This window comes from Homo sapiens, chromosome 8 (assembly GCF_000001405.40).
Source record: "Homo sapiens chromosome 8, GRCh38.p14 Primary Assembly".
NCBI classification, from domain to species: domain Eukaryota; kingdom Metazoa; phylum Chordata; class Mammalia; order Primates; family Hominidae; genus Homo; species Homo sapiens.
The window spans coordinates 75,091,982-75,164,070 of NC_000008.11; the positions used below are offsets into that span (position 1 = coordinate 75,091,982).

The 72,089-nt window shown below is 35.1% G+C and overlaps 1 long non-coding RNA gene across 1 annotated transcript, besides 1 other annotated feature; it reads left to right on the forward strand.

Annotated features, from left to right (window-relative positions):
* The first annotated feature begins 30,381 nt into the window (after positions 1 to 30,381).
* On the forward strand, positions 30,382 to 44,883 carry LOC105375905 (uncharacterized). Its single transcript, XR_929058.3, has 2 exons — positions 30,382 to 30,451; positions 44,517 to 44,883. It is a non-coding gene; the product is annotated as an uncharacterized LOC105375905 (long non-coding RNA).
* Positions 38,294 to 38,871: an enhancer, noted in NCBI's record as "H3K27ac-H3K4me1 hESC enhancer chr8:76042510-76043087 (GRCh37/hg19 assembly coordinates)". NCBI's record gives its function as "activates a minimal SCP1, AML or CMV promoter by ChIP-STARR-seq in primed H9 embryonic stem cells {active_cell/tissue: H9 hESC(primed)}" and the evidence as "EXISTENCE:reporter gene assay evidence [ECO:0000049][PMID:30033119]".
* Positions 44,884 to 72,089: the final 27,206 nt, after the last annotated feature.

A 72,089-nucleotide genomic window follows, 5' to 3' on the forward strand; every position in this document is an offset into this window, starting at 1 on the left:
CGTCCTGGCTGCTTGAAAGTACACAGAACTGGTGAACTTAGTTTTGGAAAGCCATGGAGGGTTTTTAAGTAGAGGGGACAGGATCAGAGGATTGAAGGAAATGGGGTGAGATGTGGGCACATAAAAGCATGGGAGGCCCTATAAAGTGTATTTGCAGTAGTCTAGGCAAAATAGACACAAGTCTGAATCAATAAGCAGAAATGTCGAGAAGGGAGTGGGACTTATGGAAAACATATTTGTTGTAAGTTTGGTAGATCTTTTCACTAAATTTTAATATAATCTCTAAAATGAGTATATAATACTTATAAAATACCTTTTGTTGAGTCACTCAGAAAAGAATTAACTTTGTCTCTTTTATTTCTTTGAAAAATTATCAATTGACAGCATTTTAAGTTGTTTTAGAAACTTTTCTAAAATGAACCAAAAACATTAGTTTGAACAAAAAAGCAGTCATCATTAATAAATATAAACTCTGCGGATCTACTGGCAATTTTATTGTTTATGAATGTCATTTGATTATTAAAAATTGCTATTGCTGTTGATATACACATATATACATATTTAGAATGCTAAACTGTGCTAGAAGTGAAAAAATACTGTAACAATTGATCCCATTCAATGTATTCCAGGAAACATAATGAAAATTAAAGTATTATTTATTCTGCTCATATTATTTTATCATATCACTTACCCCTGTGTTAGTTAAAACACTTTCTTCACTTTTAATCATGCCACATCTTGTAGCCATAGTTTTATTCATGTGACAATATAAAACAGAGGTTATAGGAGTTGACTAACTGCCTTTAATCTCCAAGGTTATTTATAATAAATATGCAAATGTTTCATCCTTATATCACGTTGCTATAAAGTGAGAGGATATCCTGAATTTGTATCTGAAACAGAGTATAGGCAATATATGATTTAAGCTTTCTGTCACAATCACTGTATTTTATTATAGCTAAAATTACCTGTTTGTGGGGCAATAATATATTTTCTTTTTTTTTTTCTTCAACTTTTTTTTAAGTTCTGGGTACATGTGCAGGAGGTACAGGTTTGTTACATAGGTAAATGTGTGCTAAGTTGGTTTGCTGCACAGATCAACCCATCACCCTGGTATTAAGCCCAGCATCCGTTAGCCAGTCTTCCTGATGCTCTCCCTCCCTGTGTCCCCCTTGACAGGCTGCAGTGCGTGTTGTTCCCTTCCATGTGTCCATGGGTTCTAATTGTTCAGCTCTCACTTATAAGTGAGAATATACAGTATTCGGTTTTCTGATCCTGCATTAGATTGCTTAGGATAACGGCTTCCAGCTCCACCCATATCCCTACAAAGGACATTATTTCATTCCTTCTCATGGCTGTATAGGATTCCATGGTGTATATTTACCACATTTTCTTTATCCAGCCTATCACTGATGGGCATTTGGGGTGTTTCCATGTCTTCACTATTGTGAATAGTGCTGCAGTGAACAAAGGAGGGCATGTATCTTATAACAGAATGATTTATATTCCTTTGGGAATATACCCAGTAGTGGGATTGCTGGGTCAAATGGTATTTCTGCCTCTACATCTTTGAGGAATCACCACACTGTCTTCCACAATGGTTGAACTAATTTACACTATCACAAACTGTAAAACTGTTCCTTTTTCTCCACAACCTGACCAGCATCTGTTGTTTTTTCACTTCTTAGTAATTACCATTCTGACTGGTGTGAGATGGTATCTCATTGAGGTTTTGATTTGCATTTCTCTAATGATCAGTGATAATTAGCTTTTTTCATATGTATATTGGCCACATGATGTTTTCTTTTGAAACTGTCTATTCATGCCTTTGCTCACTTTTTAATGGGTTTGTTGTTTTCTTGTAAATTTGTTTAAGTTCCTTGTAGACTCTGGATATTAGACCTTTGTCAGATGGATAGATTACAAAATTTTTCTTGTATTCTGTAGGGTGTCTCTTTGCTCTGATGATAGTTTATTTTGCTGTGCAGAAGCTCTTTAGTTTAGTTAGATCCCATTTGTCAATTTTTGCTTTTATTGCTATTGCTTTTGGCATTTTTTTGTCATGAAATCTTTGCCTCTGCTTATGTCCTGAATGGTGCTGCCTAGATTTTCTTCTAGGGTTTTTATAGTTTTGGGTTTTACATCTAAGTCTTTAATCTATCTTCAGTTAATTTTTGTATAAGGTGTAAGAAAGTGTCCGGTTTCAATTTTCTGCATATGACTAACCAGTTCTCCGAGCACCATTTATTAAATGGGGAATCCTTACCCCATTGCTTGCTTTTGTCAAGTTTGTCGAAGATCAGATACTTGTAGGTGTGCAGTCTTGTTTCTGAGTTCTCTCTTCTGTTCCATCGGTCTATGTGTCTTTTTTTGTACCAGTACCATGCTATCTATTTTGGTTACTGTAGCTCTGTATTATGGTTTGAAGTTGGGTGGTGGATGCCTCCAGCTTTGTTCTTTTTGTTTACAATTGTCTTGGCTATTTGGGCTCTTTTTTGGTTCCATATGAATTTTGAAATAGTTTCTTCTAATTCTGTGAAGAATATCAATGGTATTTTAATGGGAATAGCACTTAAGCTATGAACTACTTTTGGCAGTATGGCCATTTTCACAATATTGATTCTTTCTATCCATGAGCATGGAATGTTTTTCCATTTGTTTGCATCCTCTCTGATTTCCTTGAGCAGTGGCTTGTAGTTCTCTCTGAAGAGGTCCTTCACTTTTCTTCTTAACTGTATTCCTAGGTATTTTATTCTCTTTGTAGCAATTGTGAATGGGAGTGGCTCTCTGCTTGAAATAAAGCCTTGTTGTTTTGCACTGATCTACCTTGGTTTGGGCCAATAAACTAATTAGTAATACTGAAAAATTGAATAAACTTTATAATTTATCACCTCACCTAACCTGATTTAGAGTTTTCATTGCTCCTTAGTTTCTCTCTTGGGAGGGTGCCTTTCCTTTTGTTGATATCCAAGTCCCTTACTTTCAAAAATATGTGGATAAAGACATTCCTGTACTGCCTTTCAAATAAGGATTCTCATGAGCCTCAATACCAAATCCTCAGAGGCATCTTTATAGTACAGGAAATGCAAGCAAATGGAGAGGCTAAATAAATTTCTCAAAAACATTCAACAAGCTGGAGTCAGAGCCAGGAACAGTAAACAGGTCTTTTCACTCCAAGTCTTTGGCACAATTGCCAGATTATTCTCTCTCTGATGGTGAGAGAATGAGTCAGCCTGGCATCATTCATTAATCGTCCTAATTTAGTTAATATTGCTGCTTAAGACAGTAAGTGTATAACAATGGACTTTAAATAGAAAATACAGCCCAGAGCAGAAGATGCTATTAAACTTCGATTTAATTCTTAACCTTCCTTCATAGGAACAATAGGTGAAGATTTAGATCAAGGACAATTTGGAATCGTGCAAGAAAGATGTCAATAGAAGTTACTGCATTAGTATCATTACTTAACAGGTATTCCTGAAACATTTATCGTGCTTCAGGAACTGCATGAAAGCTGTAAACATGATTTAGACATGGTCCCTACCTTTGAGGAGTTGACAGTCTAGCAGGATAGACAGACATAAACACAAAAGTGTCAACAAAGTTTGTGAAATATTAATGCAGAGCATTATAGAAGCTCAAAAAAAGGGGCTCAGAATTTGAACTAAGATGAAGATTCACAAAACGCTGTCTTAGGAAAAGACTGAGCTTTGGAGGGTTCTAGTTTTAGCCAAAGAAAGAGTCGGAAGAAAATTACAAGCAAAAGGAATATTTGTGAATGCAAAGTGATGTGAATTACAAATATTGTGCAAGAAATTATAACTCAGCAATTCTATAATTCAGTAATCTGAGTATGTAGAGGAGAAGAGTTATGAGAACTGAAACCAGAGAGGGAATAAGAGAGTGCTAAAGACACTGTTAAAGATCTTGCTAAAGTCCTTTTAGGAAGGGGAGCCAAAGAAGGTTTTAAGCTGTTAGCTGTTATATGATACGATTTGCTTGTTAGGTAGATTATGTTTGTTGCAGGGTGAAGAATGAGCTTAAAGAGGGCGAAATTAAGTGACTAATGTAATAATCCAGAAAGAGTTGATGAGGCAATGGCTAAGAAGATAGATTATGAAGAGATACAATGACAAGAGTGTGGTGACTGGTTGGGTATGGGCTGTGAGGTAAAGGTTTCTGGTGTTAATAACTGCATAGACTAAGGTGCTCCCAATAGCACTCGAGCATATAGGGAAAAAGGTGTTGGGAAAGACGAATAATTAAATATGCATTTTTAGGGACACACCCGTGACGATATTCTTATTTTACTATTTTTTTAACTTTTATTTTAAGTTCCGGGGTACATGTACAGGTTTGTTATATAGGTAAACTCGTGTCATAGAGGTTTGTTGTACACATTATTTTGTCACCCAGGCATTAAGTTTAGTGCTCACTGGTTGTTTTTCCTGATCCCTCTCCCCGCCTCCCAACCTCCACCCTCTGGTAGGTAAGCCTTCATGTCTGTTGCCCTCTATGTGTCCATGTGTTCTCAACATTTAGCTCACATTTATAAGTGAGAACATGTAGTATTTAGTTTTCTTTTCCTGCATTAGTTTGCTAAGGATAATGGCCTCCAGCTCCATCCATGTTCCTGCAAAGAACATTATTTTGTTCTTTTGTATGGCTCCATGGTATTTTATGGTGTATATGTACTACATTTTCTTTATTCATTCTACCATTGATGGGCACGTAGGTTGACTTCATGTCTTTACTATTGTAAATAGTGCTGCAATGAACATATGTGTGCATGTTTCTTTATGATAGAAGGATTTCTATTTCTTTGGGTATATGCCCAGTAACGAGATCACTGGGTCAAATGGTAGTTTTGTTTTTAAGTCTTAGAGTGATTTCCACACTGTTTTCCACAATGGTTGAACTAACTTACACTCCCATCAACAGTGTATAAGCATTCCTTTTTTCTCTACAACCTCCCCAGCATCTGTTGTTTTTTGACTGTTCAATAATAGCCATTCTGACTGGTGCAAGATGGTATTTCATTGTGGTTTTGATTTGCATTTCTCTAATGATCAGGGATGTTGAGCTTTTTTTCATAGGCTTGTTGGCCATATGTAGGTCTTCTTTTGAAAAGTGTCTATTCATGCAGTGACAATATTCTTCAGGCAGCTCAAAATATGACTTTGAGCCTTAGAAAATAAGTCTGAGCTGGAAACATAGATTTCACATTGCTGAGTATACAGAAGGCGGTTACAATCTTGAGAGTATACTAGGTATGACAAGATACAGGACTGCAGAAAAACAAAAGTGAACCAGGAATGAATCTTGACATATATATCTGAGATTAAAGTTCAGAGAGAAGAAGAAATGTGAAAGAGACAAAGAAGGAATGGTGAGAGAAGTGTACAAATTAAAGTCACTTAAGTAACATAATAATGTTTTATGTTTGTCTACTAACTAATTTTTTCCTGAAGCATTTTCTTATTAGAAATTTTAAGTACATCTCAAATTGAATATAGGAAAGGTGAAGTGAGTATGACACTTCTGATAGGTCATTCTTACAAATTAAGAAATTGATTCTTTCTTCATAATTTCCTTCCAGTTGTTTTCATTTAGTGCAATCTTACATGATGTATTCACCTTCTTTACTGTTTTCTACATCATTTCTAAATTGTGTTAATCTATTTTGTTTTCATTTTGTCTATAAATTGTTGATCTAAATTACTCTCCTTACTACAATGATTTGCATATTCAACTATATATTGATCATCTTTATCTGGATTCTATATACTTTTCCTTCTGGGTGTTCATCTCTGTCAACATCATCTGTCATTGTTAATCCAGTTATTAAAGTCAGTAACTAAGAAGTCATCCTTGGCTTTCTTCTCTCTCAGTTTCCCTGTCTGATAAATCACCAAAGCTATCACTTTTCACTTTTCCCTCCCACATTTCAAGTCTTTCGATTCTCCCATTCCGTCCATTTAGGTTAGGACACGTTTTTTCTTTTATAAACTATTATAACTATTTCCTGATTTGCCACTCTGCTTTCAGTTTTTCCTCTTATTTCGTCTGCTGCCAACACTCCAGACAAAGTGGAGTTTGTTAATCCCTGTTACTTAAAACCTTCCATGCTTCTACCTGTTCCTTCAGGATAAATTCTAAAGCTCTTTCTATGGCATATATGATTTTTAAAAATCTGGTCACTCTAACTCCTCTAAATTCTTACCTTATCTCTTTCCTATCCTGTGTTCCCACTACACTGAAGCACTTGCAAATCTCTGAACAAATATGTTCACTCCCTCTCTGCAGGGTCTTTCTATTTTATTTGCCTATCTTGCCTTACTCTTTTCTCATTTACAACTTCCAACACACACACTCTAGTAGCAGATACACTGGTACTACCAAATTTTCTCTTCAGTACTCACCAATATATCTTCTCATGTAACTATCATAAAGTGTGTTTCCAGGAAGCCCAATCTAAGACACAGTGTTTGTCTTTGCATGTCAGTTAGAAATTAAATCTTTAGGAAGCCTCTCATAACTAACCAAGATTTAGTGATCCTGCTTGAGATACTTTCAGATGCTATAATTAGTCTTCTCTGGTATTTATGTATTGTAATTGTTTTGCTTACCCAGTAGTAAGTAACTCAAGAATAGATTTTGTCTTTAATTGTATTATTTGCAATGTCTAGCACCAAACCACTGGATAATTTCTTAAAATAAATTAATAGTTTCCCTAAGGGCATTTGAATATTTGATGACGTAAATGTGCCTAAAATATATGTCTTTTGAAAATAAACCCTAGTGTATTTACCAGCAAACCATGTAACTCTAGATACTCAACAATATATGGGATGAGAAGCCCTAGAAAGTGTTTGTTATATTTTTAAAATATGCTTATCAGAGGCCAGGTGCGGTGGCTCACACCTGTAATCCCAGCACTTTGGGAGGCCAAAGCGAGTGGATCACCTGAGGTCAGGAGTTCGAAACCAGCCTGGCCAACATGGTGAAACCTCGTCTCTAGCAAATATACAAAAATTAGCCAGGTGTGGTGGTGCACACCTGTAGTCCCAGCTACTCGGGAGGCTGAGGCAGGAGAATTGCTTTAACTTGGGAGGTGGAGGTTGCAGCGAGCCAAGATCGCACCATTGCACTCCAGCCTGGGTGACAAGAGTGAAACTCCATCTCAATAAATAAATAAATAAATAAATATGCTTATTGGGTGTTGCTGAATTCTTGAACAGTTTCTGAAAAAAAGAATAAAAATACATGTATTAATTAAACATGGAAAAGATTGCACTAGATATCTGTCTTCCAAAAAACTTAAAAATATTATGATATTAATTAATTACAGAGACAAATCAGAGCTAATACAAAGACTATTTTATAATCCTAGAATGTTACAGCTGTAGTCTCATATACAAGAAAATCAGACAATAGATTTATTTTCAAAACATGTATTTTTCTGGCATAGAGGTCATTGCCCTAAGTTAAATCTGAGCATGGCCTTAGCATTTCCTTTTACTTCATGTCTACAATAAGTAAACATACTTTTCAATTCAAATTCATTTATCTAAGACCAGATAGGGTGTCACTGAGAATGAAAAGTTAAAATTTGCAATCCTATATTTTCTGTCTATAGGCCAAAAAATTATCCTTATATTAAAAAAGTTTTATTCGTTTTGCTGAATGAAAAATGACAATAAAAATACAAGAAAACTGTATATAAAAATTAACATATTCTAATAGAAATGAGGAACGTTTAAGAGGAACATGCTGAAAGTAATGTAGTAATACAAATTGGGGAAAGGCTTAAAGTGACTGCAGTTAAAAATAGAATCATTCGCGGCTGGGCGTGGTGGCTCACGCCTGTAATCCCAGCACTTTGGGAGGCTGAGGCAGGCAGATCACGAGGTCAGGAAATCGAGACCATCCTAACTAACACGGTGAAACCCTGTCTCTACTAAAACTACAAAAAATCAGCCGGGCGTGGTAGCGGGCGCCTGTAGTCCCAGCTACTCGGGAGGCTGAGGCAGGAGAATGGCATGAACCTGGGAGGCAGAGCTTGTAGTGAGCCGAGATCGTGCCACTGCACTCCAGCCTGGGCAACAGAGCGAGACTCTGTCTCAAAAAAAAAAAAAAAAAAAATAGAATCATTCACAATGAAGGGAACAACAGACACTGGTGTCTACTTGAGGGTGCAGGGCGGTAGGAGGGAGAGGAGCAGAAAAAATAACTCTTGGGCACTAGGCTTAGTAGCTGGATGCCGAAATAATCTGTATAACAAACCCCCATTACATGAGTTTACCTATATAACAAACCTTCATGTGTACCTCTGAAGTCAAAACAAAAGATTAAAAAGTCATTATTTTCAGTTTTTGTTTTATACAAAGTTATCTCCATTCAAAATTTTTCTTTTTGACAATTTGTATGCATATATGATATTGCCTAAAACTTCCAACATTAAGATGATTTTTAAAATATGTATACATAAAAGAACCATGTTTTTGTTTTATTTTTAAGTATGGTTACTATTTTTATAGGCTGTTGCTATTTGCAGCTCTATTTATTTCCTCATTGTCTTATTTTAACATGCTGGTTGGTTCTTCTAGTGTATCTCAGAAACAGAGGTTCATTACCATGGTTCTATGATTGAAATCATCCTGCACATAAGAACCATGTGCATATGTTCGGCATTCTGATACATGAAACTTACATATACCAATCTCATTCATTGTTTTCCACCCACAACAAGCTTTTTAAATGATTTTCAGGGTGTCCTAGAGGTAGACTGAGAAACATCTGATAATAACACTAACTTTTTCCTTGAAAACTTAATGTAGTTTTTAACAAAAAATGCTGAATATATCATCTGTGGTTGTTTGGTTTAAGATGTTGTTAGAACTATGAACCTTAGATTAGTCTGAAGCTTTATTATGTGTTGCCATCTGCCTTATTGCCCTGTGTCTAAGGACATGTTCATCTCATTTCCATTATTTTCCAGCTTTCCTTCTATCAGTTTTTTGTAATATTATGACTTTTTTGGTAACATTATGGTTTCAAGTATATATAACTGGACTATAACTTATTTTTTAAAGTTGTTCTGTTTGTATTTGCCTTCGTGTTTGGATTAATTTATTTGGATATGTCCAGTAGTTGCTTAAATTATACTTGTTGAAATAATATGTGAAATAGTCTATTGGTAGGCAGCATTATGAAAAAAAAGGTTGAAATGTTAACATAGTTGAGATATAAGAAACTTTCCAATGCTTATGATGAATTATAACTAAAATTAAACCTATTGTCCAATGACGGTCCAATAATGTGGCTAGGCAGTAGTTCTCAACTGAGAAGTTGTTTGAGATGCAAATTCTTATGATCCGTCTCACACCTACTGAATCAGAAACTGGATATGTTTAGAAAGTGGGAAGGCCTAAATGAAAGCAATGAGCCTAGCAACCTGTGTTTTAATTAGTCCTCCAGGTGATTCAGATGCACACAAAAGCTTGAGAATTACTGTATTACATTATTCATCATTGTAAATCTATGGAGGTCTTGAAAGACCTACATCAGAATAAAAGATAATTAATTCACTTAGACATATTCTAATGCCATACTGTTATGCTCACACTGAAAGTTACCCAGGTACCTTTTTGCATTTATACTTTATACATCATTATGGGTGTTAGCTATTTTTCATGATAAATACGGTTTTTTGTCTTGTTAGATTGATCCTTTCATCGTTATATAATGTACCTCTTTGTCTCTAATAATTTTCTATGCTATGAAGTCTACTTTATCTGACATCAGTAAACACTTCTTATTGTTTTAATACTTGCTTGGTACATGTTTTTCCTCCCACTTACTTTCAGGCTACCTATCTACCTATTGTTATATTTGAAGTGAGTTTCCTGTAGACAGCATATTTTGGATTATTTTCTTTAATATACTCCAGCAATTTTGTTTTTAAACTGGTGTAGATGAATGTAGATGAATTCAATTTAAGAAAATGGTTGAAATTGTTGATTTAAGGCATAAGTCTGCCATTTTATTTTGAATATATCTCCTTGTAAAGTTTTCTTACTGGTTGCTCTAGGTATTACAATACACAGTCTACTGGTATCGATGTCTTGCCACTTTGAATAAAGGGTAGAAGTCTTGCTTTCATTTAGGCCTTCCAACTTCTAAATATAATTGTCTGAAGTATTTCCTCTACATTCCTTGAGTACCACATTATGCGGTGGTATAATTTTTGTTTCAAGTATTATTTTAAAAATTCCTAAGAGGTAGGCTAGTCTGTTTTATTTACTCCTATGTTTGCCATATCTTTCTGAAGTTTCAAGCCTTTGTTAGCATTTCCTTTCTGTTCAGACAACTTCTTTAAGGGTAGATTTGCCAGCAACAAATTACCTTAGGCCTTTTATTGTGGGGGGTGGGGACTTTCTTTGAAAACAATTTCATGGGGGAAATTAGAATTATGGTTTAATGTTGCTTCAACAGCATTCAAAAATATTAAATTGATCTGAGACAAAGGATTTCAAAGTCAGAGTTGAAAGGCCTCTGAAGCCAGACTGTCTGGTTTCTTTTTTTTTTTTTTTTTTTTTTTTTGAGGCTGAGTCTTGCTCTGTCGCCCAGGCAGGAGTGCAGTGGTGCAATCTCGGCTCACTGCAAGCTCTGCCTCCCGGGTTCATGCCATTCTCCTGCCTCAGCCTCCCGAGTAGCTGGGATTACAGGCGCCCGCCACTACGCCTGGCTAATTTTTTTTTTTTTTTTTTTTTTTCTTTTTTTTAGTAGAGACGGGGTTTCACCGTGTTAGCCAGGATGGTCTTGATCTCCTGACCTCGTGATCCGCCCGCCTTGGCCTCCCAAAGTGCTCGGATTACAGGCGTGAGCCACCACGCCCAGCCCAGACTGCCTGGTTTCTAAATCTAGCTCCACCATTTATTAGCTACGTGACCCTGAGCAAGTGATTTAATTTTCTTGTGTCTGTTTTCTTATCTCTAATGGATACTAATTGTACCTACCTCAGAAAGACTGAGTCAATACTTGAATAATATATAGATAAAGGGCTGGCATGTATGAGAAATAAATGCCAGCCATTATTTTTACTAGGGATTATGGAGATAGATACAGGATACCATACTAGAATTACTCAGTTCCTTCTGTTCTGATTTTAGGCTGGCATATAAATTTGCTTCATATCTAGAACTAACAAATTATGATAATGTATTAAGCACGTGAAAACATGTTTCAATGTGGTAGAACATAACTATTGCTGAGAATTTTGCTTTAATTCCCAGTTCACTTCTCAATAGAACTTTGGCAATTTAATTTCTCGAGCATGGTCATCTTCAGTAAATGTATATACTAATTCTCATCTCCTAGGGTTAACGTGAGAATTACATGAGAGAATTCACAGAAAATGCTTAGCCCAAAGCCTGGCTCTTGGTGACCACCCAACAAATAGGAAGTCTTGTTTTTATTACTCACACATTTATGTCTCACACATGCCGGCTCTTCATCTAGGATGTCACATATGCTTAAATAACAGTCATATGTGACATCCTACTTTAAGATTCTTACTATTCTTAATATGTTTTTAAATTTTTTCATTAACATTATTTTAATTGGCAAATCATAATTGTATTACATTTATAAGGTACAATGTAATGTTTTCATACATGCACACTGTACAATGTGAAATGATTAAATCACACTAATTGAAAGATCCATCTCACTTATTTAACATTTTTTGTGATGATACATTTGGAGTTTACTCTCTTATTTTGAAATATACAATACATTATTATTGATGATAGTCACCCTGCTGTATAATAGATATCACAACTTTGAATATTTTGAGTTAAACTCTCAGGTTCAGTCAATTCTGGGAAACTAGAAAGATGAAATTTGTTGATCTACAAAGTTAAGAACCAGGCCACAGACTATGGAAATTTTATTGGGTAAAATGCCACCATGCCAGATATTGTTTGAATCTCACTACCATCTTCACTTCTCGTTATTAGACACTCCATGTCTTACTGAAGATGAAAGATTGGAAACTAGGCTCTGCCAGCAGGATTTCAATTAGATTTCACCAATAAGAGACACTCATGAAAGCTGAGGGAGACAGCATTATTCTCCAGTAGCAGCTGTAAGCAGGAATGTGGCAGACAGCAGAAGTGAGACTGTACCAGAAGCTTCCAAAGTTCTCCTGAGAGTCATTCATTTTGTATTACGGTCAGTCACAATTATTGGTGGTGGTTTCTATGCGATTTCCTTACTTTTAAACTTTTTGAAAGTACTTTTCTTGATCTTAACTCCTTAGTTCTGCCAGTAGTTTTGTAGATCACAAATTTCCTGTTTTGCACTACTTCTCAGGTGTTCGGAGTGGCTTCTGCTGTATTGACTAAACCTATCTGACACAGTTACCCATGAGTCTTCTTGGTAGGGAATGCTATGTGATTTTCTGATTCTACATGCTTCACGTAGGGATCCACCAAACTATAATACAACAATAGTAATTTCAGTGTAACAATATTTTCATTATGATACCATGGGGATGCAGAGCACGTTATTTTCAAGCTGGGATCTTCACAGCAGCAACCAAACAAACGTATGTAAGTGCCTATTCTGCACTCATCGTAACCTTCTCATTGTAACAAGAGACAGGCTGCTCTTCCTATCCTTCTTTGAATTTTGTTTCAACATCTCCTTTCTTTTTCTTTCTTTCTTTCTTCTTTCTTTCTTTTTTCTTTTCTTTCTTTCTTTTTCGTTCTTTCTTCTTCTTTCTTTCTTTTTCTTTTTTTTTTTTCTTTTTTGAGACAGAGTCTCACTCTGTCACCCAGGCTGGAGTACAATGGCATGGTCTTGGCTCACTGCAACCTCTGCCTCCCAGGTTCAAGTGTTTCTCCCACCTCAGTCTCCTTAGTAGCTAAGTGCCACCACATCCGGCTAATTTTTGTATTTTTAGTAGAGATGGGGTTTCACTATGTTGGCCAGGCTGGTCTCGAACACCTGACCTCGTGATCCACCCACCTTGACCTCCCAAAGTGCTGGGATTACAGGTGTGAGCCAAGCCACTGTGCCCGGCCCTTTCTTTCTTTTCTTTTTCCTTTCCTTTCCTTTCCTTTCCTTTCCTTTCCTTTCCTTTCCTTTCCTTTCCTTTCCTTTCCTTTCCTTTCCTTTCCTTTCCTTTCCTTTCCTTTCCTTTCCTTTCCTTTCCTTTCCTTTCCTTTCCTTTCCTTTCCTTTCCTTTCCTTTCCTTTCCTTTCCTTTCCTTTCCTTTCCTTTCTTTCTCTTTCTTCTTTCTTTCTTTCTTTTTCTTCTTTTTTTTTTTTTGAGACAGTTTCACTGCGGTCGCCCCAGGCTTGAGTGCCATGGCCCAGTCACAGCTTATAGCAACCTCTGCCTCCCGGGTTCAAGGGATTCTCCTGCCTCAGTCTCCCAAAATGCTGGTGTTACAGGCGTGAGCCACCATGCCCGGCCTCACTTTCTCTTCTCTTAAACAGTCATGGAAATACAGAACACTTCTGCTCACCAAAGTGTGTGCAGTTTTGTTTTGTTTTGTTTGTGTGTGTTTTTGTTTTTTGCACATATCAATCAGTTTTCCAGTGGGCACCTACTACATGTCTACATACTAACTCAATTCTGATACTATCTACCTGAAGTTAGAGTCAGATCCCATAGGTTAAAGTCTCAGTCCCATAAAACTGCCCCCACTTCAGATCCCAATCACAAGTTTCAGGTTGTGACTTATGCTTCAAACCTTCTAACCAACTGGCTATAAATCAGGAGTCTTTATAACCCCCTCTCTGGGTCCCACTAATTTGCTAGAGCAGCTCACAGAACTTAGGGTTACACTTCGCTTACCTTTATTGTACAAGATACAGATGAATAGCCAGATGAAGGAATGCACAGGACAAGATATCTGGGAAGGGGCATGAAACATCTGTGCCCTGGGCATGCCACCCTCTTAGCACCTCCATGTGTTCAGCAACAAACAAACTTTCTAAATCCCTAATTTTTACAGAGTATTCATCACATAGGTATGATCAATTACTAATTCAATTTCCAGCTTCTCTTCCCTCTCCGAAGAAGGCGGCTGGAGGTGAAAGTTCCAAGCTTCTAATAATGCCTTGGTCCTTTCTGGTGAGCAGTCCCCATCCATGAGCCCATGAAGAATTACCTCATTAGAGTATGAGCTATTCTGGATAAGATAATATCTAGAAAAGATAGCCAAACTATGTATTTGAGAAATTACTATCATTAACAAAACTCTAAGAAATTAGGAGCTCTATGTCAGGAACCAGGGTCAAAGACCAAAAATATTAGAACAAAAAATGCACCTGGAACCCCATCACTCTGGAAATTAAAAGAGTTCTAGGAGTTATGCGCCAGGAACTGGAGGCAGAGACCAAGTATATATTTCTTGTTATATCACAATATGACATCTCCCCAGAGGGAACTTACTTTCTAGAACGGGGGGCAGAAGTATTTCCTGTCTCTCTCCCAGTGGTAGCCATCATTTCTTTTAAAGCATTATCAAGTCTGACACTCAGGCATGGATGGGCTTCTCCAAGTTTGCCTGCTTCACCCACCAACCAGGACTTGCCCATCTGAACCACTGACTGTCCAGTGTTTTCCTTGCCCTTCTTCCCAGGCACCTGGGGGAAGGCTGTGGAGATGGCTGGCAGTTGGTGCTGGCTCTTCCTGCATCTGGGACATCCAAAGATTCTAAACTATCATGTGTGCCTTCAAGAAACTTAGCCTTTAAGAAACTGTTCAAAGTTTTAGATTTTCTCCTTACTTTTATGGTTGCCTCCTCTTTTTCATATATTCTGTTAAGGTGAAATAATTTATGTGTCCCATTTTCCCTTGGGGGGCTTGTCACACTTTGCAATTTGAGACACTTGCTTAATTTATGACCTCAGGACTCTGATAGACTCCAAAATTGTGATTTTGGTGACTATATGAATCTTTCCATAGGGTTAAAGTGAATTCTCAGATGGCTGTTTAAGTCTTAAGCCACAGGATATTATATGGCTCTGTGTCCCCACCCAAATCTCATGTTGAATTGTAATCCCCAGTGTTGGGGGAGGGACCTGGTGAGAGGTGATTGGATCAGTGGAGCAGATTTCTCCTTTACTGTTCTCATGACAGTGAGTGAGTTTTCATGAGATGTGATTGTTTAAAGTGTGTAGCACCTCCCCTTTCACTCTCTCTCTCCTGCTGGCAATGTGAACATGCACTTGCTTCCCTTTCTCCTTCTTCCATGGCTGTAAGTTTCCTGAGGTCTCCCCAGTCATGCTTCCTGTACAGCCTGCAGAACCGTGAGCCAACAAACCTCTTTTCTTTATAAATTACCCAGTCTCAGGTAGTTCTTTATAGCAATGTGAGAACGGACTAACATACCACATGAGCTTGTAGTCTAATATCTCCTTTAAAAAAGCATTTTCTAAGTCCTATATCTTCTAGCTACTGACCTACATCTTTCATCCCCCTAAGTTAGCCATATTTTTATTGTTTTGTGAAAATTAGGTGAAAAGAAAATTTGTAAAGGTCCAACAAGCAATAAATCATAGCTTTTCATATCACTGTTACAATTGATATAGACTAGATTTAAACAAAGGTAACCCTACTAATAGGGTCTTTTCATTTCAGAACATAGAATAATTATTGTTAAAAGTGAATGTTTGGCTGGGCACGGTGGCTCACACCTGTAATCCCAGCACTTTGGGAGGCCTAGATGGGTGGATCACAAGGTGAGGAGTTCAAGACCAGCCTGGCCAATATGGTGAAACCCCATCTCTACTAAAAATACAAAAATTAGCCTGGTGTGGTGGTGGGTGCCTGTAGTCCCAGCTACTCAGGATGCTGAGACAGGAGAATAGCTTGAACCTGAGAGGTGGAGGTTGCAGTGAGCTGAGATTGCGCCATTGCACTCCAGCCTGGGCAACAGAGCGAGACTCTGTCTCAAGAAAAAAAAAAAAAGAAAAGAAAAGAAAAGAAAAAAAAAGTGAATGTTTTATTACTGCTATACTTGCACAGATCAGTAGATTGAAATGTAGCAGTTCAGGAAAATTTAAAATAAAACAAAAATATAGTGTTACACTTTATCTTTATAATAAGACATCATCAGGTACTGTTGGGAAAATATTAAAATCATGAAGATACATGGGCTCCAACAATATTCATACTGATAAATGATGTATACCTTTAAAGAAGAAGTTTTTTTCAGATATCTCAGGACATAAGGGACATATTTCAAATAGAAGCTGGAAAAATATGCACTATTAAAGAATTGTTGAAGAAAAATATTTTCTTTGGAATTAAAAGACAGTCAAACTACGTATCTCTATGAACAATGCTCAATATGCGATAATAAATGCAAATTTCACTTTTATAATCCATTCAGGATTTGGAAGTTTGATTTTGAACATATTCAATTGTTTAATTAGGAATCCTTTCCTAATTTTCAAACATCAGCTTTTTGTTTTTTATTAGCCATTTCTATTTCAATTGGCAACAGAGAACATTTTTTCCTTTTCTCGTTGCAGCTAAATCTGGTTTCCAAACTGTAGTCCAAAAAATTATTTTAGGCATAAATTCCTGTAACTTTTAATTTTTGTTTAATAAAAAAGTACCAAAACAAAAGTTTAGAAAGCTAGCACAAAACATTTGCATTTTTATTTGGCATATAAATTCTAATAGATATCTCTAAGCTTCTGAATTATCAAGCATAATCCCATAGCTCTCAGTTCAGAGATTATTGCCTTAATTTATGGAAATGATTATGTCTCTCAAACTTGAATGAAAATTACAGTTTTCTATAGTTTATTGAAGGATAAAAATAATTCCACATTTTTTTGCCTGAAGCATATAAGGAGCATATTTATTTCCATAATGTCAAATTAAAAACTATAGTTCAAACTAAATATCCTTAAATGAATTAAAAAGGAGAGAAATCTATGTCTGTATGACTTTTCATAAACTTGTCTCAACTTAGTACTTCTGATAGTCTAAATATCATCCACAAAGTAAAGTCTTATATACTAAATGACATGATTTCTTCCTTCACTTAGAACTTTCATAATATAAATGAAATAAATTATTAAATGCGTTATTTTATATTTCTTGTTATGTTTGCTGCTTTCTTTTTTTGCCTATTGAGATATAATTGAAAAGTAAAAATTTTATATATTTAAGGTGTACAACGTGATGGTTTGACGTAGGTATGCAAGTTAACTAACACATTCATTACCTCACATAATTTTACCAATAATTTTTTGTGTGTGTGTGGTGAGAATACTTAACATCTATTCTCTTGGAAAATTTCAAGTTTATGACACAGTACTATTAAATATGGCCACCATGCTATACATTAAGTCCCCAGAAGTTATTCATCTTATAACTGAAATTTTGTAGCCTTTGACCAAGATCTCCCAATTTCCTTCCCCACCCTCTCTGCCCCTGGCAAACACCCTTCTACTCTCTGCTTCTGTGAGTTCAACATTTTTCGATTCTGCATCGGTGAGATCATGCAGTATTTACCTTCCTATGTCACAAAGCATCCTGCTCCATAGGCCCATCCATGTTGTCTGAAAGACAGGGATTTTTTTTTCTTTTTTAAGGCTGAATAATATTTTATTGGATATATATACCTCACATTATCTTTATCAATTCATTCAGCAATGGACATTTACGTTATTTCCATATCTTGGCTATTGCGAGTAATGCTACTGCAATGAACATGGAAGTGCAGATAGGTCTTTAAGATAATTTTATTCTCTTCCGATGTATACCCAAAAAATGGGATTGCTGAATTATTTGCTAATTCTATTTTTATTTTTTTACGATAACTCCATGCAGTTTTCCATGATGGCTATACCAGTTAACATATCCATTGACAGTGCACAAGGGCCCCTTTTCTCTACACTCTCGACAACATTTTTTATCTCGTCTTTTTAATAAAAGCCATTCTAATAGGTGTGAGGTGATATCTCACTGTCGTCTTAATTTGTATTTCCAGGTAATTAGTGATTATCTTTTCATATGATTGTTGGCCATTTATTCTTAGGTCTTCTTGGCAAACAAATGTCTAGTCAGGTCCTTTGCCTATTTTTTATCAGTTTTTTTTTTCCTATTGAATTGTATGAGTTTCTTATATATTTTGGATATTAGCCCTTTATCAGACATATAGATTGCAAATATTTTCTCTCATTCTGTAGGTTACCTTTTCATTTTGTTGATTGTTTTCTTTGATTTCCAGAAGATTTTAGTTTGATGTAGAATAGTCTCACTTGTTTATTTTTGCTTTGCTTATATGTGCTTTTGGTGTCATACACAACAAATCATTGTCAAGACCAATGTTAAGGAGCTTTTCCTGTGTTTTATTCTAGGAGTTTTATAGTTTCAGGTCTTACAGTTAAGTCTTTAATCTATTATATATGGTGTAACATAAGACTTCAATTTCACTTTTTTGCATATATATATATCCAGTTTTCCCGATACCATTTCTTAAAGAAGCTATCCTTTCCTTAGTATGTATTCTTGGCATCCCTGTCAAAGATTAGTTGACTATGTATGCATGGGTTTCTATCTGGGCTCACTATTTCATTCCATTGGTCTATATGTATGCTTTTATGTCTGTAACACACTGTTTTGATTACTATAGCTTTGTAATATAGTTTGAAATCAGGAATTGTGGTGCTTCCAGCTTTGTTCTTTCTCAGGGTTGCTTAGGCTATTCAGGGCCTTTTGTGGTTCCATATGAAATTGAAGACTTTTTCCCTATTTCTGAAAAATGCCACTGGACTTTTGAAAAATTGCATTGAATCTATAGATCACTTTGTGTAGTATGGACATTTTAACAATACTAATTCTTCCAATCCATGAACACAAGAGGTCTTTTCATTTACTTGTGTCTTCTTCAATTTCTTTTATCAATGCCTTATAGTTACATGTACAAATCTTTTATGCCCTTGGTTAAGCTGGTTTCTAAGTATTTTATTTTTTTGATGTCATATGAATGCAATTGCTTTCTTAATTTCGTTTTTGAGCAGTTTGTTCTTAGTTTATAGAAATGCAATGTATTTTTGTATATTGATTTTTGTGTCCTGCAACTTTACCAAATTTACTTATCAGTTCTAACAGTTTTTTTGAGGGGTCTTTAGGGTTTTCTCTATATATGATCTTGTCATTGGCAAATAGAAAGAAATTAACCTTTCTTTCTTATTTGGATGTCGTTTATTTATTTTTCTAGACTAATTATTCTGATATGACTTCCATTACTGTGCTAAACAGAAGTGGCAAATGTGTGCATCCTTCTTTCTTGTCTTAGAGAAGAGAAAACTTCCTGATATTATAGAAGAAACTTGCAGCTTTTCACCATTGAGTATAATGTTAGCTGTGGGCTTGTCATATAGATCTTTAGTATGTCGAAGTATATTCTTTCTTTACTTAATTTGTTGAGAGTTTTATCATAAAAAGATGGTGAATTTTGTTAAATGATTTTATCCTTTTCTATTGAGATAATCATATAATTTTAATCCTTTATTCCATTAATATGATGTATTTACATTTATTGATTTGCTTATGTTGAACTTTCCTTGCATCCCAGAGATAATGCCACTTGATCATGGTATTATCCTTTTCATGTGCTATTGAGTATGGCTTGCCAGTACTTTGCTGAGAATTTTTGGATCTATGAAAATCAGGGATATTGGCTTGTAATTTTCTTTTTCTGTAGTGGCCTTTTATGGCTTTTATATAAAGATAATGCTTGCCTCGTTAAATGAGTTGGACAGTGTTCCTTCATTTTCAAGTTTTTGGAAGACTTTGAGAAGGATTGGCATTAATTTTTTAAAGGCTTGGAAGAATTCACTGTTGAATCCATCAGCTCTGTTCCTGGGCTTTTTTTGCGGGGGAGGTTTTTCAAATTTTTTAAATTGCATCTATCGCTTTGCTTGTTATTCACCTTTTCAGAGTTTCTACTTCTTCGTGATTCAGTCTTGGTAGGTTATAAATTTCTAGGTATTTATTTGTCTCTTCTCAGTTATCCAATTTGTTGGTGTATAATTGTTTATGGTAGTCTCTACTATATTCTGTATCTCTGTGGTATCAGTAATAGTATCTTCTTTTTCATTTATAATTTTTTGAGTATTATCTTTTTCTCTTGGTTAATATAGCTAAATGTCTGTCAGTTTTATCTTTTCAAAAAAGCAACCCTTGTTTTCATTGATCTTTTGTTTTACTTTTCTACTCTCTGTTTGATTTATTTCTGCTCTAATCTTTATTATTTGCTTCCTTCTAACTTTGGGCTTAATATGTTCTCCTTTATCTAGTTCTTTTGGGTATAAGTAAGGTTGCTTATTTGAGTTTTTTTTTCTTAATATAGGAATTTATGCTATAAACTTCCTTCTTACAACTACTTTTGCTGCTTCCCATAAGTTTTGGTGGTTATGTTTCCACTTTTATTTGTCTCAAAATGCTTTTTGATTTTCCTTGTGATCTTTTCTTTGACTCATGGGCTATTCCTCATTATATTGTTTAATTTCCACTCTATTTGTGAATTTTCTAATTTTTCTTTAGTTATTGTTTTCTAGTTTCAAACAGTTGTGATCAGAAAAGCTACTTGATATTATTTTAGTCTTAAATTTGTGGAGGCTTGTTTTGTCACCCAAGAGATAATCTATCCTGGAGAACGTTCCATATGTGCTTGAAAAGACTCTGCATTCTACTGCTATTGGATGAAATGTTCTGTGTATGTATGTTAGGTCTATTTGATCTATAGTGTTATTCAAGTCTGCTGTTTCATTATTGGCTTTATGTCTGGACAATCTATCCATTGTTTAAAGATATACTAAGATATTGAAGTCTCTTGTTTTTTCTCTAGTATGATGGATCAATTTTAAAATTATTATTATTGAAAGTTTAGAAATATTTATTTAGTCCTCACAAATCATTTTTAGTTATTTCCTGGAAATTGTTATTATTGTTTTAAACTTCGGGAAAACCTCAGTTAAGTTTCTTTCACATATGTCTCACCAAACCTAAACTAAATGTCTTTTCATCTTATCTTACCCTTAGGGGAATTTCAAAAATACTTACAGCCATTCTATTATATCCTGACAGGAGGGGAAATCTGATAAAAAGTTTAGACTGGAAGGGACAGTGTTCTTAATTGTAGCTTAAATATCTTAGTTTTGCAATTTTGCAAAAATATGTGACTACGTGGGCACATTTATTAGGGTCTCTCCCACAGGCTTGGAAAGATCCTATGCAACTGAGAGGCTCTGAAACTTAAGCATCATTTTCTTCACAATAAACTACCTCTGATAAGCACTGTGCTAGGTGAATAACGATACAGTGATGAACAAGATGAGTCCCCACCCTGCATACATTTTGCATCCTACTGGAAGAAAGAAAATAAACACATTTTAAAAATATAGGTTGTGGCAAATGTAGTGAAGAAAATAAAAGGTATACACAACAGAATTATTCTATATAGGATGATCTGGAGAATTCTCAATGGAGGTAAAGTTTGGCTTGGGCGATACCATAGTTTTTGAAGCAATTCAAAGAACTGCATGAGCACTTAGAAAAATGGCAGTTTTATTGAGGTATAATTCACATATCATACAGTTCACCCCTTGAAAGTATACAGTGATTGATTTTCAGTATAGTCACAAAGTTTTGTTAAACAATGACCATTATCCAATTCCAGAATGTTTTCATCACCTTTCCGCAAAATCCTCGTGGTCATTAGCACTCCCCATTCACCTTAACCACAGTCTCTGAAAACCATGAGTACATTTTCTTTCTTACGGTTTTGCTTATTCTGAACATTTTATATAAATTGAACGATATAATATATGTCTTATTGTGTTTGGATTCTTTCACTTAGCATAATGTTTTCAAGGTTCATTCATATTGCAACATGCATAAGAACTTTGTTCTTTTTGCAGCCAAATAATATTCCATTGCATGGACAAACCACATTGGTTCATCCATTAACCAGTTGATGCAAATGTGTGTTGTGTTGTTTCCACATTTATACTTTGAATAACGTTATAATCATTTATCTGCAAGTTTTTATGTGAATATATGTTTTCAATTTTTTTTAGCACCCAAGCAGAGAATTACTGGGACATATGTTAACTCTAAGTTCAACATTTTGAGAAAATGCTTAACTGTTTTCCAAAGCAGTTGCACAATTTAACATAATCCTTGCTATGTCTGAGGGTTCTGGTTTCTCTGCTTTCTCACCAAAACTCATTATTTTCTGACTTTTTGATTATAGCCATGCTAGTGGATATGAAGTGGTAACTCATTGTGGTTTTGATTGTATTTCCCTGATGGGTAAGCCTTTTTTCATGTGTTTGTTGACCATTTGCATGTCTTATTTGAAGAAGTAGGTATTTGAATACTTTGCCCATTTAAAAAATTGGATTTTTGTTTTGTTTTGTTTTACAATTGTTAAGAATTCCTTATATACTCTGGATACAAGTACTGTTTCATATATATAATTTACAAATACTTTCTCCCAGTTTGTGAGTTGTTTTTCACTGTCAGTGGTGTCTTTTGAAGCAAATCATTTTTAAATATAGATAAAGTCCAACTTAGCTGTTTTTTTCTCTTGGTGTTTTGTTTTATTTCCATTTCATTTCTATTAATCCTTGTTCCTAATTCACTTCATGTTTCATATTGTTAAAGAAACTTATGTAGACTTACTGCTAGATATTTAATGCTATTTGTACATTTATTCTGCATGTTCAAAATATTTTACAATACTCACAAAAGTTAAAAAGATGGCTTATAATAAGATTCTCTTAGAAAGATTCTGGGAAGACTTTCAAGAGTTATAAGGATAGGTAAATAATATTTGTATGTATACAAACAAACTCGAGGCAGTATTGCATAGAATAGCTGTAAATGGTTTACTATACAGTTTTGAAAAAGACATCACTTTGTCCTATTTGGTGTGAAAATAGTTTAATTATTGTTTGGATAGGAGTTTATTATTTAATGCTTTGCATACTTGCAAAGTGTTAGAACAAAGCCTTGCCAATGAAATTCTGTAGAATGAATAGAGGAATGTTAGAGAATTTTAATGTCTTTTAGTGTGTAGTGATTAATATGTGAAGTTTCTTTTGTCTTTTTTTCTAAATAGCTTATTATTATTATTATTTTGAGACGGAGTCTCGCTCTGTCACCAGGCTGGAGTGCCGTGGGGCGATCTCAGCTCACTGCAATCTCCACCTCCCAGGTTCAAGCGATTCTCCTGCCTCAGCCTTCTGAGTAGCTGGGACTACAGGCACATGCCAGCATGCCCAGTTAAGTTTTGTATTTTTAGTAGAGACAGGGTTTCACCACATCGGCCAGGATGGTCTCCATCTCTTCACCTCATGATCTGCCCTCCTTGGCCTCCCAAAGCGCTGGGAATACAGGCGTGAGCCACCACATGCGGCCTATTATTTTTATTTTGAGTCTTTTCTATGATTTTCCTACTTATTACTGACTTCATTTCACCAACTTTTTAATCATACTAATTTAACATTTTTAATATTATTATGAAAATTACTTGTTAAACAGAATAAATACTCTGTTCAACAAACATTCATCAAATAGTAACCATTTGGCAGCCCTAAGCATTAAGGATGGAAAGAATTATGGTATGGTTCCAGCCTTCAAGATTGCCACAGCCTTCCATGAGATATAAATATAATACTAATTATAAACAGTATAATTATAGCTATGAAAAAATTATAGACTATATTAAAAATTATATACTGTAGGAGTGCAGAAGAGGAAGTAATTCCTTCGTCTAATGGTAAATATTAAGGTGGGTAAAATGTTAAATACTTGTTGATGAAATACATTTGGAAGGAAAAAAATAAGTTTCTCCATGTCCAGAGTAAGTGCAGAGCAGAGACTCTATATAGTAAAATATGTGGGCAGTATGCAGGAAGGTACCAAGTTTCCCAGACAATGGTAGGTTTGGGAATGGCTTGACTGTGTTTCCTGAAGTTCAGTTCTTCGTCTATTTATCGTTTTATTGTACTTGCTCTATTTGAATGGGATTTTTTTCTGTCACTTGTTTTAACTACTGTTGACATGATAGTGATGCTAAGATCTATATATGCAGCCTCTACCTCTCTCTTTAATTTCAGCCACGCAAATCTGATTATTTGCTAAATCTAGTTTTCTCAGTTACTACACAGACGGCTCAAAACCCACCAAGCCAAAGTCATCAAAATCTCCTCAGGTTGTATTCTTAATCTCTGAGAAAAGCATGACAACTGATCTATATGTGAATATTTAAATGTAATTTTTAGGTTCCTTTTTCCTATGTCTCTTTTTTCAACAACTCAGAAGTTTTGTCAATTTTTTTGTTTTAATTGTTTCCACAATTTATTCAGTCCTTTTCCTCCTTATAGCTATTCCAGTCCAAACTTCTTTATTAACATCAGTTAGCAACTCTATCTATGGCGATGGCCTCCTTGGTGCTGTCTACCTCTAGTCTCCTCTGAATGTATTTTCTAGGCAAAGATCATTTTCTTGGCTTCAGAGGCACCAGAAATATTTAGAAAATTTTTCAAGACATATTGTAATTAGTAGTTTACATGACTTGTCTATTGCGCTGTAAGTCATTGAAATAGAAATTCACAAAAGATAGTTCATGGGTCACACGATTTAGAACCTCGGGATACATATTTAAAATTACAAGTATTGTCACCCATCCCAGGTCGACTGAGGTATAACCTTATAGCTATGAGACTTAGGAATCTGCCTTTCAAAACAAGCACTTTATGTGACTTTTATAAACTGTAAAGTTAGTGAACCACTGCTGTGATAAACAGAAAGTTTTAATTACTTTTCTATCTTATTACATGCATAGTGAATATGGGAGAAGAAAAAAGCAAATAAGCATAAAACAAATGATGAATGAATGTAGAAGACATTAGAAGATGAGGCAGGAAAGACAAGAATGGGCCAAATTTTCAAGGGCCTGGAATTCCACTCCAAGGAATTTGAGTCTTTGCCGTTAGACTAGTGGTAGCCTACTTAAAGAAAGAAAGAAGGCAGTGTTGTGGAGTAGACACATATTTCCAGTCCTGTGTTTACCACTTACAGGTCTAGCAATAGAACAACTACTTTGTAGAGTGTAGTTCATACTTCTGCAGAAGCCTGCTTATGGACTTTTGGGTTGTTTCCAGTTTTGGGGTAGCATGAGAAAGTCTCTTAAGAACACTTGTCTTCAAGACATTGCGTGGCATATGTTCTCGTATTTCCTGGATAGATACCTAGAAACAGAATGACTTGGTCTTATGGTAAGGTACATTGAATATTTTAAGAAACTGCAGAATTTGTTTATTTAATGCAAAATCTGAAAACAAGTTTAATGAGGCATACTTAATATATAAAAACTGCACATATGTAAAGTGTACAATTTGATTAGGTGTATGTATACACCTATCTCTACAATAAAAATCATTTCATCTAGAAAAATAAAAGAAACTGCAGAGCAATTTTCCAAGAAGTAATTGTACAATTTTGCAGTTCTACCAGCCATGTATGAGAAGGAGCTCCAAATCTTCACCAATAATCAATATTTAGTTCTTGGTAAAAACATTTAATACTTTAATATTTAATAATATTCTTATAAAATGTTATTACAATGATCAGGAGAGATAAAAGGTAGAAGTGCTTTTTTAAATTGTGAAGTCCTGTGCAAGTAGTAGAAGTTATTACTGCAGTGGATCCTCTATCTTGCAGGCATAGAAATGTTTATAGGTCTTGCTATAATGTCGCTTGAATCGCATTTTAAATTCTCGAGGGATTTTTGTTGCATCACTAAAGAGATTATTTTTATACCACACTTTAGAGAGTTTTTGAATTAGTTTTGCTAATAATAAGAGGTTACAGTTTCCTGATGTCAAATTGGAAGAAAAAGTTAGACATGCCAAGCTGTCTGCTTTAGAACAAAAATGGTTACTTAAGTGGAATTTAAGATTGGTGAAGTAAAAGGATTCAAAACCAACACCAGGCATGATTTATTGAGTAAAAATTTAATGACGAAAGTTGTTCTCCCACAGTTTGAAAATCACTTGACCCAGATATATCCCAAATGCATGCCGGCTGGGTTATGTAGTGGTTTAACTGTCCTAGAGTCTGCAAGCTGCAGCAGACCATTCATTTAACAATATTTCTGCAGAAATATTAAAACTCAATTAACAATCTGCATAGAAAAACTATTTTTATTTAAACATCAAATCAACTTTATTAAGGTGTGCATGATATTGAAATGCAGAATTCAGTGAACTTGACAAATGAATACATCTTTACAAACATCCCACTAGTCACTGTTTTTCCCCTCATTTTTTTTTATTTTTTTGCTGAATAACATTCCACTGTATGATAGATCTTGTTCTGTTTATCTGTTCATCTGCTTGTGGGCATTTTAGTCATTTACAGTATTTGGCTTGTGTGAAGAAGGCTCTTAAGAACATTTGTCTTCAAGACATTGTGCAACATCTGTCCTCATTTCTCTTTGAGTGGAATGCCTTGATCTTATGGTAAGATATATAAACATTTTAAGAAACTTCAGGGCAGTTTTCCAAACAAGTATTATAGTATGATTTTGTATTTCACCTGTCATGTCTGAAAGTTCCAGTGGCTCCAAATCCTCACAAACAATCAATATTCATTATTTTTGTTTGTTGGTTGGTTTCGATTTTAGCCTTTCTAGTGAACATGCACTGGTATCTCACTGAGATTTCAATTTGCATTTCCTTAATTAGTAATGATTTTTGGCATCTTTCCACATGATAATCAACCATTCATAGGCCTTTTGTATCTTATGTCTGCTCAAACCTTTTGCCAATGTTTTCTGAGTTGTTCTTGTTCCAGTTTTAGTGTTGAAGAGTTCTTTATATATTAGATACAAGTCTTCCTGTATCCAATGAGTTACAAATATTTTCTTCCAGTCAGTGGCTTGTGTTCTTATTTGCCTAACAATAGCTTTCAAAAAGGAAAAGTTTCTAATTTTGACAAAGTCCACTTGATAATTTTTATACATTCTTGATTTTTGTGCCTATGAAACCTTTGTCTATCCCACAGTCCCCAAAAATCTCACCTGTATTTTCTTCCACACATTTTACAGTTAGCTTTTGTATTTATGTCTGTGGCCCATTTTAAGTTCCCTAATTCTTTCACTTAAACACATATGGAACAAAACATTAGTTGAGGAATGCCTTACTTAAGGGGAGTTAAGGTATTCAATACTTACCTTTATGTATTCATGATGTATTAGATGCCACCCCCCAACCTAAAGGAGCTTTATGTTAAGGTCCTCAAATCATTCAGAAATGTTTTATGTAGAAAGTGGTGCTTATTAAGCATGCAAATTTCTATTTATGAATTTCCTATCCTCTGACAAATGAAAATCCTCGGGTCCAGTGAAGAATCCTGAGGTCCAATGAAAATACCTCTTGTCATTTGCCCCCAAAATACCACAAAAGATGTAAGAACAGTAGACATTACAATAGTCACTAGTTTCTACCAGTAATTCCGTAATCTTCAATAAACTTCATACCTCTAGTGGGAGAATCCCTTTTTTGCATTCTTGGAGGGGATAGTAATGATAGCAGCTAACATTTCTTTAGTTTTTATTTCATCTCTGGTGTTGACACAGTAATATTGCATAAAAATAATGTACTAATTTATATCTCACAATAACATTGTCAAGTTACAGTAATATTATTTCCACTCTTTGAAGAGAAAACACAAGTATAGAGAAGTTACATGACTTAACCAAGTCACATAGCCATAAGTGGCAGAATTAGGATGATGTTTTTAATACTTAGACAGCAAGTTGTTCTTAAGGGAATAGTAATGTGCATGACTTTCTGAACTCACATAAATACACTAACTTTGAGGATAGTTATACAATTTGGAGGAATACCATTCTGTTTTTCTTCATTAACATCCCTTTCTCTTTGTAGAAAAATTTAGGTTTTAAGTGGTAGAAACTCAACTCAAACTAGTTTAAGCAATGCAATACATTTGTTGACTCATGAAACTGAGACAATGGCTGAGGAATTTTGTCAGAGAACTAACAATAATATAAAAACAAACTGGAAGAATCCTGGTGTCAGGGTCAGCTACCAACATTTTTTCTCCCTCTTTTTCCTTCCTCTTTTTCCACTTCATCTGTCCATTTGTCTCTTCTACATTTTAAATGTAGGATTTAATGTCTCCTACTGTAAATAGACATTGTTCCTACATTGTGACGCCAGAATGCAAGGTTTCTTTACCCAAGGGGAAACAGGCTTTGCTATCCTGCTGTTCATACATTTCTAGGAAGAGCTTTGATTTGCCCTCATGCTGTATTATTTATTGCTGTGTAACAAATGACCACAAACGTAGCAGTTTAAATAATGCAAATTTATTATTTTAACTCCAGTGGGACAAGAATCCAGACACAGTTTAGTTGGATGCTTTGCTTCAGTGTCTGTCACAGACTGCGATCAAGGGCTAGGCTGTCATCTGGAAGCCTGACTGAAGAAGAATCCACTTTGAAGCTCACAGGGTTGTGGGCTGGGCTTGCTTCCTTGCAGGCTGTTGAGCTGAGGGCCTTAGTTTCTTGCTGACTATTATGAGGAGGCCGCTCTCACTTCCTTGCCAAAGGGCCTTGCGATACGGTGACTTACGTTATCAAAGACAACTGGGGAAGAAGTCAATAGAGAGTTTTCTCGCAAGATGGAAGTTAAAATCTTGTGCAATGTAATCACAGAAGCAGCACCCTTTTACCTCTGCTATATTCTATTGATTAGAAGAAAGTCATTGTTGCTGCTCATGCTCAGTGGGTGGCGATGATACAGGGACATTAACAGCAGAAATGGGGATACTTGGGGGCCACCATTTGGACTGGAGAAAAATTAGTTATCCATCTCACTAGAACTCCTCAAGGATGTTATTCTTTTATCCTTAAGGATAAAAGGAATATGGTCTATGACTGTTCAAGCCTAAGTCAATTATCCTGTCTCTGGGTCCATGGGGGCCACATGTGTTACCAAATAAAGAGAAGCAGAAAATTTTCTGTGGAGGAAAATTAGTTATCCCACTGGAACTCCTCAAGTCCAAAATTAAGTTCTTATCTGTCTCTTCAAAACTAATTTTATGTATATCAGTTTCATGTATCATATTTTAAATTTATTCAGAACTTAACTATTTGGAGAACTTTTGTCCTGATTTCCAATTTGTGAATTTTATAATTGGAAAAGAAAACCATTAATCTACCCTGAAGTAAATGAATTGATCAAAATATGTTGGTTTTGAATATATATTTGTATTAATCAAAGAGAATGGCTGTCTCTAGATTCAGAGTTTCTTAGCAAAATGGTCAGTGCTGCATTTAAGGGAAAATATGATCGACCTTATATTTTATTTGCTTTTCAGCTTTACTGAGATATAATTGACAAATAAAAATTAAATATATTGGCTGGGCATGGTGGCTCATGCCTGTAATCCCAGCAATTTGGGAGGCCGAGGTGGGTGGGTCACGAGGTCAGGAGTTCGAGACCAGCATGGCCAATATGGCAAAACCTCATTTCTACTAAAAATACAAAAATTAGCTGGGTGTAGTGGCACGCACCTGTGGTACTAGCTACTCGGGCGACTGAGGGAGAAGAATCGCTTGAACCCGGGAGGAGGAGGGTTCGAGTGAGCCGAGATCATACCACTGTACTCCAGCCTGGGTGACAGAGAGAGATTCTGTCTCAAAAAAAAAAAAAAAAATTAAATATGTTAAAGATGTACACTGTGATGCTTTGATATATGTATACATTACAAAATGATTACCACAATCAAGTTAATTAAGATATCCATCACTTCACATAGTTACCTTGTTTATGTGTGTGTGTGTGTGTAGTGTTGAGAATACTTATGAACTACTCTTTCACCAAATTTCAAGTATATGCTACATTATTATTAACAATAGATTTAATAGACTTTAAATCTTTGTTTTTACTTATTTTTTATAAGTAACATTTGAAAGTCAATTATATTCTGTGAGTAGGTTCTAGGGAATTTCCTATATAGTATCTCATTTATTTCTTATAACAATCCTTGCAATTAAGTAGAATAGCTGCCATTTTATAAAAACAGAAGCTAGGTTGATGACAACGTGGATGTGTGTTAGTCAGCAGAGATGACTTAGAAGGAAGTGTCAGAACAGGGGAAAACCACAAGAGTGTGATGCTCCAGAAGAGAGCTACTGTGCAATATGTAGTCTAAGATGTCTCAGAATAATCAGATAAAAATAGACCAATAGCATTTAGCAACACAGAGATCATTGGTGACCAGTGAGAAGATGTTGTCAGTGTGTGTTGGAAACAGAAGTCAGTAAGGAGTGTGCTGAGAAGTGAGGAGAAGAATAAAACTGGATATGGTGAGTAGGTATTTCAGGAAATTTGTCTATAGGAGGGAGAAAACAGACAAGGGATAATAATTGAGGGGAGAGAATTTTTGTATTTTTGTTTGTTTAATGAGTGTGTGATTTTAAGGTAGGAGACAATTGAGAAACTTAAATGCTGATTGGAAGGATTGGGTAAGCAGCAAGAGGTAAAAGATATAAGAAAGAAATTATCTGTAGTTCTTGAGAAGGGAGGAGGGGATGTGATTCAGAGCACAGGTGGAACAGTTTCTCAGAGACACAAAATAAGTAAGTTTGAAGCCAGGACTTGCCCCAGGTTTTCATCCAAAAAAGGACAAATTCACTTTGAGAGCAAGATGAACATTTTTCATTTTTACACTTTCCCTTCTCTTTCCATAGACATGGCCAGTTTAGTGTGTGTGTGTGTGTGTGTGTGTGTGTGTGTTCCTGAGCTAGTTCATCTATTATTCCCCAAGGAGCTCTTTTAAATGAACCAAAAAGTAAATGCAGTATGGATAAATAGGATAAATATGAGGAATATTGTGTTTTTGGCAAGTTAACAGTTCTGCTTGAATAGAGACTAGATATTAAGGTCAGAAATTGAAGGAGGTGATAATTTCTTGAGAAACAGCTCCAAGTCAGTTCTAGTTATAAAGTCCTTATTTTAAGCAGAAAATAATATGAGCAGCAGGAAGTGGGAGATAAGCCAGAAGATCGTCATAAGATTACCCAGAAAGCTTTGACGATTTAAACTAGCCTTAACGTCACTAACTTTCTCTGTCTAAACATAGATAGCGTTAGAAAGTATTACCAGATAAAAAGAGCTTCCAATTTCACTCAGTACTCAGTTATTCGCTCCCAGGTACACACAAGACAGAGAAGTCCCCTGCTCCCAATTAGTGCTTTGGTGCTTTTTATATTATTATGAGAGGACATAAATTACATTTTAAATGCAATAAAATCACCTTCAGTAATGGTTTATGATACCTACAACTAATTTTGTGATCTCAACAATCCATACAATTGCTCTAAACCTTAGATTTCTCTCCACTAAAGTAAGAAATGTATACAATAATCTCTAAGATTCCCTTAGCTTTATACAGTTGAATGTTTCTAAGTTAATAATTAAGTCTTTCCACAGGAAGAGTGACATCTCTAAAACTCAATGCAGAAATCCTCTTATCTAGGTAAGGGTGTTTCTTGTTGAGGGTGGGATGCAATGAAGAGACTGGGGATTAGCTCCCAAAACCAGGAGACAAGAGTTTACACCCCAGACACTCTATGAATACAGAGTACAGTTGAGCTAAGGACAGTAGGCCACAGAGGGAAAGGCTAGCATCTTTTCAAAACAAAGGCTGAAAGCAGATAGAGAAAGCAAAAGTATAAAGAGCCCAGGGGTAAAAAAATCCTAAAGCAATAGGTAAGGAGATTGAATAAGTGGTGAATAGACTGGGCAATATATGGATCCAAATTCTTGCCTTTGCCTGTATTTTATGTGTTTACTGTGGCATTGTATTTGGAGGGGTTCCAATGTTCAATGGGTAGACCTATTTGAACTTCAGGTTCTAAAAGTTCCTCAGATTACAGAGTGTTCAAGAGAGTGACAGTTAATAACCAAAAATAAATATTATATGTATCAGTTCAGAATCTCTTTTAGAGGCAAATAGCAAGCAGAAAGACCAACTCAAATTGACTTTAAATGCGAAATTATTGGCTTAACTAACTGAAAACTCAGGATTAAGACTTAGTTATAGACAGAGCATACATTATTAGAGACTTAAAAAAATGTCATTGTGGGTACTTTTAGCCCTTGCCACCTTCTCCAGTCTGAGAGTTGGGCAGGAATGAGTAATACCCCAAAGAAAAATCAGCTTACTGCCAGTGCAGCAGGGGTTATGGAGCCTCAGAGCAAAACAAGGAACGTCTCCTACATGATGGCGAATATCGGTGTCCGCTCCCCTTCCTTACCTACTCAGGATGTCTTAGCAAATCTCAGTTCAGCCCTAATGGACAGGAAAAAAATTGCCCTCCTCCTTACCATGACTGATGTGCAGTTGTGTCCTTTGGACCCAAGGGTCTTCAGTCATTCAAAAAGAAATTATTCCCATAGAATAGCCATGTAATTAAGAATGCAGGGACACAAAGAACTGGTAGGAGGCTGCTTCTATGCCAAGATTTCAAGGTAATTTCTCACCTGGGTTATAATATAAAGTTCATATGAGACAATATTTATTCCTGTTCCGTGGGCAAGCTGTCCCTGTGAGTTATTTTCTAGACCATAGAGTTAGAGTCAGTTCCCTTCACCACTTTCATAATCCTCATCTTCATGGTTCTTCTTGTTCCTGGATCCAAAACTTTTGAAACCAGGGTGTCACTTATGACAACATTCTCAGGGATGTGACCCACATTTCTAAACTTCAAGATTCATCACTTATTTCCCTGCCTTTTTCCTAGCCTCTCTCCCTGGACGCTTTTATTTTTCAAACAGAAACTTCAAATCACAATTATTTCCATGCCCCCAGAAAACAACAACAAAAAGGACTGATCTTGAAATCCTTTCCAGCAATGCTTTCCGCCCCCCACCTCCACTGAAGGAAAACTACATTATTCTCTCCAATTAAAAGATTTGAAACAAAATAAAAATTTAATGTCAATTAGCCATGCTGTTGCATATGCCCAGATGAGAAAAATAACACAAGTAAATTTCAGACTAATAATTTCTAGGGCTGACATCATGTTACTTAAAATGGTTATGCCCAGTCTTCCTTAGCAATGTTCAACTCACTAGAGAAATGTCAGGGAATAAACCTTGTTCATTCTCTAGCTCGGATGTTAGACTTGAATGTAGGTGATAGTGTTACCAGAGTTCTTTTGTGGTTTTTAAATGAAATATTCAATAAAATGAAAGACTTAGGAAGAACTGGTCATTTTTCTGAGATAACATACATTGGTAACTCATGATGCGTGTGATGTTGGTGAAGAGCTCTATTTATTTTTAGAAATAAACTTTTGAACTGGAAATCTTTTTGCATTCAAGTGAAAATAGATGATCCCATAATTTGCAAGTTGTCTTGAGAGCACAAGTGCCAGAAAGGCAGAGGAGGAACAATGGAAAGGATTTCATGTGCTAAGTGAAATAGTCTATTGCTGCCTGTCATTCCATTCCTTCAAGTCATTCTTTATCTACATGCCCTTGTCCTGCCTTCTAGACTCACACTTGCCAAATGTCTTAGGGCTGTCAGGGAAGATTTACTGGAAATAAAACAACTGCAATAAAAGAAGGGAAGGAGGCCCAGCTTGGCAGTTCACTTACATGTGATGTTCAGATTTGGGCAAAGAGAATGTGAAATGGTTTATGACACTCCAATGTCCAATACTTCTGTCACTGTAAAAATAATCTTTTTCTTTGCCTAAGAATACAGAAAGTGTTAAAGGGAGAGAAATAAGCTTTTTAAAGTACTTGTTTGTATCAGACATTAACTAGCATATGTTTTTTCATATTTGCAAAGCATATATTTGATGAAGGACTTGTATTCAGAATATAAAGAATATATAAAGAATAGCTTAATAACAACCCATTGAAACATAGGTGTAATGTGTGAGTGGACACTTCACTGAATCAGTTATATGCACGGCCAATAAACACACATAACAACCTCAATATCATTAGTCATCAGGGAAATGCAAATTAGACCACCAAGAAATAGTACTACATACCTACTAGAATGATTGAAATTAAAAACTCGGACAACAAACGTCAGCAGAAATGTAGAGAAACCAGAACTTTCATACCTTGCTGGTGAGAATATGAAATGATACAATCCTTTTGCTAAACTGTTTGCCTTATTTATTTAGATTTTTAAAATTGATGTATTATAGCTGTATATGTTTTTGGAGTACATGTGACATTTTGATACATGTATGCAAAGTGTAATAATCAAATTGGGGTAATAGGTATGTCCATCACCCCAAACATTTCTCTTTCTCTTGTGTTGAGAACATTACAATTATTCTCTTATAGCTATTTGAAATATACAATAAATTATTTTTAACAAGGATACTTTACCTGTGTTTCTTCGCTTTACCCTCAAAGAAGTTAAATGCTACATACAACCTTACATCACTACGTAATTTTGTAACAGTTAACAAAGTGCTGCTGAAACATATTATTTCTCACAATAATGCCTTTCTGGGAGGCATTATTCCTATTATTTTAGTGAAGAAGAAACTGAGCCAATTTATTAACAAGGGTAATTTTGGATGATTTTGGACACTGATGCTAACATAGTCTTTCTTTTCTTCTTAATTCTTTTCTTCTTAATTCCACATCCTTACAGTAGTGGAGAAGAATAAATGAGATATTACAGGTGAACTATTTGTTTGTACAGTGGCTGCACATAGTATGCACTCAAGAAAAGTTCACCCTGATTTTTCAGTGAGGGTTAATGGTTTGCTCAATACCATAAAGCCAGAATGCAGTAGGATTTAGACTCAAAGCAATTCTTCCAACTCCAAGCTCTTTCTGCTATGCTCTGTCTCCTGAACAAAAAGACCAACGCATAGAAAAATTCCATTGTTCTAATCTTCCAGAGTGTGCACAGAGATGTACCCATGCACACATCACTACCTACCACCTCTTTCCTGGGCCATCATACTTTTCAGTCCTATTTTTTTCATGCACTTGTTTAGATACCTCTTACAGTAGGCAGAATAATAGACCCTAAAGTTGTCTACATCCTAATCCCTGTTACTTTACATGGCAAAAAGGACCTTATGATAAGATTAAGGATCCTGAGATTGGGGTTTTTTACTGGATTATCCAGAGGGACCAGAGGGATCTAATATAATTACAAGAGTCTTCATAAGAGGGAGGCAGGAGTGTCAACCTAGAGAGGAGAGATAACAAAGGAAATGAAGGTTGGATTGATGGGACCATGAACCAAGGAATGCAGACATCCTCTAGAAACTGATAAAGGGCAAAAAAGAAGATTCTTTCCTAGAGTTTTCAGAAGGAACACAGCCCTGCCAACACTGAATTTCAGCCCAGTAAAACCAATTTCAGGCTTTGAACCTCCAGGACTGTAATATAATACATTTGTATTGCTCTAAGCCACTAAGTTTGTGGTAATTTGTTACAGCAGAAAAGGAAAACTAATACATCTCCTTTCTTTTCTTTTTCCTCCTTTACCATGCTCCTCCATACTAATCTACTCAAATATCTTGGTGTTGAGGGTAAGGTAATTATTTTCATTTGTAATAGCAAATTTAATATTTAATCTTTACGTGGCAGTGACACAGATGCCAGCAGACTGGGTGTCCCTAGAATCTCAGACCTTCTGGAATTATCTTTTCTTCTAATATTTGAAATAAACTGCCTAGAGAATACAATCCTGGTCATTTGGGAAATAAAGCATTCCTTTTAATATTTTTGTGGATTATAGAGGGATTTTTTTATATTTATTACCTTTGATTTAAATACTTGTTTTTTGGTAAATTATTAGCTTTCTCTCTAAAATTTCATTTTCTGCAGCTACAGTTATTTTCTATTTGCACCATGTCAAACTAAGTGTGAGGCATAGACCTCCATTTATCCCCACTCACTATCTATTTAGTTTATGCAGAAAGTAAATTAGTAATAACATGAGGTACTGTACCTAGCAGAACTTTCCCCCAAAGTTGGAGTAAACAGAGTGGGTTGATGTTAGAAGCCAGTGATGCAGTAAATATTTAATATGATCTTGCTGATTTTAAATATCTTTGCTTGTTTCCAGCCTTGCGGATTTCTTATGGGTCTCTGCTTCCGTACTCCATGTTAATGAACCCTGTGTCTCTCCCTAGATTTCCTCCTCTTTTACCTACTCTCCAACTGTACATTAAAAATTGTGTTTCTCATCTAAAATTTGTTAAAGCTCTACAAGCCTCCAGGGAAACCAACCGGGTATAAAATTCACTAAGCAAAAAGAGTATCAGTTTGGAGAAGTATCTAAAAAGAGAATTAGGGAAGGGTTTTTATAGGGCTTTGAGGATTGAGATTTTAGTCATCAGGTAGCATCAGGCAAAAGTTAGGGAAAGAAGAAAGATCTTGTAAACTAGGAAATTTGCTGGAATAGCTAGTGGTCTTATTTTTTGGGACATACGTGTCTTTATAAAGTTACTTTTAAATCAGTTAGTCTTTGTTCTTATATTGGAATGCAAGGGTCTGAACTAGCTGGTATTAAAGCGTTTTAAGATTTTTTTTCTCTACTCCAAAGTATTTCAAGTTTTCAAAACATTTTGAAAATATACTCAATTTGTACATCCAAAAACTCTTTTAGGGGCTTTCCAAAACAGAGCATCCTTTGTTTCTCCACATTTTTTCAGCATAAAGTATTCCCAGAGGCATTACAATTATAACCTTTCCTTCAAAATAATTCAATTCTTAGAAATGGTTGCCTTCTCTAGGCTCTCTGGGACAAATAAAGTATGCCATTCTGGTAGAAGGCAGAATCAGAAGAGTAAGATTCTGAAAACCACATGCTTTTCTTCTTGGGATAAAGTGGGCTCTATTCTTTTTATTATTCTCAGTTTTCAGATGCATTAAATGATGACAGATGATAAGTAACTTGCCTAAGGTGCGGCATGGAGGTGTAATATGTCTAAGTTGTGCTGCTGCTACGATTCAATTTATTGAGAACTTCCTATGAAAAGGCACACAACGTAGGAGACACTATGCAGGCTCAATGTCCCAATGAGACATTGCCCTAAGATTTGGAACGTTTTACAGATGCTAAGATTTATGTCTATATGTTCATTGTCTTTCTCCGTAACTGCTTTCATTTCTATTCTTAGAAAAAAATTATTGTCTCTTCCTACTGTATACTATCTACATTCTGACATTATGTTTGTGTATATGTGTGTGTGTGAGAGAGGAGAGATACAGAGACAGAGAGACTTTAGTATCTGAGAGAGATATAATTTTTGTTTTGTCCATGTCTTCCTGATATGGTTAGGTTAGTGTCCCTGCCCAAATCTCATTTTGAATTGTAATCCCCACATGTCAAGGGAGGAAGCTGGAGGGAGGTGATTGGATCATGGGGGTGGTTTCCCCCATGCTGTTCTAGTGACAGTGAGGGAGTTCTCATGAGATCTGGTGGTTTCAAAAGTGGCAGTTTCCCCTGTGGGCACTCTCTCTCTCCTGCCACCATGTAAGACATGTCTTGTTTCCCTTCACCTTCTGCCATTCTTGTAAGTTTCCTGAGGCCTCCCCAGCCATACAGAACTTTGAGTCAATTAAACTTTTCATTATAAGTTACCCAGTCTCAGGTAGTATCTTTTCAGCATTGTGTAAATGAACTGATACAGAAAATTGGTACTGCAGAGAGTAGGACACTGCTATAAAGATACCTCAGAATGTGAAAGCAACTTTGGAACTGGGTAGCGTGCAGAAGTTGCAACAGTTTGGAAGACTCAGAAGAAGACAGGAAGATGTGGGAAAGTTTGGTACTTCCTAGAGATTTGTTAAATGCTTTTGACCAAAATGCTGATAGGAATATGGACAATGAAGTCCAGGTTGAGGTGGTCTCAGATGGAGATGAGGAACTTCTTGGGAACTGGAGCAAAAGCCACTCTTGCTATGCTTTAGCAAAGAGACTGGTGGCATTGTGCCCCTGCCATAGAGATATGTGGAACTTTGAAACTGAGAGAGATTATTTAGAGTATCTGGCAGAAGAAATTTCTAAGCAGCAAAGCATTCAAGAGGTGACTTGGCTTTTCCTGAAAGTATATAGTTATATGCACTCACAAAGAGATGATTTGAAATTGGAACTTATGTTCAAAAGGAAAGCAGAGCATAAAAGTTTGGAAAACTTGAAGCCTGATTATGTGGTAGAAAAGAAAAACCCATTTTCTGGGAGAAATTCAAACCTGCTGCAGAAATTTGCATAAGTAAGGAGGAGTCAAATGTTAATAGCCAATACAATGGGAAAAATGTCTCCAGGGCATGTGATATGATTTGGCTGTGTCCCCATCCAAATCTCATCTTGAATTCCCACATGGGAGGGACCCGGTGGGAGGTAATTGAATCATGGGGAAAGATCTTTCCCCATGTGGAAAGACCAGCCATGTGGAGCTGTAAGTCCATTAAACCTCTTTCTTTTGTAAATTGCCTGGTCTTGGGTATGTCTTTATCAGCAGCATGAAAAAGGACTAAGAAGGCATGTCAGAAATCTTCACTGCAGCCCCTCCCATCACAGGTCTGGAAGCCTGGGTGGGAAAAATAGTTTCGTGGGCCAGGCCCACACAGCCTCAGGACTTGATGCCCTGCATCTGAGCTGCTCCAACTCCAGCCATGGCTGAAAGGGGCCAAGGTACAGCTTGAGGCATGGCTTCAGAGGGTGCAAGCCCCAAGCCTTGGCTTCCACATGGCGTTGAGCCTGTGGGTGCTCAGAAGACAAGAGTTGAGCTTTGGGAGCCTCTGCCTAGATTTCAGAGGATGTATGGAAATGCCTGGATCTCCAGGCAGAAGTCTACTGAATTGAGACCCTCTACTAGGGCAGTTTAGAGGGGACATGTGGGGTTGGAGCCCCCACAGAGTCCCCACTGGGGCACCACCTAGTGGAACTGTGGGAAAGAGGGCCACTGTCCTCCAGACCCCAGAATGGTAGATCCACCAGCAGCTTGTACCATGCACCTGGAAGAGCCACAGGCACTCAATGTCAGCCCATGAAAGCAGTTGTATCCTGCAGAGCCACAGGGGCAGAGCTGCTTACAACCTTGGGAGCCAAACTCTTGCATCAGCATGCCTGGGATGTGAGACATGGTGTCAAAGGAGACTGTTTTGGAGCTTAAAGATTTATCATGACTGCCCTGCTGGGTGTTAGTTTAGCATGGGGCTTGTGGCCCCTTTGTTTTGACCAATTTCTCTCATTTGGAACAGGAACATTTACCCAATGCCTGTACCCCCATCTTGGAAGCAACTAACTTGTTTTGATTGTATAGGCTCATAGGTAAAAGAGACTTACCTTGTCTCAGATAAGACTTTGGATTTGGACTTTTGGGTTCATGCTGGAATGAGTTAAGACTCTGGGAGACTGTGGGAAGGCATGATTGGTTTTGAATTGTGAAAAGGACATGAGATTTGGGAGGGTTGGGGCAGAATTATATGGTGTGGCTCTGTGTCCTCACTCAAATCTCATCTCAAATTGTAATCTTTACATGTTGAGGGAGGTACCTGGTGGGAGATGATTGGATCATGGGTGCTGTTTCCCCCGGGCTGTTTTTGTGACAGTGAGGGAGTTCTCACGAGATCTGATGGTTTTAAAAGTTGCAGTTTCCCCTGTGCTCTCTCTTTCCCGTTGTCATGTAAGACGTGCCTTGCTTCCCTTAGCTTTCTGCCATGATTGTAAGTTTCCTGAGGCCTCCCCAGCCATGCAGAACTGTGCCAATTAAGCCTCTTTCCTTTATAGATTACCCAGCCTCAGGTATTCTTTACAGCAGTGTGAAAATGAACTAATCCACTTCCTAATGGAGGATCTTTTTAATATTAATCGCCACTCATAGAATCATTTCAGCCAACTTGGGATGAAGGTAGAAGTGAAGGGTACATAGCACAGGAATCCTGTCCTGCTAAAGTTACATAGTTAAATTTACCAATTAGAAACACTCTAAGAGGTGTGAATATTTAATAATCATTTTACAAATAAAGACACAGTTACAAGAGAACAATTAATTTATAGAGGTAGTACAGGTAGAAATTAAATTTTTAATGGTGTCCAGTTAGGCTACATGAACTGTCTCAAGTTAGTACACTGAGGTTGCCTTTTGAGTCAACTCAGATCAGCCTGAATTTGAAAACTTGGCTATGGTCATTATCCCCTGCCTTTTCTTTGTTTTTTAAGAGTTTATTTAATTCTTACCACTGGGCTTATTGGAATCCAAGAGTTTTAGAATCCCTTTTCTCTATAATGTTTAGTAATGACACACTAACCTAGCAATTATGTGAAAAAAAAGCATCAGAAACCCCATATTAGTGGAAGTAAACATTTAGAAAAATTTATATATGTCTTCTAGTTTTGTTTTAGGTCAAACTCTGTTCTCCTACCTACTTTGTTTCCTGGATTGGAATACCCGGTATTATCTGTTGTCATTCCTTCAATTTCTCTGGAAAGTCACATATGTCCAAATATTTGGGGAAGGTAATGAGAGTCCTGGAGTGTCCAAATCTATAGACCACAGAAAGAGGAGAAAGTGCTCTCATTTCACCAACAGCATGAATCAGTTCCTGGGTTATAGCAGATACTCAAATGCTTACTGAAACTTAAAATGAATCAGTATTTAAATCAATATATAAAATCCATCTTTATTTTAAAAGAATCTGTTAATACTTTTCAAATTGAATGAAAGCCTGCTGTGTTTACTTATGCTGCAAGGTGGCTTTGCTTGTTTGAAAACTCAGGAAGATAATATTGTTTCTGAAGTTAAAATTCAGTCACACATGGGATGGAATTTACCATGTAAATTATGTAGGCCATGTAAACATTGTTTCTGGCTTTCAGAAACTATTGAGCAGTTTACCATTTCCAAATGGAAATAAAGCCAAGCAAATGGAAACTAGGAAAGAGGATTATAAAAAACGCACTGTTCCCTTCAGTTGGCTTCTCTTTCTGCTTACTCATTACAGTCATTATATTTACAAAACAATTAAAGCACAGAAAACTATCATCAGGAAACTTCCTAGACACTCTTATAATTGTTCATTGAATCCAGGAGATGTTGATTATTACCATCGTTACCTAACAGGCAAGGCAACCTGAAGTTTACATACATTTTTAAAAAGAAGAGAATATTTTACTGAATAAATAAAAAATAAATTATTTTCTAGTAAACAGTTTAGCATGTCACTGGTAAGTGAACTAACATGTTCTACCTATTTTAAAACAATCAGTACACATAGCTTATTTCTATTGCCTTAGTCCTATGTTTTTCCATTTCATCATGAGAAATCACATATTAAAACAAGTTTCAGGACTCTACCCCTCAAGATTCTGATTCTGTAAATCTGGGTTTGGGTCCAAACATTTACATTCTGCTCTTCTAAAAATTTTCCCCTTGTGCTTCTGATGCTGCTGGTCTGTGGACCACATTTGCAGAACCACAGTCTCAAACTACCGAAAAAATTCAGGAAATAAATCATCATTTAAAAATAAATATTTAGTATTTGTTGGAGAAATACACTGCTTCAACATTTTCAAACAGATAATTTATTTCTCATGAAGAGTATGTATCCAGGCAAAACATGGGAGATTTTCTACACTTCCTCAAATTTATACCAAAAATTCTTCAGTATAAGAGGACTTTTTTATTATTATTATTATACTGTAAGTTTTAGGGTACATGTGCACAATATGCAGGTTAGTTACATATGTATACATGTGCCATGCTGGTGCGCTGCACCCACTAACTTGTCATCTAGCATTAGGTATATCTCCCAATGCTATCCCTCCCCCCTCCCCCCACCCCACAACAGTCCCCAGAGTGTGATGTTCCCCTTCCTGTGTCCATGCGTTCTCATTGTTCAATTCCCACCTATGAGTGAGAATATGCGGTGTTTGGTTTTTTGTTCTTGCGATAGTTTACTGAAAATGATGATTTCCAATTTCATTCATGTCCCTACAAAGGACATGAACTCATCATTTTTATGGCTGCATAGTATTCCATGGTGTATATGTGCCACATTTTCTTAATCCAGTCTATCATTGTTGGACATTTGGGTTGGTTCCAAGTCTTTGCTATTGTGAATAATGCCGCAATAAACATACGTGTGCATGTGTCTTTATAGCAGCATGATTTATAGTCCTTTGGGTATATACCCAGTAATGGGATGGCTGGGTCAAATGGTATTTCTAGTTCTAGATCCCTGAGGAATCGCCACACTGACTTCCACAATGGTTGAACTAGTTTACAGTCCCACCAACAGTGTAAAAGTGTTCCTATTTCTCCACATCCTCTCCAGCACCCCAGAGAAACAATTAAGGGAAATAAGGTCTTCAGATACATGTAGGATATCATATAGATTTTATACCATATAAATATCATATAGGTTTTATACCATACACTACTTATTTACATTGCACAAAAAGCCGCCTGAGTAAAGCAGTTTGTATGTATTAGGAGCATTCCTGAGATAAATTTTAGCAGCACATACGATGAACCAAACTTACGGCTGTCAATCCCATGATTATATTGTAAATAAAGATAAAGATCTCTAAATAGGGTGTTTACAATATAACACAAGTTCTAAAGGGAATCAGTTTTGTGTTGTTCCACAAGCAGAACTAAGATTAATAAACAGAAATTAAGAGAGTAGAATTTGGGCACCCATGAGGGTTTTTGAACTGGGTAACATTATGCAACAGGAGTTTCATGTCAATGGAAACATTCAGTTAACATCTGAATGGCTGGCCACCTTGCAGAAAAATTGTCAAGGGGATTCTTACAGTAGATTTCTTACTTTCAAATCTAAAAGTCTGTGATTTTTATAATGAATACAAAAATTTAAAAATATAGTTGAGGAGTTTAGAGACTAAAGAAATACAAATGAAGCATGAATACACTTACATTCCATTTATAAGAAATATTTAGACATCTAAATTTTGTATATGGTGGAGAGTATTGACCCCTCCTCAATCTGTTTCCTTCATTTTCCTGGGAAAATGGTTTCTTGGCAAAACTATATTTCTCAGCTTCCTTTGTAACTAGGCACAGTTAAGTGTGGCTGTGAGCCTCAGTTCTAACCAACAGAATATTTGAAAGTAATGTATACAGGGTCCACTTCATTTAATGAAAAGACCTTTGCAGAGTACTGGCTCTCTCTCTTTCCTTCCTAATGGCTGAAGAGTTTGACATATGAAATATCCATTGAAACTTTGTGTTTAAAGTGGCAGGGTTAACCCTTCCACTGGATTTTTTGGATTAATTTTTGGGGTCAGAACCCTCCTATCGTCCTTCCACTGAGAAATAAATGAACTAACTTTGAAAATTAACTTATGGATCTTTGTGTTACTGCAACACTTCCCTATGTCTAATGCACTGCAAATTAAGAATTTTCAGGAATCATTTTTGGTTTAAATACAGGGAAAAAAAAAACTGGTTAGCTGGCCTAACGACATAACAATTATTTGTAGAACTGTTTAAATAGAAAGGACACTAGTTATTTACGTTGCACAAAAAGCCGCCCGAGTAAAGCAGTTTGTATGTATTAGGAGCATTCCTGAGATAAATTTTAGCAGCACATAGGATGAACCAAACTTATGGCTGTCAATCCCGTGATTATATTGTAAATAAAGATAAAGTTCTCTAAATAGGGTGTTTACAATATGACGCAAGTTCTAAAAAGATGATACATTAGACTTCTTATTCATATATTGGGTGGTATAAAATAGGTCTACATTTTACCATTCTAAATATACAAGGTAATTATTCAGTAGAATTACTTATCATAAAACATAGCAATTAAATAATTTAATTATACAATTAATAATTTATAAAACATGTTTCAGTGGGTGTTAACACAGAATCACCTCACTATATCATCATTATCTCTAAAGATAATAGTTTTTTTTTTTTTTTTGAGACGGAGTCTCACACTCTGTCCCCCAGGCTGGAGTGCAGTGGCACAATCTCGGCTAACTGCAAGCTCTGCCTCCCAGGTTCATGCCATTCTCCTGCCTCAGCCTCCCGAGGAGCTGGGACTACAGGCGCCCACCATCATGCCCCGCTAATTTTTTGTATTTTCAGTAGAGACGGGGTTTCACCATGTTAGCCAGGATGGTCTCCATCTCCTGACCTCGTGATCCGCCCGCCTCGGCCTCCCAAAATGCTGGGATTACAGGCGTGAGCCACCGCGTCCGGCCGATAGTAGTTTTTATATCATTTTACATAAGAGGAATCTGAGACTCAGACTAGTGTCTCTGAAGCCACACAGTCAGTTAGTAATAAGGCCATAGATTTCACCTTCATGTGTGGATAATTCAGTTTTGTTTAGACCCCCACGAATCACGCCGCCCGAGTTAACTTAGTTGTTTTTGGTGCTCAATTATTATAGTGATGACGCCCAATGGATACCTGCACTTGTGAAGTCCCTGTCTCATCGATCTAAGCGAAGCTATATGTGACTTGCTTTGGCCAGTGGCCATTACCAGATGAGATGCCCGCGTACACAGGAAAAGCCCTTTTGAATTGGGGCTTGGACATTCTTGCTCTTGATAACACTGCTGCCATGTAGAAGCCTGGGTTAGCCCATCTGAGGACACGACCATGAAGAGCAGACATGAGCCTTCCTAGCTGAGGCCACAAGCTGACACACCAGCTGATTACAGCCACATGAGTGAACTCAGGCAAGTCAACAAGTGAACTGACAAGGCGGGCTTAGCTGGAATCATAGGCAAATAAATGATTGGTCTTTTAAATCACCAAGTTTTACGGTGGCTTAATTAACTGCAATAAATAGATACAGCTTGCAATCCAGGGCAATTACGGTATGTCTTCAAATGCATTTCTGTAATTGACCTAGTTTTCCAAGACTTCAGGATATAGTCATCTATAAATACAATTACAATCTCATTCTTTGTAGCACTCCCGTATTCCCTCCAAAGGTCTATTCAACACATTGTAAACTTCATGATTTGCTTTGCTCTTATTTTATTTTAACTGTTTCAGGAAACTATGTGTGAACTTAGTATAATAGCTACAAGAGAGTTCATACAGGCCTTAAAATTACTTAATTTATTGAGCTGTATATTTTTAATATGTATTCTTTTCTTCATGTATATTTTTACTTTATATTTAAAAAAAATGTTTACCTAGATGGTAGCCAGAACGACAAGAAAATTTAGAACAGCATTTTCTAAACCAGAGGTTGGCCACCTTTTAAGAGATATGTGTCATGGTTTTAGCAACCAAACTGCTTCTTGACTTTTAATGACAGAGGGTAAAGAATATATGACTATGTTGTGACCATCAATTCTCCTGACAGCAGGAGCTGCCACAGAAGGTATAAAGGAAATTGTGTAGGAGGTACGAAATATTACCCCCACACTCCCCTGGCATGCTGACTTTGGCACATACATCATAGGACCTTGGTTACTGCACGGAATCCTCAAATATAAGTGGAGTTGTGGGAAATTGTGTGTTGAAAAGCACAGGCCAGCATGGTTTTAATTTAATGTCTTTTTTTTAAAAGAAAATTACATGCTACATAACAGTCATGAAAAGGTTTAGTGGGGTATGGGGTTTGTTTTGGGAACCCAGATCCTGATAACTTTTACTTGGAATGCTCTTCTAGGCCTGCCCATGTATAGTAACAAGGTAGAGAGTTTGGATAGTATATTTTCCTTTAAAGTCAAAGAAGGTCAGTGTCTACTCATGTTCTATCTCTGCCATGGTGTGCATGCCCTAGTGATATCTGAGTCTATTCACAGAGTGTACTCACAATAGCATGTTATTTGATAAATCAATAAATGTAAGAATGAGTGAATAAATGAAATGTAGCAGGACCAAATTCTTTTTCTTTGATTTTCTTTCTCTGTAATTGTTTTCTATTTCATTCCAGTTTATAGTAGATGTGTGGTTTAAGTGAGCACTGACTTATAAAAACAGATCATGTTATTTGAGTGAAACTTTCCGCAAAATTATAGTAACTGGAATTTGAATAGTAAAATTTGCAGAGTGCAATGTTCAGTTGCATATATTGCAACAAACATATGCATTTGTGTTACTATTGTTATGAATAATAATTGTTATTATTATTATGTTTCTACAGATGAGGAAACAAATTCAGAAAGTTAAATGACTTGTCAAATTCTCATTGCTAGTAAGTGAAAGAAGTGATACTCAAATTCAGGCTTTCTGGTCCAAGAGTATAGCTGGGTTTTTTATGCTATCTTTGTGTGATGCATGTCTCAGTGAGCTGCCCAGTTCAATGCCTATCTCCTCCCAGAACTAAACCCTCATTTCCCCAGCTGCTGGGAGTGTTGATGGCTGACAGTTCTCAGCTGAGTCAGCAAGTCCTCTTTGGGATTTACCCTAGCCCAAAACGAGCCCAGCCCAGTCCACACTCGCACAATTTGAAAGGATGTCAGTACACCTCTAATTATTTGCTGATGCAAGGGCATAAGAGCCTGTCCACTCACTCCAATTTTGGACAACTCTAAAGGACTACCCTAGCTGTAGAGCTTCCCAGGTATGATCAGCTGATGCCTTGGTTGCAAATGCATCACAGTTCAACTTCACTCACTGCCTCATCCAGGTGTTGATTCCAAGAGCACCTGCCAATGAAGTAACTGTGTACATCTCTGTTTTAGAGTCTGCTTTCTGGGGTATCCAACATGTGAATCTTCACTGCAATGTTGTCTCCTTTATTAATGCATTTTATGCTTCTTTAGAACTGTATTCATTCAATCAACACAAATTGAGTTCTCATGTATCAGTCAAAAATAAATTGTAAGTAGCAAACCACTCTATTTTTAGCAAAAATGGATTTAATACAAAGAATTGGGTCCTTCTACATCTTTGGAATGGTTGGACTCCCATGACTGAGTGTCATTTTTGCCTAAGCAAGAAGATGGAGAGTGAAACAGACTTTCTTAAATTAATGACTGGTTATATTTCAGCACCTAAGCTGCAATTCTGGGGTCAGAAAGCAACTGCTAGAACCACTGGCTCCAGAGTCTCATCCTACCTACTAGATATGTACCAGTGAATTGGATGTCTTTTACCATCTTTGCTGTTTTCCTCATTTAACATTGTTACAAATTCAAATAGATACACACATATGATTCAAGAACATAAATCACCTCTGGAAAGTTACCTGGGAGGTGTTCTGGTAAAGGTTTTCTTAGCTTTCTGGTTTCTGCAGTATAGGAAGTTATCCCTCAAGAAAGTTGGAAGAAATAAACTATGCCAGTCTACTGTATCTACCACATGTTACAAACCAAAGAGTCTTTGCCTTCAGCAACTTACATTTTAGTCAAAATATAAGACAAAAAATAAACAGATAGGGCAGACAACTTGACAATACTCTTGGATAAAGCTATTAGAAAATCAACAAACTTTACAACTGAAAGATGTTTAGGTTGGCAACAGTCAATGCAACTTGTTTCTAGAGCTATTCATATAATAGTGCCACGGTGAGACAGTTAATTGGAAAATACTACTTGGTAATGGCTATATAAATCAAAATGTGCCTTCAAAGACAGTGTGGGAGTTTAGTTACGTGCTACTACTTATGAAATAATTCTATGGGAGTTGGCAAAACTGATTAGTTAAATTTGGAGAATTTATGCTATAGGAATTAAGCTTGATTGGTACTTGACTCATGTTTCTCTAGAGTTTAAATGTGAAAAGTTTAACTTTGAAGAGTTATGGGCTATAGATTATTCAATACAAGAAGTTAACATTTTGACCAAAAAACAAAAACAAAAACAAAAAAAGACAAAACAGTAGCTAGTTTTGCAGCGTGAGCCAGAGCAAATAACACAAAACTGAGTATAGAATATTGCTGCTTAAACTGTTCTTGGTGAAGGACTCCCTTGAGAATCTAGTAAAGAATATAAACTCATTATATTTTTGAATGCAGAAATATACACACGTACATGTATATGTACATACCAAATATTCACAAATATCAGCAGGCTCACAGATGCTTTGAACTTATGAAATCTCCTGAAGACCTTGGGTCTTCCTTAAGAAATTCTATACTAGAGTGCTGTGCTCTTTTACATTTCTGAGGTTACTGTGATGTTTTAGTTCTCAAAAAGTTGAAACCTGTACACATATAAGTATTTTTGTACCTATATGTGTGTGCATATACACATATACGTAAAATTAAATATATCCTACCAAATGTCATACTGGTGAAGAATTGTAGCCTCAATTGGTTATCTCAGAAATTGTTGCACCCCATCAATAAAATATTTTTGAGAATTTGCTGAGTATATATATAATATGTGTAAAAAGTATATATGCATGTATAGTCTATCTTTATAAATTATATAAATGTATTAGACCAAAATACTTAAAGTATGTATATAAAATTTGAAATGTATAAAAATAAGAATGAATTGTTTTAAAATTTTTTTCTGATTTTTTATTATTAATACAAAAATATTGTCCTCTTTTAGTACTTCCAAAATATTTTGGGGAATCCTTTTGTCAAATAGGAAAACCAACTTTTCCAGCATTTAGAAATACCATTTGACCCAGTGATCCTATTACTGGGTATATACCCAAAGGATTATAAATCATGCTACTGTAAAGACACATGCACATATATGTTTATTGCGGCACTATTCACAACAGCAAAGTGTTGCTATTGGGAACCAACCCAAATGTCCATCAATGATAGACTGGATTAAGAAAATGTGGCAAATATACACCATGGAATACTATGCAGCCATAAAAAAGGATGAGTTCATGTCCTTTGCAGGGATGTGGATGAAGCTGGAAACCATCATTCTCAGTAAACTATCACAAGGACAGAAAACCAAATACCGCATGTTCTCACTCATAAGTGGGAATTGAACAATGAAAACACATGGACACAGGGCAGGGAACATCATCACACACAGGGCCTGTCCGGGGGTTGGGGCTCGGGGAGGGATAGCATTAGGAGAAATACCTATTGTAAATGATGAGTTGATGGGTGGAGCAAGCCAAAATGGCACATGTATACCTATATAACAAACCTGCATGTTGTGCACATGTACCCTAGAACTTAAAGTATAATTAAAATAATGAGATGCTAAAACAGAAATTGGACATTAGGTAAAAGCTAAGGTGATATGAATAATGCACTATTTTTGCAACTTCCTATGAATTTCCAGTTATTTCAAAATGAAATGTTTTGAAACACTATGGGTTTAACTAATGTCTGACTCAAAGGTCAAAGCAATAACCTCTTTAACTTTTCAATTTCATAGATGATATAGGTCAAAATAAAGAGATAGGAAATAAAAAAAGAAAATTATTTCACTTGCTTCTGTTTTTCTTTATTACACATTAATAAAAGAGGCAAATTAGTTCATACCAATTGAATACTTCTGTGATCTAGGTTAAGTCATAGATTTTTTTAAGCCCCTATATCTTCATTTATATGGTTCTTTTAGAATATGATGTATATTCTGTTCAGTCCCAAAATTTTCTCTTAATTGGCTCCAAATTGATCAAATAATTTTCTTTTAATTACTAATTCACTTAATTGCTACTAAAAGGTGGAATTGGATGTATTGAGTTGTTTTTGATAGACTAGGCCAATATATGGATCAGAGAACGTTCTGCTATACGTTATGGTTCTACAATATGAAATACTAACCTGAATAAGGAGGGAGATTTCTTATCCTCTAGTTCTAATCCACAAAATGAATGAATGAATGAATCAATGAATGAATCAATCAATTCACTTATCTTTAGGAAAATATATAACCTTATAACCCATGAAATGAAACTATCATGGGACCCATGTTCTGAGCACTAGGGTGCTCAGGGCAGTACAGGTGGAGATAGTGCCCCCCCAGAACTAGATCTGTTTGTCTTTCATTCTAAATTTGGTGAAAGAGTGATGTAGGCAAGGTACTAAAATAGAATAACTGTGTCTAAATGTGCATAGGCATAGAATTATCTGGGGAGGGCCTCAAAGACACTGATTAGCCAGAAAACTATTAATAATCAGAGTGACCATAATAAAGTTAGCTAAGGACATGAGTAACAATCTGCAAAGCTAAAATGTATCTGTGCCTGCATCCAAGGAGTGAATTTAGAAAACTTGGTTTATTTTATGATTACTATGGGATAGAGTGCTTGAAATTAAAATGCTAGGTCACCAATCCAAGAGGAAGGTGCTGGAATTAGGAACAGTATGATATTTGATAACAGGGCAGGGTGTTTAAGTACGAGGCAGCCCTGGTGGCTTTATAATTTGCTGTTTCATTTCTGTGTGGCTCCTGCAGCCACTAGCTGGCATGAAAGGGTCCCTCTGGTATTTTGAACCAAAAAGGAAATAAAACTCACTCACACTTCACTACAGATAACCTGAATATTTTGAATTTGGTTCATGGCAAGAGAAATGTGTACTTTGGATTTATTTTAATAATAGTGGTGATATGTTGGCTGAGTTATCTCCTTTACGATTTGGAAACTTGTGAAGTAGTTGTCTGAGTTTAAGAAAAGCAATATATGCCTACGGGAAATAATTTTTATCTCATCTGAAAATAATTGGAATATATGAACAACACTTAAGGAGAAAATGTCTCTTGGCAAGTAATATAACTCAAATAGAGATTATTGATTTTTTATTGAAGAATTAAAAGTTTCCTCTTAGCGTCACCCTGATCTGCTTAGATTGGCTTTGTTACTTGAATTTAGAGACATTGTTATGCAATAGTGGAAAGAGACAAATGTTGCATGTTCTTTGCATTTGAAGTAATCTCTGATTTGTGTTTAATTTTCCTATTGATGTGTAATGCATAACAAATAAGTTGATATGTATGTAAAACTTCAAGTATTCAGCTCAATTACTCTTAGCTGTCCATACCACCTTTGGAAACACTACCTAGATGAAGAAATAGAATATTATCAGAAGCATACCTTGTATTTTCTTTGTTATCACTCCCCTAACCCCCTCCAGAGAACAACTATTTTGACTTCCATCACACAGACTGGTTTTGCCTTTTGGAAATTTTTATATAAATGTAATCATACAATATTTATTTTTGTGTATACTTTCTTTCACTCAGTAGTATGCCTGTGAAATTTATCCATGTTGTTGAGAGTAGCAGATTACTCATTTTCATTGCCATGTAATATTCCCTTGTATCAATATTCTAAAATTGTATTCCCTGTAGTGTTGATGGATATTTGAATTCTGTCCAATTTCTCACTATATCAAATGGTGATGCTGTCAACATTTTTGTACATGTCTTCAGTGTATATATGTACACATTTTCAATATCCAATGTAATTGCTATGCCATAGGTATTTGTATGCTTTGCTTTAGGAGATACTGCAAGATAAATAGTATTTTTTTTGTGTGTGGACACCTTTCCAAACAAATTGTACTAGCTGGCACTCTCATTGGCAGTGTTTACCCCTCAGCATTTCTGGCTTGTATATAGTGGTGTTATATTGTGGTTCTCATTCATATGTACCTGATGACTAAAGATATTGAACACTTTTACATGTGCTTATTAGCCATTTGGCTACTCTCCTTGTGAATGTCAGCTCAAATGTTTGCCTATTTTTTTCCATTGGGTTGTCTATCTTTATTGTCTTGATTTGTACACATTGTTTATATATTCTGTTTATATTCAATATGTAACATTATATATATATGTATATGTTTTCTTCTACTCTGCCTTTTAAACTATCTTCATGGAGTATTTTAATAAACAGGAGATCTTAATTTTTATGAAGTATAATTTATCAATTGTTATCTTTTGGCTAGAACTTTATGTGTTCTTTTATTAAGTACAACATCATTCTGATTGTAAAGCTATCCACATATATTATATTCTACAACTTATGTTACTTTGTAGCTCATATTGAGATCACCACTTCATCTGGAATTTATTTTGTGTTAAGGACATAAGGGTCCAGATTTGTTAACCTAACTTTTCCCCCATCACAATATAATGTCACCTTTATTATAAATAGGCTGTATATATGGCTATTTCTAGATTATTTCCGTGGTCAGTTTTTTACTCTTGCGTCAACAGCATAATGTCTCAGTTATTGTGACATTTTGATAAATCTTGGTATGCTAATGTTAGTACTCTTTTTTCTTGTTTTTGTTCACAATTGTCTTGCCTCATTTTTGTTAGAAAATTTTACACAATTTTATTAGACTTATATTTAAGAATCTGACGCACTTCATGCTCAATTTAATGCTTTCTTTTACATTTTTTATTATCTAATTCTAATACTAAGCAAATTCTAATACATATATCTGCAGATGCTTCTGTGTATTTTGTGTGCACAGTCAATGCTATTTGCATACAATGTTCATTTGTTTATTTATTTTCAAACTTTATAATTTACATTTATTTTTATAACAGTATTGCACAGGCTAGGGCATCCAGGACAAAGTTGAACAGAAGTGATAATATCAGAAGTCCTTACCTTATTCTCAATCTTGGTAAGAAATTTTTATATTTCATTATAAAATATAACGCTTACTATAGATATTTATAGATATTCTTTTTCAGCTTAAGAAGATTATCCTTTGTTTCTAGTTTGTTAAAAGCTTTTATCATGAAAGAATATCAAATTTCGTCAAAGGGTTTCTTGCATCTATTGAGATAACTTTATGCCATTTTCTCCTTTATTCTATCAACATGATTAATTAGATTAATTGCTTCTGAATGTTAAACTTGTCTTATAGGCCTAATATCAACCTTACTTAGTTTTGATGTATTATCTGTTTTATTATTTGATTTGCTCACATTTTGTTTAGAAATTTTCAACTATGTTTCTGAAAGAAACTTACTTGTATTTTACTTTTCTCATAATGCCCTTGTAACATTTTAGAGGAAAGGCTATGTTGACTCATAAAGTGAATTGGGAATTGTCCTTTTTTTCCTCTCCTCTGAAAGTGTTCAGTAGAATTATTACATTTTTTCCCAAATTTTTAAAAGAATTCAACAGTGAATCCATCTGAGCCAAAGTTTTTCTTTCATTAGAGTGAAGGTTTTAAATAGTATGTTCAATTGCATTTGTATGTATCTGCTTAGTCTGAATTTATATTTATTTTTCTGTTCGCTTTGGTATATTTTGTTATTTTTTTTCTCCAGAGGATATTTTTCATTCAAATTAAGAAAAATCTGACTTAGATTATATTTCTTTAAATAAAACAAAAGATTTTAAAACATTTTCACAAACTAAATCAAATATGTTAAATATTATATATTGATAGGATATTTTAGCAACAGGTCAACTTCTACATGTTACTTTGAACAAATGTCTTTATTTCCCAATATGATATTAGATTAACTAAAATAGGAATGTTTTTGTTAAATATTATTGATAACCCCCACACCTTCCACATTTCAAAAACTGTGAAATCTATGTAGTTCCACCAAAGCCTAGGTTTTTTGTTTGCTATTAGATGTTCTTAAGAGATTTTTGCACTATTTCCTGCATTATTACCCTTCTCTTGATCATACTATTTTTTACAGTTGAAATGCTAACACAGTGAAGTTTTCTTAATAATTGGAAGCTGAATTATTTGTAAAATTCATGACCTCACTGCTATCAATATTTAATAAATTATACTATGCAGTATCATATCTATTACCTATGCTCTGACTATTGTCCAGAATTTCAGATAGTATTTATTACATATGCATTCTTTTTTTCTCAAAAAATATTTAGATAAGAAAAATGCAAAAGTTATAAATTTTCTCTAGATATTTCAAGAGAATTAACACAGATTTTAGTCCCTCCAGAAATATCACCCCAGGTTGTAAAATCCCCTCAGTACTATTTATCTTTCTCTACTCAGAAATGAGTTCAGAGTAGAGCAAACCACAGGTAAACTCACAGGGTTTCAGTGTGATGGTGCCATAAGGTGAGGAATAGTAAGGGCAACGTTCAGGAACTAGGTCAAGAATATTAGTGAGGGCCCCACCAATTCAAATTTAGGGTAACTTGTATGAAGTCCAGAAGCAAGAACTACACAGGCTGCCTTTATGAGCAGTTTGGTTATACAAGGTCTGGGCCGGCGCCCATTCTTTGTGGCTATCCAGGCAAGCCATCTCACCTATTTAACGTAGCCGGGTGGACCAAGGAAAGCACTGACAACTGGGTGCTTTTCATTGCTAATCCTGGCCCTGACTCACCACTCCGTGACCTCTCTTGGTGTGTTTCCTCAGCTGGAAAGTGAAGATAATAATAATGACCTATTTAACAAGGGGTGTTGTGTGGATTGCCAGTTAATAACATGTTTCAAAACACAAGGCAGCATTGAGCTTGTAAATACTAATAGAAAGTTTCTCCACACTACAAAGTCAATGAGTGCTTCTCTTGAAGAAAACCCAACATGCCAGAACATGAACATACAAAGCAGTTGAATTAAGGTGAGTTTTTACTTAACAGAAGAAACTTCATTTTCTAAAAGGATACTCTAGAGTTTTCCTTTAGATGGTTAGCTCACCCTTGTGCATTTAAAAGCTTTTATAAAATTCATCTATACCTATTCCATTAGTTTAGTGTTTGTTTGGAATATATTTAGAATATATTTTTGGTATGTTTAAATACTTTTTTCCCCCAAAATCAACCGAAAGTAAATGTCATATAGCTTGTCACTGTATTATCGATATTATCATAAGTCTTCTGTAAAGTCAACTTGGAACATATAAAATAACAAATACACATGTTTTACTTTGGTTGCCTCATCATGGAGGGATTCTTGTTCTACTAGAGGAACTTATGTTAAACTAATGAATTTGAATTTATGCATAGTTTTCTAGGAACCTATAACATATCACATCCAGTAATATACTTCTAATAATTTAGCACTGAATAGCTGCTTGCAGGCAAAATTAAATATATCTGCCAAATTAATTCAATTTGCCAGCGCAAAAGTGCCTACCTGCATTTCTTATGTCTATTTATTTGTTTTTCACAAAGATGAAGAATAGTCAGAGAGACAAATGCAAAAGAAGTGTGATTTACTTTGTTATAATTTGTAGCTACCAAAAATACTTCTTGAATTCTGAGACTATTGTTGATATTAGCAAGGCAAGGTCAAATACAAAAGTAAAAAAGTATACTGGTAACAAAATCTGCAAATAAAAATTGAATCCCATGTTTAGTAAGAATTGTTAAGATAATTTGAAAACCATAAAAAGGAATGACCAGGTAGTGAGTTGAAATTTTGCTCAAGCTAAAACCGAAAGTCTTCTTACAGTGATATCGACAAATGCTATCTTTTTGTAAATTTATGTGTATTTTAATGGAAAGTAGAGATGATTTATATCATACACATTTTATTTGATCTTTATAAATAAACTACCTTCAAACTCATTTGTTCACTTATTCTTTATAAGTTTCTTGAATGCTATCAAGAGTACATATAACCCCTTATGTATGAGGAAATTAAGACTTGGGAGAGTTTGTTCAATTATTCATCTTTTTATTTTTTCAAAAACTATTTATGAACCCATACCAACAGTCACTCTGCTAGTTAAAAATTATACTACAATTGTCTTTAAAATTTTAGTAAGGTCCCCACCTACATGCCCTATTGCCTCTATTTTTTTTATCTTGATTATCTTTGTTTATTCTCCAATGCTTTTGTTCTACTTACAACTTCTTTCTACCACCTAATAGTAAAAGAAAACAAAAGTATTGCTTTATATTGAGGAAATAAGGAGTTAATTGCTTATTTTTTGTTGTCTGTTCATTAAAATATTTCACCTAGAATTGGTATCAATTTTTTAATAACATAAATAAGGACAAAACACAAAACTATGAGAAATCCAAGCTGCACTCACCATATACAGTGATTAGTCTTTACAAATAGAAAAGAGTCTTGGAATAAGATTTTTGCAGAAAAGTTTCTACCAGAACATAAATGATATAATTTTGAAATTAATTTCTGACATGAAGTAATTTTTAAACTTTGACTAAAAGTAGTTATTTCCATTAGACTGTAAGTGAAATAGAATAGAGCTTTGTTTTATTCACAGCTACCCTGCCCCACTATCTATATGTGTTCAATATTTTCAACAGTAATTTGGAATGGGCCTAGATAAAAATAAGAAGGCAATTATTTATGAGAGCCTTTTTCAAGGACCACCACACATATTTCATCACTCTGATCCTGGGCATGGGTAGCTGAAGACAATATTCACCCTACAATTAAAAGTACAGTCCTCTGCAGAAAAAGAATTATCTGGCTCACAGCTAAGAAACTCTGGTCTAGAGGGAAAGAGAACCAGTGCTTTTTTTTATTACTTAAAGTAACATTTAAAAATTAATAAATGCCCTTTCACAAGTGCAACATAATACTACATAACTTGATAAAGTTGTTGTTTGTATCAATTTCTTTTATAATTACAATAGTATGACATAGTAGTTGAAATATTTTCAGTTACAAGGTCACCTGTAGACAAATGTCATATTTCGTTATCTCTAATTCTTGGGCATTTTTATGCTTTAGTTTGATGATTGACAAGATTGAAATATTATAGAATTAGGTACTATGTAATCGAGCCCAGTGCCATCTCATGAAGATCGCACCTATCATAATGTCTTCCACACTTACTAGCAATGCAATGTTGCAACATAATCTGTTTAATTACAGACGTAAAATGAATATAACATCTCATTCATAGAATTCTTGTATTAAATGAGATAATAAAGGTAAAGAGCAAAGTACATTAATTTACATATAACGCGTTCAAAATATATTAGACATTATTATTACTATTATTATTCATTAATGCAAGTTTCATTTTCCTGTTATTAGAATTTTGCCTTTAATTTAACAAAGTTTCATCGGACGCTAATGGCGTTTTATTATGACACACAAAACAAAATCTCAGGGAAAACCGACAGGAATACAACAAGAACATAACAGTCCACCTGATCAAAATCGGAATAAACATCAGGTGATACTCTACCAGAAAACTCTATAAAATTAGAAAATTGTCCTGTTTTCTGTTATTTTGTATACTTTGTATCAGTAGCACATGCCCCTCCATCATGTACTGGGTTTCTAAGGGTCACGTGTCTGCAGTTTACTGAATTTGATCACTAGATGGCACTCTTGTATCCTTAATTAAATAAACACAATTTTCCTTGTTTTCAAACATTAGGGTGAATATTCAAACTTCTAATTAACTGAATTTCATAGGAATATCTGGCACACTCTAGCATTGTCTCCATGATATACTTACATAGGTCGTACTCAGGGCACACACAGCATGAAATTTACCAATGAAGTTCTCCAGTATGTTTTCATATTAAGAGTGTGCCATAAATGAGTTGTAATTTGACCACACCTCTAAAACCTTAGGTAATACACCCATCTGGAAGTGCCTTTTTTCTGCAAGTGAGGTTCAGGAAGAACTAGCTCCCTTGTGATTATGTTTTCCTGAGAAACTGATACCTAAGATTTTCATATCTTAAAACAAAACCCACACAAAGAAAGAAAAGACACCTACATTAAGTAATAAAGTAAATGCATTTATGACTATTTCTAAGGACTGTGCAAACTGTTTTTAAATATATATATGCTCATTTAATACATACAACTCTCATTTTATAGATGAAGAAACGGGCTCAGTGATGCTAAGAAACTTGCCCAATATTACACAGCTCATGAGTAACACAGCACATGATCTGAGCGCAGACATCTGACTGTAGAGCTGGGACATCCCTTAACTGCAAACAAAACAGTCTTCCATTGTTTTTATCTCACACTGTACTAGAGACCATGGCATAACTTTTCTGTCTAGTCAGAAATATCAACCATTAAAATATTGACTTTGGCATACAGAGAGCTTGTTTGGATACTGATATAATCGTGCCAACTGTAAATTAACATTTTTGAGACAACTGGAGACAATATTATTTTTTAAATAATTAATTTAAATTATTGTTAATTTTTAGATGTACTGTTGGCATTATGGTTGTGTTAAAAGACATGTATTATTTAGAGCTACATTATAAAGTATTTATATTACAATAGATAAAATTATGAATTGTTTGGGACATGCTTTAATGTATGTCAAAAATGGGATAGGATGGTAGATAAAATAAAATTAGTAAAATACTGAAAATTATGAATGTTAAATAATGGATACATTGTGTTATCTTTCAAATTTTATGCATATTTGAAAAGTTCATGGTAAAAATTCAAAGGAAAATATTTATAAAAGTTCAAAAGTTCAAAATTTGAGATCTTATGAAATCACTGTTTAAAAAATGAATGTGTCTTCCATTCACAATTGCTACAAAGAGAATAAAATACCTACGAATACAACTTATAAGGAATGTGAAGGACCTCTTCAAGAAGAACTACAAAACGCTGGTCAAGGAAATAAGAGAGGACACAAACAAATGGAAAAACATTCCGTGCTCATGGATAGGAAGAACCAATATCATGAAAATGGCCATACTGCTCAAAGTAATTTATAGATTCAATGCTATCCCTATCAAGCTACCTCAAGCTACCATTGACTTTATTCACAGAACTAGAAAAAAATACTTTAAATTTCATATGGAACCAAAAAGGGGCCCGTATAGCCAAGACAATCCTAAACAAAAAGAACAAAGCTGGAGGCATTATGCTACCTGACTTCAAACTATATTACAAGGCTACGGTAACCAAAACAGCATGGTACTGGTACAAAAACAGATATATAGACCAATGGAACAGAACAGAGAACTCAGAAATAATGCCACACTTCTATAACCATCTGATGTTTGATAAACCTGACAAAAACAAGCAATGGAGAAAGGATTCCTTATTTAATAAATGGTGTTGGGAAAACTGGCTAGCCATGTGCAAAAAACTGAAACTGGAGCCCTTCCTTACACCTTATACAAAAATTAACTCAAGATGGATTAAAGACTTAAATGTAAGACCTAAAACCATAAAAACCCTAGAAGAAAACCTAGGCAATACCATTCAGGACATGGGTATGAGGAAAACTTCATGACTAAAACACCAAAAGAAATGACAATAAAAGCCAAAATCGACAAATGGGATCTAATTAAACTAAAGAGCTTCTGCACAGCAAAAGTAACTATCATTAGTGTGAACAGGCAACCTACAGAATGGAAGAAAATTTTTGCAATCTATCCATATGACAAAGGGCTAATATCCAGAATCTACCAAGAACTCAAACAAATTTACAAGAAAAAAACAACCCCGTCAAAAAGTGGGCCTAGGATATGAACAGACATTTCTCAAAAGAAGACATTTATGCGGCCAACAAACATATGAAAAAAAGCCTATCATCACTGGTCATTAGAGAAATGCAAATCAAAACCACAATGAGATACCATCTCACACCAGTTAGAATGGTGATCATTAAAAAGTCAGGAAACAGCAGATGCTGGAGAGGATGTGGAGAAATAGGAACGCTTTTACATTGTTGGTGGGAGTGTAAATTAGTTCAACCATTGTAGAAAACAGTATGGTGATTCCTCAAGGATCTAGAACCAGAAATACCATTTGACCCAGCAATCCTATTACTGGGTATATACCCAAAGGATTATAAATCATTCTATTATAAAGATACATGCACAGGTACGTTTATTGGAGCACTATTCACAATAGCAAAGACTTGGAACCAACCCAAATGCCCATCAATGATAGACTGGATAAAGAAAATGTGGCACATATACATCACGGAATACTAGGCAGCCATAAAAAAGGATGAGTTTATGTCCTTTGGAGGGACATGGATGAAGCTGGAAACCGTCATTCTCAGCAAACTAACACAGGAACAGAAAACCAAACACTGCATGTTCTCACTCATAAGTGGGAGTTGAACAATGAGAACACATGGACACAGGGAGGGAAACATCACACACCGGGGCCTTTCAGGGGGTGGGGGGCTAGGGGAGGGATAACATTAGGAGAAATACCTAATGTAGATGATGGGTTGATGGGTGCAGCAAACCACCATGGCACGTGTATACCTTATGTAATAAACCTGCACACTCTGCACATGTATGCCAGAACTTAAAGTATAATAAAAACAAAACAAAAACATAAACAAAAATGAATGTGTCCACTTTAAAGAGTTTGTGGCATAGAGCTTTACTTTCCATCTTGAACTCATCCCATAGAATTGTTACACTGGGTCTGTTCGATTAAAAAGTTACCTTAAGAATTAGAGAGAAGTAGATCATTTCAAAACAGGTAAATTTTGATGAGAACAAGAGGTGTAAAGAAGGAAGTTCATCAGGCGATTTGCAGAGTGAAGATATCTGAGTGTAACCTCAAACAGGGCACCATGAAAATATCAGTATCCCATAGGGGCTGAATGTCCAAAAAAGAAGTATGGGAAATGTAGCAATTAATGCATATTGGAAAATTATAGGCATTTAGAATGATGTCTTTAGACAATATTTTCCCAGGTTCATTTCTAAGAAGGTACTTCAGAGTTTTCTTAAATAAATGATAAAATCAAACTGTATTCTTTTTATACCTATTACATCATTTTAAATTGGTAAAGAAAAACTATAGTTAAATGCACATACTAAATTATATTTAATAAAAATGTCCAAAGACATTATACCAAAAAGTGTTTACTTGCACAATTATGCTAACTCATTGTTTATTCAGTCTTTAAACAAATCTTTTTTTCTAAAATATATTTTTAAAAAACTAATATTAATTAAAAGTCTTCTTTTTACATGCAGGCCTACCCATAGCACATGTGCACCACACTTAGTAAAATGCCAGGCAGGGCTCAGATGTATCTGCTCTGAGCAGATACTTAACATAGCAATGACCAGGAGTACAATAAAAAGTAAATACAAATATAATAACATTGTCCCAAAGTGAGATATTAGTGTAAATATTGCAATTGCATATCAACAATATATATATGTTGATAGTTTCTGTTTGCTAAATAGCTGTCAAATATAGCAGCTTAGAAACAGTTTGAGGATTTTGTGGGCTTTTTCTTATGATTTATTTAATAACTGAACAGTTTTAATTTGCCACTCTAGGTTCTGTAACAGTGTTACTACCTCACAAGAAGAGATAAGTATTTACAAGAAAATGGAAAAACTGTATTAAAACTTTGAATATTTGAATATTTGACAAAGGTACCTCCTCTTCTCTGAAAAATTGCTGTAATTGTTGTAAATGATACTTCTGATTATCAAGAAAAATTTCATCAGAAATGAAAATTGAAACTGGATGACAAACATATTCAATGATTTTCACCATGTCTAATACATTAAAGAACATTAGATGTTATGAGTGATTCAAATTTGATGTCATTTTCTCTTTGCTCGGCTTGTGATCCCAAACAGTCTTCTCTTGGGTGGATCCATGTGGAGTATAAATATTATGGAGTGTGGTTGAAAAACGTGGACTCTGGAGCCAGATTTTCTGGGTTCAAATCCTGACTAAGCCTTTTAGTAGCTATGTAACCTTGGAGAAATGAGTAAACCTCAGCCCAGTTTCCTCATCTGTGAAACACATAATATATTACAGAAATCTAATGGTGATTAATGAATTAATATGAATAAAGTATATGGAGGCCGGGCATGGTGGCTCACGCCTGTAATCCCAGCACTTTGGGAAGCCAAGGCAGGTGGATCAGTTGAGGCCAGGAGTTCGAGACCAACCTGGCCAACATGGTGAAACCCTATCTCTACTAAAAATACAAAAAATTAGCCAGGTGTGGTGGTGCATGCCTGTAGTCCCAGCCACTTGGGAGGCTGAGGTAGCGGGGAGGAGGTTGCAGTGAGCCAATAGGGTACCATTGCACTCAAGCCTGGGCAACAGAGTGAGACTCCATCTCAAAAAATAATAATAAAGAAAAAATAAAATAAAAAGTATATGGAAGAGTGTCCCCACATAGTGCTATACAAGTGTTTGTCATTTAAGCAAAAATAAATTAATATAGAATCTTGAATGGGAGACTAAATTGCAGAGTAAGGTTGAGCACTTTCTCTTTGCAGTTACTTATTTTTACAAATCAGTGTATTCTAATGTATTCCTGAAGATTAAATCATTTTGAATGTTTGGATTTTAAAATGATAGTGCTATAAAGTTGAGTCCAGCACTATAGGCAAAAGTTATTTTACATTTGGGCCGAGTAAACATGCCACTTATTCTTATTTGTAGAATACTAAGATTGCACCATCTAAAAGAGATAGCTTCATAAAATTTATTTTCTAACGTTGTTAAACATCAAATAACACAGTCTCTTTAACTTTTCATTAAGTATACTATAGCAGTTCTTAACTGTTAAATGTGCTGTGCTGACACATGCATAAATTAAGGAACAATTTGCATAATTCTGGCACTTAGAACTTGGTCTTATCAAAGGTTTCAACACTGATTTGTACAACATAGAACTTTAAAATTTTTAAGTATGAAATATAACTTTTGAAAGCATAGAAGTGTAATTTGAGTATTAAGAAATTCTATCTGATTCTCTTGGGTTTGAATTGTATTTTTAAATTTAGTTTTTTGATTCTTTTACTCCATTTAGACTTAAAGTTTAAAATAACAGGATGTGCTTCAATATTCAGAAGCACATTATTATCTGTGCCTCTTTAAACAAGTTGGAGTGTTTTTCCCCTTCAGAATCTGAGCTGTCAATCATTCAACAGATCTTTTTTTCCTGTTCTTTTGCGCCAAAATCCACTACTTCTAAGTTGTTTGGCTCTCCATTAGCCCTCACAAGCTGAAGTTTTACACTGAATAAACTATCAATTTTATTTTATGTAGTTTCCTACTTTTATATCAGAAAGATGGACTCCAGTGGTGGAATGTAAACTCAGCAGTGATAATTAAATATCAAGAGCTCAAACCTACATAAGATGCATTTTTCTAAGTAGCACGCTCAATTGGCCTTGAACTCCTACGAGTTTCCAGATTCAATACTTCTGAACCTCTTTGTTCACGCAAATATCCAAGTAGTGCTGATCAATGACAGACCCATCAGTAACACTTTAGATGCCATGTGAGTTCTGAATGGGCTATACCAGAAAGCATCAGCTGCAACCCTGTATCTCATTCAGCCTAGAAGTTCATGTTCTGCAGCTCTCAGGAGCGTGTTATCCATATAAAGCAAAAATATGCAAACAAGCACACTTCAATGGGCTTTAATAGTTGATTTAGGGTTAGTTTTCCTTACTTCATCTTTCTAAAAAGGTACACGTTGAAACACCATGAAATGGAATGAATGTTTTGCTCAGTTTTGATTAAAAAGAGGTGGTTAACTTTAGGCAAGTGGCCCTAGCTAGTTCGTGGTTTGGAAGATGTGAAGTACGTTAACACCAGACTTGCCTGGGAGGTGAAACCTTAGCTTTTCAGTAAGAGTTATGTGTGTGTGTGCGTGCGTGCGTGTGTGTGTGTGTCTAAATCTGTTTTTGCCAGATTGAAGGTAACTGTGAATTTGCTATTGATTCAAATCATAATTTGGTTAATATACTTACATTTACTCCTCAGGCAAATTATTATTTCAAATTATCTTAAGTACCTTATAAATAAATTTTTCTAGAAATAATGAGGATGGTGTGTATATCATAATGAATATTGTCCCTAAATGGAACTAATGAACATATATTTTTCCTTATTTGCTGGTTTGATAACTTAGTATTTGGAGATACATCCTTTGCTATTTAATTAATGTTTTAGGTTTTATTTTATTTATAATTGACACACTAATTTTACATATTTATGTGTGATTTTTGATACAAATATACATTGTATAATGATGAAAACAGAATATTTAGCTTATCCATCATTTCAAACACTTATCACTTCATTGTGGTGAGAGCATTCACAATCTTCTCTCCTAGCTATTTTTAAATATACGATATTGTTAACTATAGTCACCACACTGTGCAAGAGAGCACCAGAATGTATTCCTCCTGTCTAACTATAACTTTATACCCATTGACCAGTCTCTTTCTATCCCTTCCCACCTTCCCAGGCTCTGGTTGCCACCGATTTACTATCTTCATGAGATCCAATTTTTTAGCTCCCACATATGAATGAAAACATGAGACATATGTTTTTCTATGCTTGTCTTATTTCATTTAGCATGTCTTCCAGGTCCATCCATGTTGCCACAAATTTATTTTTTGTGGCCAAATAGTATTCCATTGTGTATATATACCACATTTTCTTTATCCATTCATCCTTCAATGGGCACTTAGGCTGATTCCCTATCTTAGCTCTTGTGAATAATGCTGCAATAAACATCAGAGGGCAGATGACATGGTTTGGCTCTGTGTCCCCACCCAAATCTCACCTTGGATTGTAATAATCCCCACTTGTAGTGGGAGGGACCCGGGTAGAAGGTATTGAATCATGGGGGTGGGTTTTTCTCAGGTTGTTCTTGTGATAGTGAATAAGTCTTACAAAATCTGTTGGTTTTGTAAAGGGGAGTTCTCCTGTGCATGCGCTCTTGCCTGACACCATGTAAGCCATCCCTTTGCTCTTCCATAGTCTTCTGCCATGATTGTGAGGCCTCCCTAGCCATGTGGAACTGTGAGTCTATTAAACTCTTTCCTTTATAAATTATGCAGTCTCAAGTATGTCTTTATTAACAGCATGAGAACTGACGAATATAGCAGCTATCTCTTCAACATACTGATTTCATTTCCTTTGGATCTATACCCAGTAGTGGGATTGTTGGATCATATGGTAGTTCCAGTTTTAATCTTTTGAGAAACCTTTTATTGTTTTCCATAATGGTTATACTACTTTACATTTCCACCAATAATGTATAACAGTTCCCCTTTCTCCACATCCATGCCAGCATGTTAATTTTTGTCTTTTTGATAATAGTCATTCTAATCAGAGTGAGGTGATATATCATTCTGGTTTTCATTTACATCTGCCTGATGATCAGAGATACTGAACATTTTTTCATATACCTGCTGGTCATTTGTATTTCTTCTTTGGGGAAATGTCTATTCAAATCTTTTGTCCATTTTGATACATCAATATAAACATTACATTTTCCATTATACTTTATTTATACTATTACTGATTCCTCAGAAAATTCTCTCACCTTTTATATTAATAATACATTCTCTCTATATATATTTTTGAAATAAAATTTACCTTTATATTTTAATGGGAGTTAAGTTACCTAAAATTGCATGAATCACAAGACCTTTTTACACTGCAGACAGACTAGAATGAGGCCTCAGGAGTAGGGGAAATTTGATTCCTAATCTCAATTTGGTTGCAAAGTTCTTTGTTTCACAAGCAATTCACATACCAGATGATCATCACCACCATGCTTTTGTTTAGGTTCTCCTTCTGACTGAACTGTCCCTCAGATGTTACCACACAGGAAAAGTTGACCCATCTTTTATCTTTAAAAACCTACTTCTCCTTTTATACTTTCTCTAACTACTGAGTCAAACTAATCTTTCCTTTTTCCAAATTGATAAAATCATAACACGTTAATATATTAGAAATGTCTTACAAAATAACATAGGACTACATCCCAGTTAAAACAGTCACCAATCCAACAACATCCACAACAGATAATCAGACTACCTGAATGCTATCCTTGACAGGAAGGTCAGTCAGCCAGAAGAAATCCTATTCTAATCTTGGGAAACCTCAACTATTAAAAATGTCACCCTCAGACTGACGAAATTCTGTAGCAGAGTTGCAATAAAAGTCAACACATGGCATAAGTGGAAACATGCAAAAATTTGAGGCTGAATATATTATTATTTACGTTAACAAAATCACTTTTCTCTCCCCTAGAAAAGTCTACCTCTAGACCTCAAATACACCCCTTGTCTGAGAGTGTTGAATATATTTGGCTAGTAACCAAGTAGGATCTTTGCCCTGTAAGAAAGCATTTCCTCTATTTCAGTATGGGAGCAGTGAAGGAAGCCAGTCATCTACCCCATACACACACACACACACACACACACACACACGCACATGTGTGTGCATACATCCTTAAACATACTTCCCTGCTTTAACTCTGCAAAGCCAGGAAGAAGGATGTAGAATTTTTTAAATTAAATTTTCACTGATACATAATAGATGTACATATTTTGGTACTACATTGATAATTTAATACATTCATATAATTTCTAAAGATCAAGTCAGTGTAAATGGAATAATTTTCACCTTAAATATTTGTCTTTTCTTTATGCTAGATATTCAAATTATTCTCTTCTAGCTATTTTTGAAATATACAATAGATATTGTAAACTATAGTCACCCTACTGATATATCAAACAGTAAGTGTTATTTCTTCTATCAAATTGCATGTTTACACTCATTAATCAACTTCTCTTCATCCTCCCCTCTCCAGTCCCCTTCCCAGACTTTGGTAACAAACAATTTACTCTCTATCTTCATAAGATACACTTTTTTTTTAGCTCTCTCAAATGAGTGAGAACGTGTGATATTTGATATTTGTCTTTCTGTCTTTGTCTTATTTCACTTAACGTAATGGTCTCCAACTCCGTTAATGTTGCTGCAAGTGACAGGATTTCCTTCTTTTTATGGCTAAATAATATTCCACTACACACACACACACACACACACACACACACACACACACACACCACATTTTCTTTATCCATTAATTCATTGACATAGATTGATTTCATATTTTTGCTATTGTTGTGAATAATGCTGCAATAAACATGGAAGTGCAGATATCTCTTCAATATATTGATTTTTTCCCTTTGAATATATACTCAGTAGTGTAAATGATGGATCATATGATAGTTCCATTTTAAATTTTTTGAGAAACCTCCATACAGTTTTCCATAGTGACTGTACTAATTACATTCCCACCAACAGTGTACTAAGATTCCCCTTTCTCCACATCTTTGCCAGCACCTGTTATTTCATTTTTTATAAAAGCCATTATACCTGGGATGAGATGTTATTTCATTGTGTTTTAATTTGCATTTCTCTGATGATATGTGATGTTGAGCATTTTTAAAATGTACTTTTTCATCATTTATATGTCTTCTTTTGAGAAATGTCTATTCAGATCTTTTCCTCATTGTTTTATTGAATTATTTATTTTTTGCTATTGAGTTGTTTGAGCTCCTTAGATATTCTGCTTATGAATCCCTTGTCAGATGGATAGTTTGAAAATATTTTATCCCATTATATGGGTTGCCTTTTCACTTTGTTGACTGTTTCCTTTGCTGTGCAGAAGAATTTTAGCTTGATGTAATCCAATTGTATATTTTTTGCTTTGGTTGCCTATGCTTTTGAGATCTTACACACAAAATCTTTACCCAGACCAATGTCCTGGATGTTTTCTCCAATGTTTTCTTCTAGTAGTTTCATAGTTATAGGTCTTCAATTAAAATATTTAATCCATTTTGATTTGATTTTTGTATACGGTGAAAGATAAGGGTCTTTTCATTCTTCTGTATATGTTATTTTTCTGTTTCCCCACACCCTTTAATGAGGAGGCTGTCCTTTTTCCATTAAATATTCTTGGCACCTGTGTCAAAAACAAGTTGGCTGTAATGCATAGGTTTATATCTGAGCTCTCTATTCTATTCCATTGGTCTATATGTCGGTTTTCATGCCACTAACATGCTGATTTTGTTACTATAGCTTTGTATATATTTTGAAGTTAGTGTAATGCCTTCAGTTTTGTTGTATTTGCTCAGAATTGCTTTGGCTATTCAGGGTACTTTTATGATTCCACATAAATTTTAGAATTTTTTTCTATTTTTATGAAGAATGTTATTGGCATTTTTTGGAGATTGCATTGAATACGTAATTTGCTTTAGGTGGTATGGTCGTTTTAACAATATTGGTTCTTCCAATCCATGAGCATGGAATATCTTTCCTTTTGTTGTGTCGTCTTCCATTTCTATCATCAGTGTTATATAGTTTTTCTAGTATGGATCTTTCACCTCATTGATTGAATTTATTCCTAGGTATTTGATATTCTTTGTAGCTATTGTAAGTGGGGTTGCTTTCTTGATTTATTTTTCAGATTATTTGCTGTTGGCTTATATAAATGCTATTGATTTTTGTATGTTGATTTTGTATTCTGCAATCTGACTGAATTAGTTTATCAGTTCTAACAGTTTTTGGTTTTTTAACAGTTCTTTAAGTTTTTCTAAGTATAACATCATATTGTTTGCAAACAAGACTAATTTGATTTCTTTTCCTATTTGGATGCCCTTTATTTCTTTCTCTTCCCTAATTTTTCTGCCCAGGACTTCCAGTATTAAATTGAATAAAAGTCGTGAAAGTGGACATGCTTGTCTTGTTTCAAATCTTGAGAGGAAAGGCCTTCAGTTTTTCCCCACTCCTCATCATGATGTTAGCTGTGGGTTTGTCATATATGGCCTGCATTATTTTTAGATATATTGTGTCTATGCCTACCTTGTTAAGGGATTTCATCATAAACAATGTTGAATTTTATCAAATGCTTTTTTGACATCTATTGAAATAATCATAGGTTTATTGTTCTTGGTCCTGTTAATGTGAGGTATCCCATTTATTGACTTATGTATATTGAACCAGCCTTGCATCCCTGCCATGATTCCTACTTGGTCATGATGAATATTTTTAATGTGTTGTTAAATTCAGTTGGCTAGTATGTTGTTGAGAATTTTTCCAATATGTTCATCACTAATATTGTTCTGTAGTTTTTGGTTGTTGTTTTGTCTTTCTCTGGTTTTTGTATCAGGGTAATGCTGGCCTGGTAGAATAAATTTGGAAGCTTTCCCGCCTCTTTAATTTTTGTGAAGAATTTGAATAGAATCGATATTAGTTTTCTAAAGAATGTTTTGTGTAATTCAGCAGGAAACCATCAAGTTCTAGGTTTTTCTTTCATGGAAGACTCTTTATTACAGTTTCAATCTCATTACTCATTATTGGTTTGTTCAGATTTTCTATTTCTTCATTATTCAATCTTTGTAGGCTGTACGTGTAAAAGAATTTAGGTTGGGTGTTGTGGCTCATTTTTATAATCCCAGTACTTTGGGAGACTGAGGTAGGGAGATCTCTTGAGCCCAGGAGTTCAAGACCAGCCTGGGCAACATGGCAAAACCCCACCTCTACAAATAATAATAATAATAATAATAATAATAATAATAATAATAATAATAATAACAACAAAATACAAAACATAGCCAGGTGTGGTTGTATGCACCTATAGTCCCAGGTACTTGAGAGGCTGAGGTGGGAGAATTACTTGAGCCTGGGAGGAAGAGGTTGCAGTTAACTGAGATGATGCTACTGTACTCCAGCCTGGGCAACAGAGTGAGATTTCTCCTAGGTTTTCCAATTCTTTGCTGTATATTTGTTAGTAATAGTTTCTAATGATTCCTTTTATTTCTATGGTCTCATTTGTTATGTGTCCTGTTTAATTTCTGATTTTATTTATTTGTGTCTTCTCTCTTTTTTCTTAGTCTAGCAAAAGGTTTGTCAATTTTGTTTATCTTTTCAAAAAACCTAACTTTTTGTTTAATTGATTTGTTGGATTTTTTTAGTTTCAATTTCATTTATTTTTGCTCTCATTTTTATTGTTTCTTTCTACTAATTTTGCGTTTGGGTTGTTCTTGCTTTTCCAGCTCCTGGAAGTGTCATGTTAGGTTGTTTATTTAAAATCTTTCCACTTTTTCGATAGAGGTGCTTGTTGCTATAAATTGCCCTCTTAGTTTTAGTTTTACTGTATCCCATAGGTTTTAGTATGTTCTATTTCTATTTTCATTTATTTCAAAAAAATTTTTAAATTTCCTTCTTAATTTCTTCATTGACTCATTGGTCAGTCAGAAACACATTAATTTATGTGTTTGTATATAATTTTCCACAGTTCCTGTTATTGTTGATTTCTAGTTTTATTCCATCGTGGTTAGAAAAAATACTTAATATAGTTTATACTTTCTTGAATTTGTTGAGACTTGTGTTTTGGCTTAAGACATGGTCTATTCTGAAGAATGTTCCATGTGCTGATGAAAAGAATGTGTATCCTGCAGCAGTTGGATGAAATGTTCTGTAAATGTCTGTTAGGCTTATTTAGTCTAGTGTGTAGTTCAGCTTTGATCTTTCTTTGCTGATTTTCTGTCTAAATGATCTGTTCATTACTGAGAGTGGAGTGTTAAACTCCTCTGCTATTGTATTTCAGTGTATCTCTCCCTTTAAATCTATTAATGTTTACTTTATATATCTGGGAGCTCCAGCATTGGATGCATATTTATAATTGATTTATTCTTTTGCTAGATTGACTCCTTTCTCTATATAGTAATCTTTTAATCTCTTTTTAAAATCTTAGATTTGTGATGTATTTTATCAGATATGAATACAGCACATACTACTCTCTTTGGGTTTCTATTTGCATGAAATATCTTTTCCCACCTCTTCACTTTCAAACTATGTATATCTTTGAAGGCAAAATGGGTTTCCTGTAGGCAGCATATAGTGGGTCTTTTTTTTTTTTAATTCCATTCAAGCATTCTATGCCTTTTAATTGAAAAATTGAGTTTATTTGCATTCAGTGTTACTATTGATAAGTAAGGACTTAATTCTGTCATTTTGTTGCTTATTTTTTAGTTGTTTTGTAACTCTCCTCTTCCTTTCTTTCTCTTTCCTTCTTTTTTCTTACTGGCTTCCTTTGTGGTTAAGTGATTTTCTCCAGCAGCGTGTTTTAATTTGTGACTTTTTATTTTTAGTGAATAGATATAACTTTTTGCATTGTTGTTACTGTAAGGCTTACAAAATACCTCTTATAGATATAACAAGTTAAATTAAAGAGATGATAATTTATTTTAGATCACAAATAAAATAATAGAAACAACTAATAAATGAAAAAACTCGATTTTAATAACATCTCCCATATTTTAACTTCAAGTTTTCTCAATTTATATATGTTTATATAGCCTTTCTCTTAACAGATTTTTCTACCTATAATTATTTCTTAGGACTTTTTCTTTTGGGCTTCATACTAGACTTATGACTGGAATGCACACCATGATTATAGTATTAGAGCATTCTGAGTTTGTCCATGTGCTTAATTTTACAGTGGATTTTACACCTGCGAATGTTTTCTTTTTTTACACTAGTGTTTTATTGTTTCAGATTAAATAACTCCCTTTAGCATTTCTTGTAAGACTGATCTGGTGGTAATGAATTCTCACAGCTTTTTGTTTTCCCTCTCTTTCCTTCATATTTGAAGGATAGCTTTGCTGGATACCATATTATTGGATGGCAGTTTTTTCTTTTAGCACTTTCAAAATGTCATATCACTCCTTCCTGGCCTCTATGGTTTTTATTGAGAGGTCAGTTGCCAAAGAAATTAAAGCTTTTTAATATGTTATTTGTGTCTTTCCCCTTGCTGCTTTTGAAATTCTCTCTACCCCTTGCCCTTGTACAATTCCAAGTTGAACACCAATATTTCATAATTTAGTATTTTGAGTACATTTTTATATCTAGTAGGTAATATGTTCCTTTTCATTCTTTTTTCTCCTCTGACTGTGTATTGTCAAACAGCCTGTCTTTGAGATCTCTAATACTTTCCTCTGCTTGATTCATTCTGCTATTGAGATCCTCTCATAAATTTTTCAGTTCACCAAATGTATTTCTCAGTTCCAAGATTTCTGTTTGATATTTTAAATTTACTCTCTTGTTAAATTTTTGATAAATTTCTGAATTGCTTTTCTGTGTTATTTTAGAGATTAATGAGTTTCCTTGAAACTGCTGTTTTGAATTATTGGTCATAGATATCATATACTGCTGTCTCGTTAAGGTCAGTAACTGGTTCCTTCCTTTATCTATTTGGGCAAGTGATAGTTCTCTTTTTGCTTGTTGTTTCTTGTGACACAATGTCTGTGTCTTTTCATTGAAGGATCATTTATTTATTTCAGTCTTTTCTATCTGGACTGTTTCTATTTTTTTATTGGATATGTTTGCTTAGAGATTCTTTGTAATTTGCCTGTTGATTTTCTTTCT